The sequence below is a fragment of the Trichosurus vulpecula genome, chromosome 8 (genome assembly GCF_011100635.1).
Source record: "Trichosurus vulpecula isolate mTriVul1 chromosome 8, mTriVul1.pri, whole genome shotgun sequence".
NCBI lineage: Eukaryota > Metazoa > Chordata > Mammalia > Diprotodontia > Phalangeridae > Trichosurus > Trichosurus vulpecula.
This window is the reverse complement of record NC_050580.1, coordinates 184,471,972-184,544,060: the sequence shown is the minus strand read 5'-3', so window position 1 is coordinate 184,544,060 and position 72,089 is coordinate 184,471,972. Positions and strand designations below refer to the sequence as shown.

Below are 72,089 nucleotides of genomic sequence, written 5' to 3'. Positions count from 1 at the left end.
ACTTACATCCACCATTATTCCACTGCAGTCTTCAGATTGAGTTGGGGCTATATTTATATCTTGCTCCATCAATAGACCTGTGTCCACAAACTCTTGCTGCTCTGACCTCCCCTAATCCCTAGATGCAGATTACCTTCTCAAGCTGCTGTGATCCATCACTGGGTAGTAAGGTATAGAACTGCCAGCTACCAGATGATTATTCTTCCTGCAGAAGGTAAGGTCCCTTCATGCCAGATGTGGAAACCCTTCTGGTTTTAGTGCAGAGCTTCAGGCAGGCAGTCTTTAGTCTCTTTAATATCTGTAGTGCCAGCAGACGTATTTTCATGCTAACCTGGGCTAGAAAAATGACACACTGTGATTAAAAAGAAAAAAAATCCTGATTAGTACTCTGATGTGTTTTCAAAATCTTTGTTGGAGGAGTGGTTAGGAGGAGCTCTGATGTGCTACTTCCTTCTACTAAAAGATTCCATCTAGTCTCCTGGTCAATAGTTTAAAAAATTTCAGAGCAACCAAGCAGGATGAACTCTTAGAAAAGGTCTTTGGATTTGGCAATAAGAACATTAGTGGTGAACTTTAATTATAGGAAAGGAAGCTACTAATAGTTGGGGAGGTGGTAAGAAAGTAAAGTAACAGTTTTCAGTGCTGTTACTTCTGGCCCCTCCAAATACCTTTGCATATTTTGCATTTACTTCTCTCTGAGCATGTTGTTTTTTTCCTATAGAATGCAAGGTCCTTGAGGGCAAGGTAGCCAGCACTGTATCCAAAATATAATAGGTGCCTAATAATGTTTGTTGAATTGAATTCTGGAACATTAATATTATTCCAAATAATTTTGATTCTTCCTTCATTCTCTTTTTAAAGGTGACTATCAAGGTGGTGTCACTGACTAAGACAATGGACAGAAAGAATCACACTATGGTGACTGAGTTTGTGTTCCTTGGACTTACCAATTCTTGGTATATGCAGCTTTTCATCTTTCTATTCTCTTCTGTGTTCTATGTGGCAAGCATGCTGGGAAACCTGCTAATTGTGCTTACAGTGACTTCTGACCCTTGTTTACACTCACCCATGTACTTCCTGCTGGCCAACCTCTCCTTTATTGATCTTGGGGTTTCCTCTGTCACTTCTCCTAAGATGATATGTGACCTTTTCAAAAAGCACAAAGTCATTTCCTTCTCTGGCTGCATCACCCAGATGTTCTTTATTCACCTGATTGGTGGTGTTGAGATGGTGCTGCTTATTGCCATGGCTTTTGACAGATACATTGCCATATGTAAACCTCTCCATTATCTGACTGTTATGAGTCCAAGAATGTGCATTATGTTCCTGGTGGCTGCCTGGACCATTGGCCTCATCCACTCAGTGGTTCAACTGGCTTTTGTTGTAAACCTACCCTTTTGTGGCCCTAATGAATTGGATAGTTTTTACTGTGACCTCCCTCAGTTCATCAAACTTGCTTGCACAGACACATATAGACTAGAATTCATGGTCACTGCCAATAGTGGTTTCATTTCCTTGGGCTCTTTCTTCATCTTGGTCATGTCCTACATCTTTATCTTGGTCACTGTTCAGAAACATTCTTCAGGTAGTTCTTTCAAGGCTCTCTCCACTCTGTCAGCTCACATCACTGTGGTGGTTTTGTTTTTTGGCCCTTTGATCTTTTTCTATACCTGGCCATTCTCCACCTCACATATAGATAAGTTTCTTGCCATTTTTGATGCAGTTCTTACTCCTTTTCTCAATCCAGTCATTTATACACTCAGAAACAAAGAGATGAAAGTGGCAATGAACAAAGTGTGCAGTCAACTTGCAAATTTCAAGAAAATCTCTTAAAGGACTGGAAAAGAACACCAAAACATTGAGTTTGAGTTCCTGCAGTGACATTGAAATGACAGTAGTCAGTTGGGGATATTGTTTTGGATACGGGCAGGGAGAGAAAGAGAGAGAGAAAGAGAGAGAGAGAGAGAGAGAGAGAGAGAGAGAGAGAGAGAGAGAGAGCAGAGGGAGAAGGAAAGGGGGAGAGAGAGAATTATTAATAAATTGCTTACATAAATATTTTACTTGAAATAATGGATTTATGAAAGATCATTATTTGACAGTGTGGACAGTGTTGACAGAGGAGTTCAATAATAGAAGAATTACCTTACAAGGAAAAAGAATAATGAAGGAAATAGCGAAGCTGGAGTCAGGAAGGCAAAAGAAGAACAAAAAGATTTGTGACACAAAAGAACAATGCAAAGAAAGTTTCAAGAATGAGATGATAGTTGACAGTTTGAAATCTTCCATGATAAGGAGGGGGTTGCTGTTTTTGTTATTTCCTAAATTCCTTACTATCTTGTCCAACAAATTTTCCTTTCTTAGGTGTTCTAGAATTAAATATTCTAGAAAATAGCCATTTGTTTAATTAAAATAGAGCAACACCAATAATCAAGTAAGCACAACTTCATGCACATTTGTTTCCCACAAGGAAGTTTGTAAATCTGTTTTGGATAACTAAATATTGCTGATAAGTATATCATGTATATGTGAACTTATTATTTCAATGAACTTATTATTATTGACTTTGAAGGCCTCTGTAAGGTACTCTTAGATTTGTCTTTTGGTTTGCATGATTTCTATTTTATATCTGATAAACTATCATTTCTGATCTTTCCTGTTATTGATTGGGTTCATAGTTGCTTTCATGTTGTCTCCTCTGTTAGAGGACCCTGAGCTCCTTAAGAGCCAACACTGTGTCATGCCTTTGTATTCTCAGAGCTTAGCACAGAGAACATTTATTAAGCATCTGTGTCTGGCTTTAGTATTCAAAAGGCTCTTAAGGAGCTCAGGGTCCTCTAATGGGGGAGACAACATTCAAAGTATGTATGAACAAGTTATTTATATATCTGTATCTATAAGTTGGAGAGAATAGAAGGAAGGCAATGGAATTAAGGGGATTGGAGAAGGCTTCCTCCATTTTATCTGGGTCTTGAAGAAAGTCAAGGAATCTAGGAGGTAGAGATGAGGAGAGAACACATTTAGGGTTACATTCCAGCCATTGGAAATAGCCAGTGAAAATGCCAGGAGAAGGGAGATGGTGTGTCAAGTGCAAGGAATAGCAAAGTTAGATTGTAGTATGTGGGTGGGAGAAGGGGCAGAAGGATATAAGATATAAGAAGATTGTAGAGGTGGGGGAGGGAGGATATGAAAGAATTTGAATGTCAAATAAAGGATTTTATATTTGATACTGGAGGTGATAGGGAGCTATAGAGGGAGTTTATTGAGTGGTATGTGTGCGCGTGTGTGTGTATGTGTATGAATGTGTGTGTGTCTGCGTGTGATATGGTAAGACATGAGCTTCAGGAAGATTGCTTTGACAAGAACCTAACAGTTTAAGGGATGTTAGACATTGTATTTTGTATTAAACTGTTTACCATTTAGCTCTTTCACTACCTGGTATTTTCATACATTCTCTAAAACTTGTGAAACATACATTTGTCCTGGGATGTCATTATAGTATTATGGAAAATTTCCATTATATCTTGTGAGTTTTTGAATTTTTGGTCTTCTCAATGTTCTATTTAGTGCTTGCATTTCAATATTTCTCTTCTAAAATTCACTTTCTTTCTTTCTTTCTTTTCTTCCTTCCTTCCTTTCTTCCATTCTTCCTTTCTTCCTTTCTCTTTCTTTTCTCTCTCTCTTTCTTTCTTTCTTTCTTTCTTTCTTTCTTTCTTTCTTTCTTTCTTTCTTTCTTTCTTTCGTTCTGTCTCTCTTTCTGTCTCCCTTCCTTCCTTTGTTAATATGGAGATATTTTACGTGATTGCACATGTGTAACCTATATCAGATTACTTACTGTCTTGGGGCGGGGGGGGGAAGTGAGGGAGGGATAGAATTTGGAGCTCAAAATTTGAGGAAACCTAAGAAATGTAAAAAATTAATTTTATACATAGTTGGGGAAAAATAAAATATTACTTAAAAATAAAAATATATCTCAAAATGAAAAAAAGACTATGTAGAAGGGGACATGAGCTGTGCTTCTGAAGAAGCTAAGGATTTTATTTGTCCCCTGAGAGATTTTCTAGTATCTTTTCTTGGTTTCCTGTATCAGGAGTTTGGTCATACTTAGTCTCATGTTCTTTTTTTATCTCAGTTTTCCCTGCCTCAAATGTTTATTCCCTTGTGTCATTCTATTGTCTCATTGAATTCCATTTAATGATTAAATTTGCTACTAAATTCTCTCGTACAATTTATTCTACAAATATTTATTGAGTTTGTATTATGTGCTCTGATCTTTGCTGGAGACTGTGGGCAATGAAAAGAAGGATAGTATTTGGTCCAACTCATAAGGAATTTATAATCTATTTGGGAAGAGAATATAGATAAAAATTAAATGTCAAATAGGAATGCAAATGTGACAATGGTGCAAGAACTATCAAAATAATGTATAATTCAATGCCAGATGGGTGGTACAGGCAGTAAGTATTATGACTTCAAGGAAAGACGATATTGAGACCCACAATACAGAAAAGGTTGAGAACACCAGCTTTAAGGGAAGAAGTAATAGAAATGGCAACCATCTGTCTTGAACTTTCCAATTAAGTGGGGTTTATTTTATTTGAATGAAGTTCTGATTCATGCATATAAAGGTGGTGAGGTCATAATGGACAGAGTACTGGGCTTGGTCTCAGGGAGACCTTAGGTCAAAATCTATTTCTATCACTTTGTAATTTAGGACTCTGGGGAAGTCAATTCATCTCTGTGTGCCTCAGGAAACCCCTTAGGATCACTGGATAACAGCCTTTGAGTGGAAAAGCATCTTTGAGTTCATCTATTGCAAACTTCCAGACTTCAAAACCATGCTTTTGCTGCTGTCTTATGATGGAATTTCCCTCAGTTGCCAGGATCGTCTCATTCTGGAACATCCAACCATCCCTGTATTTTCAACTTGAAATATACCTCTATTCCCTCACCACAGTGTAGCAGCAAGTTCCCTAGGATACCCAGGATGACCTGCTAAAGAACCTAGAGATTCTTTAATCTGCTTTTCTAGGAAATCCTACTCAAAAAGGGGTTAAGAATCCTACTTTTAATTACATTCACTAGTTCAGTGGAAAGGTCATCACTCTGATTGTCAGAGAAAATGTAAGCAAGGAAAATACAAGCAGAGAAATTAGCATAAAGACCAACAGACAGGGCTTTTAACTGCCTGAACCAAAGCAATATTCCTATACACTTTACGTATAACACTGGATAGAGAGAGCCTTTACATCTGAGTAGTCGCGGGGAGGGGGAGTGGGTGTGAACATACGGCTAATCAGAGTCTTGACCAGGGAATCACAAAGCCTTCTCATAAGCAAACCCCCAAATCAAAATACCCACTGAGAGTATATATACACTTCTCAGAGCCAGAAGGCATTACGATTCTTGTGACTCAGTGCCTAATCAACTTAGTACCAAAAGGTCTGAAAGCTTTCCTACAAGCAAGCCTCCCCTAAGCAAGCTCCTCACCTAATGGGCTCTGTGACTCAGGATGTATCACAACTATGAGCTGGGCCAGAGCTCAAAGCAGGTGATGTAGGCCCATTAATGGATGGGGAAGATCTTCAGATCCCATTAACATTACACCTAGTCTCCTAGTGATGAGTCCCTCCTGGGGACTCTATTTTGTGGAGGGGGTCAGGATGGCTTTCATTCACCTCCTGGCCATCCCTGCATGATGTACCTTCATTCTGCTCCCTCCCACTACTTTTCAGCTCCCTTTTGTGTTATAGTCTTCTGTCATTAGGCAATAGGCAATTAGGCAATCAATAAACATGTATGAAACACCTGCTATATACCATGCATTATGCTAGGTGATTGGGATACAAATACAAAAAAAGAAAGAAGTCCTCAAGGAGCTTACAGTCTAATGGAAGAAGATAACACACAAAAGAAAGCTGAAAAGCAAGAGTGTGGGGGAGGGAGGAGGTAGCCAGCATTGGGAAATAGTAAAGTCAAATAAGTCCAAACAAGTATAGCACTGGGAAATGAGATGTTTGAGGAGATGTCTGTCCTGTCCCCTCTCCTTAAATGGAGGAGATTATGGCTCTGTTCTCCAATCAGAGGGACAGAGAATACCAGTGAAGTGCAACAGGATTTGCTGGATTAGATTTCTATCGGCAAGTTTACTGGGCCTAAGGTGGAGAAGCTGAAGAAGTTCAAAATGAGCTCTGTCATTAGAATGTAAGCTCCTTGAGGACAGGGAATGTCTTTCTTGTTGCTTGCATTTGTATCCCTAGCACTTAGCACAGTGCCTTCCTTTCTTCCTTCTTTCCTCTCTCCTTTCCCTCCCTTTCTTCCTCCCTCCCTTCCTCCCTCCTTTCTCTTCCTTCTTTTCTTTCTTCCTTCCTTCCTTCCTTCCTTCCTTTCTTTCTTCCTTCCTTTCTTCCTTCCTTCTTCCCTTTCTTTCTTTCTTTCTTTCTTTCTTTCTTTCTTTCTTTCTTTCTTTCTTTCTTCACTGATGCCCAGATAAATTAAAAGTAAGTGATTTCTCCAATGTCAGGAAGGCTTAAATCGACCCAGTGAGGATTTGAACTCAGGTCCATGACTCTATGTTCAGCACCCCATATCTGGCAACCTTTCCACTGTATCTTTCTGCTTCATGGAACTCATAATGGTATATAAACTGCTGATCCAAATGTTTCCCTGCCCTACTTTCCAAATTTCTTTCAAGTTTTTTGAGTAATTCTAATCGACTAAAAGTTTCTTTCTGGTAGACAATTTCCCACTCCACCTACATTTGAGATGGCAGAAAAACAGCTTAAACTCACTAAATTCTCTAAAAACTACAATATGATTAAAGCATGATAATATATAAAACTATAAATATACATATGATAATTTGAAGAGGGAGAAAGCACTAACAACTCAGGTCATCAGGAAAGACTTCCTGTAGGAGGTGTCACCCAAGGACAGCCTGGAAGGAAGATTTTGTTTTGAATCCTTGCTCTAAAAGTTGAAATAAGGAATGTCTGAATATGGGGCCCAACTGAGGTGGGAGATGGAGTGTTTGCATATATTATCTCACTTATCCTTACAACAATCATGTGAGGTAAGTGCTATCATTATTCCTATTTATGGATGAGGAAACTGAGGGACAAAGAAGATAAGTGCCTTGTTCAGGGTCACACAACTACTAAGTGTCTGAAGCAGAGTTCAAACTCAGTTCTTTCTGACTCCAAGTTTGTCACTCTGTCCATTATGTTACCTCCTTAAACAGGGGAGTGTTGTGAATCGGAGTTCACATTAGGAAGATTGTCTGTCAGGGCATAGCTTAGATTGGAAGGGAAATAGGAATTAGGAAGATTATCTTGTACTTTGCGTTTTTTCCTTGAGGCATACAGGAGCCATTTAAATTTACTAACCCTGCAATGCCATGATCAGACTTGGAGTTTAGGAAAATTTTATGGCGGTTCCATGAAGAAGGATTAGAGAGGTAAGAGACAAGAAATGAGTTCAAAACTTTGTACAAAGTCATAGATCTGTTTTTAGGGTGCTTGGAGGAAGTTCTCATACTGGGAGTATCCCCAAGCTGATGAAAGCAAAGCTCTTTTAACTACTTGTGTGGTTCCTGCTATAGACCCCATAATGTAGGATTAATCTTTTATCTGGAGTTTCTATGTACTTTCTTCTTTCACTTGTTCAGATTTACTGAAGGAAGCCAGATGAAATTTGGTACAATAGAGGAAATGATTTCATTTAAGAGTATGAAAATGTGTTTGTTTCTGATGTTTCCCAGACATACCTTTGTTCAAACTTCATTAAATTGGTCCAGAAATTGATCAATGGATCTTTTTCACAAGGAGCACCCAAGTCCCTTCTTAGTCATCCTTCATTAATGGTATTTCCTCTTAGTTATCATGGGAAAACCAACAGAATCCTAGGAGACAAGTTCTTTAGTCAAATGATCTCAGGCTGGCAAGAGCATTCTCTACAGGATCACTTGGCTGCTAACAAGCTGTCTTTCTGCATATAGCAGCATTTCATAATGATCTTAGTGCTTTTAGTCAGTACAAATGGTTAGAAGGCTAAGTTTTGGGATCCCTTCAGCTTGGCTACAGCATCAGGTGCTGTGATAGAAGAGGTAAGTGAGAGAGATGGGAATAAATTCTCCAGCAGATAAATTCTTCCAGCAGAAGATCAAATTGGCCAGATTTCCATGTTTCAGGGTGGATAGATGATGTTGGGAGCAGTATCATTCATTACATGGGACAATGACAGGTGGGGATGGGGTGGGGGAACAGGTCTGGAACTGCCTTCTTCTAGGAAAAGAGTCAATAGGAAGAAGAAGAAGCCAAACACAGGAAGGGACGGTTAATGTTAAGAGTTCCAGGTTATGGTTCTATGGGCATACATACCTGAAAACAGAACTTGATTACATCTCCTGATAGACATATCAGAGAAATGAGTAAAGATAAAAAAAATTAACCATCTCCTCAAAACTTATGGAATTTTCTTTTCCTTGATGAAAATGTCTACCTATCCTTCCTCCTTCTCTTATAATATGTATCTCCTTTGTTCATCATGACTTGTTCCCTTATGCTGTCTGGATTTCACAGGTGAGTATTTCTATGGTAATCTCTTTTGAATATTAGAGTCTAATGACTTCCAGATCTTTTTCTCCATCTGCAATGAAAGTGGCAATGTCCTGCTATCTAATCCTTTTAGCCCTAATTGTGCTGTCTAATGTTTCTGGGGAAAATCACAAAACCCCAATGCCAGGTTCATTGCAAATTTATCCTATTCAAACTTAACTGAAATTCTTTTGCTATTAATTAATCTTGATCTCTCATAAACCTTATTTATTTACCTGTAGTGGTAATTCTAAGCCTTTTCCCTATTCCTTAAGCTCCCATCTAACTTTCCTTAATGTTCCATAGATAATCTTGTTTCCTACTTTAATAAAAAAAGAGACCATCTTCTAAGAGTCTCCTCTTCCACCTTGCACCTCTCACCACACCTTTTCACCGGCTCAGTATTTCATCATCTCTTCCCTCATTCTCTTCAGTTTTCCCATTGTTTCAGAGAAAGAGTCACAGTGATAATATCTTCCCTGTTTCTTCCTATCTGTGTCTTTGAGATTATCTCCTTTTGCCTTCATCAGTTTTTCCAATCTCTTTTGGGATTTTAATTCTTCTCTTTTTCACTGATTCCTTTTCCTCCATGTACAAATCTCCCTTACAATAAACAACAAAACAAAACAAAATAATTCCCCTGGATGCATTCGATCAAACTGCTGCTTATTCTATTTCTAGAAATGTGGTCTAAGAAAACTCCAATTCAATCCCATAAGTATTTGTTGAGCACCTGTAATGTGTAAGTCAAGGAGTAGTGTGACCAAGTGGACAGGAACCTGGACTTGGGTTCATGAAGATCTGTGTTTGAGTCAAGTAAACCAGAGTCACAAAGCATTATAAAACACCTACTATGTTTCACACAAGTCTAAGTTCTGCCTCTGGTACATATTAGCCAAACTATATCATTGCAAGTAGTTTCCAATCTGGATAAAATCACAGGTCCTTTTTGTCCTGCCCCCTCCAACCCACAAAAATTCTCAAGTCACTATGATAATGATACGGATACAAAGATTCAAAGAGAGAATCTTTGAAGGTCATGTTCTTGGTCCTGTATTCTCCTTCCCCTCCGATTTGAAGCATTTGAATTTTATTCAATAGACATTGGAGTAGAAGACTATTGGAGTTTTTTGAACAGGTGGGTGATGTGATTAGAGCTTCTCCTTAGGAAGATTGCATGCATAGCGCATAGTTTAGATGGAAAGTGGCATAGAAAGGAATCAGGGAATCCAGTAAGGAGACTATTGCAGAAGTGTCAATTAAAAATAAAAAAGGCTTTAACTATGGGTAGGAGTGCACAGAATCTGGTGTGGAGGAATGGCATATCTGCAATCTGTCTTCTCTCTTAAGGATAGCCTAGGATTAGATTAGAGACCAGCACTGAGTGCAGCTATTTATCACTGGGATTTGTCTCCTAATTATGTGATTAGGAAGGAATATTCCATGGTGAAAGCTTAATGAATGTTTATGGATTGATTAGGAAGCCTTGAAGACACAAGCAGTCTAAGTTTAAAGCTTCACTTCTTTGGACTCTTTTGCCTATTTCCCCCCTCAGTCTCTTAGTTCTTTCTTTATTACTATTGTTATATTTTGCCTCTTTAAAGTTTACTTTTGAAGTTTTCTTCATTTATTTCTTTTCACCATATTTACTTTAGTTCTTTTCTTTCTCTTGTCTCCATCATTTCTTCTTCCTTGGCACTTGCTAGGGCTGCATACAGCCTATTTCTTGACTTTTAACTCTTTGCTAAAGTTGGGGTCTACTTCCAGAGTGGAAGGGGCACTGTCCCAAGGTTCAAGGGCTTTGTGCAGCTGTTTTCAGAGCTAGTTTTGGGGGCCTGTAAACATTCAGTTCTTCTAAGGTGGTATGATCTAAGGAGAGATGTGTCTGCTATTCTCCTGGCCTGTGTTCTGGTCTTTGAGTCAACACAAGCACTCTTTTTTGCCCTTGAACTGTGGCTAGGGTCCCTGCTCCACTGCTGCCATAAGCTCTGGTGTGCTAGTGCTCCTCTTCACCCTGGTTCTATCACTCAGGACTGTGACTCAGATGCAAGTATGGGCAAAACAACAGACTCCTGCCATCAGTGCCAGCAAAGACACCCCTGTAATCTCCTTCTGATCAGATGTCTGACCCCTTTACTCTCTCTCTTTCTCTAAATCTATTAAAGTCGACACCCAACAGGTAGGTTCAGATGAGTGAGAGTAAAGATTTCTATATCCAAATATGACCCTTTGAAATAACCTTGTAAATTATGTTAATTTGTTCCAACTCAATGGAAACATACATTGAATTGGAATAATGCTGTAAGATCATGGGATTCATTATTCACAGTAGTACAGACTTTTTTTTTGTTCTACCTCCTAGAACAGGCTCCAATTGCTAGACCTCATTAGGTGTCCTTCATTTTGTTTCTGGATGAACAGTGACTACAATGGTATGAGATGGAAAAAATAATATAAATAGTAATCACTTAATGTAACCTTTTCTAGTTACTATGCACATTTCTATGTATTATCACAGTTGATTCTCACAAAATCCTGTGAATTATAGCAGGCAGTGCAGGATGTATTATTCTTAATTTATACATGAGAAGAGTGAGGCTCAGAAAATTTAAGTGACCTGGCCAAAATCTCACAGGCACGAAGAAGCAGCAAAGTGTGCAATCCCTTCAGGTTTTCCAACTCCAACAACTGTATAGGCTGCCACCCTCTGCTACCACAGAATGAAGGAGAATGGGAATCAGAGAATGTTTATGATGAGATAGAAGGAGGCAATGGAATGAAAGGAAATAAAGAGCTTTTAATTCACCAAGAACATCCTCACCAAGCAAAGGTAGGAACTGTATAGTGAAATGTATGACTCTGCTACTCCTTTCTTCTCAGATTCTGAACTAGTGCATTGCCTTGCCTACCTCTCCCAATTCTTTTCTGTGTAGCAGCCGTCTTTTTGCTTTCACCTAGTCCTCTCTAGGAAAAAACTACAGAAATGCCAGAAGACAAGGTTTTAACTGAATATGGCAATAACTCTGTAGTTCTATGTGGTCACAGATTAAGAAGTTATTCTGGCTATGAAATGGTGAGATGAGATTAGATTTCTATAGTATGGCACATAGCAGGCCCTTGACTAGCATTTATTGAATTAACTTGAATTCTGGGATATCATTATCATGTCCAGTAATTTGAATTCTGTCTTTATTCTCTTCCTACAGGTGATTCAGAGGTTGCCCTGATGACCGAATGAATGGACAGAGTAAATCACACAACAGTGTCTGAGTTTGTGTTTTTGGGACTCACCAATTCTTGGGACATTCAGCTTCTACTCTTTGTGTTTTCCTTTGTTTTCTACTTGGCAAGCATGCTGGGAAATTCCCTCATTGTGTTCACAGTGACTTCTGACCCTCACTTACACTCTCCCATGTACTTCCTGCTGGCCAACCTTTCTTTCATTGACTTAGGAATTTCTTCTGTCACTTCCCCTAAGATGATATGTGACATTTTCAGAAAACATAAATTCATTTCATTTTCTGGGTGCATTGCCCAGATGTTCTTTATTCACTTGATTTTTGGTGCTGAGATGGTGCTGCTTGTAGCTATGGCCTTTGATAGATATGTAGCCATATGTAAGCCTCTCCATTATTTGATCATTATGTGTCCAAGAATGTGCATTTTGCTTCTGGTTGCTGCTTGGATCATTGGCCTCATCCACTCAGTAGTCCAAATGGCTTTTGTAATTAACCTGCCCTTCTGTGGTCCCAATGAATTGGACAGTTTTTATTGTGATTTCCCTCGTTTCATAAAACTTGCCTGCACAGACACATACAGACTTCAGTTCATGCTCACTGCCAACACTGGCTTTATGTCCTTAGGTGTCTTTCTCATTTTGATCATATCCTACATTTTCATCTTGTTCACTGTTCAAAAACATTCATCAAGTGGTTCTTCTAAGGCTCTCTCTACTCTTTCATCTCACATCATTGTGGTGATTTTGTTTTTTGGTCCAATTATCTATTTCTATGCGTGGCCATTTAACACATCACATCTGGACAAATTTCTTGCTATCTTTGATGCAATTCTGATGCCCTTTCTGAATCCAGTCATCTACACAATAAGGAACAAAGAGATGAAGTTGGCAATGAGAAGAGTGTGTAGCCAGGTTTTGAGTTTCAGGAAAATCTCTTCAATGACTTGATGGGAAGGCAAGAACTTCTAACGTCCATAATAAGAAAGTCTGGAAACAGAAGTTGTAATGGGAAAGGATGAGCTTGGTTTTGAACATGTTGATTTGAATTCCTAGTGGGATCCAAATGGGAATTTCAAGTATGGATTTGGAAACAGGAGTGTAGAGTTGGGAGAGAACTTTGAATGTTGTCTATATAAATATACATGAGATCATCACTGGAGAGTATAGATGGAGCAGAAAGGAAATCCAAGGGCAGGAATTTGAGGGGATTAACTATAATTATGAGATGGAAGGAAGCTAGTGAAAGCTAGTAAGAAAACAGGCATAAAGGCAAGACTAGATAGAGAAGATTTCCATGCCAGAAAACTCTAGCATGAAGAGAATTTCTATGAAAGGTATTTGTTGACAATTTAAAAATGAGGAAATTGCTGCAGCTTTTTGTTAACTCACCTCCAACTCCAATGCAGAATCCTTTCTTGTGGATTTTAGGTGCATTAATTGTAGGAAAAAATCATTTGTACAGTCAAAAACCACAATTTCTTGTCCATTTTAGTTCCATTGAGGAAACCTGTCAATCCCTTTTTGAATAACGTATTAGTACTATGAATATTGTGTTTGCAATCTTTTAAAAGAACCTGTCTTTGAAGTTCCTGAAAGAGTACTAAAGAAATTGTTTTATTTGCTTAATACATGTATTTAAGGTGTACCTAATGAATAGTACCGTAGGGTCTTCTTGATTCTGCTTGATTAGACTCTAAATTTTTTGAAAAAGGACTTTCTCTTTTTGAGAAGACGCCAGACTTTTAAGTGATATCATACACTGCATTGTGTCAACCTGTTTGCCATTTAGCCCTTCTTGTGACTGCTACTTTTCATCTTTTACATGCGTTTGCTCTAGGCCTTCATTAAACTTTTGTAAAAATAGTCTCTGGACCTTTTGTTAATCTTTAAATTTTTAATGTCCACTTTTCAAGCTAAAGCTTGAATTTGTATATATGTATATATATCTTAATATAGAATCAAACATTTTTTTGAAGGATTCTATTGGTTTTCCATAACCAATCACAATGTTCATTTACTCATTTCTAAAATTCAATGTAACTCAAATGATATTAAATGTTTCTCACATATTAGGCCTTGTAATATATGCCAGGCATGTAAATAAAAAAGAAAGAAGTTCATACAATCTAGAAATTTATATTCCACTCAGGATAGTGTGGATTCAGCATATATACAAATAAGTAAATAAAAATAAGCAAAGCAACAGGTGAAGACATTGCTAGTAAGTGGAGGAATCAGAACACAGCATGAATATGAGCTGTAAATTGAACTATATCTTTTTAAGGGGACTGTGAATTCTTTTTGTCATGACCAGTGAAACCATTGAATGGAGTTCTCACATCTTTTAAAGTTGTTTGTCATAGAATAAGATATACCTGGACAATGTGGGACTTTATTTTGCTTGACTACATTTTTGTTAAATGGATTTTCCTTCCTTTTTTCTTTTCTTTCTTTTTTTCCAGTAGGATGGAGAGCAGAGGTGGGAAGGGGCCAAAATAATTTTTCTTTGCTGAAAAAATGGCCTTTATAGAAATTTCAGGTACATTCCTTATTTTGAGCTTGGCGTGTGGAACTGCTTGGTCTCCAGAAGTAGGGTTGATTACTAGTCTCTTGTTCTTTCCTCATTATTCTCCATTTCTTATTTGCTACAATCTGTCATCCTGTCCTTTTGCTTAAATTTTTGAAAGGTTCTGTTACTTCATTCATTTGTGGTCATCAGATTTCATCAGTTCACTGACTCAACAAATACTTGCTGGGTTTATGCTATGTGACTTGCACTTTTATCAGGACTGTGGTGTATGCAGAGAGGGACAATACTTTGTTACACCCTCAAGAAACTTACAATCTAGTGATTTGTGGGGCCCAGGAAATGTCAAACCAGAATACAAATAAAAACAATTCTAGAACCATCTAAAATCAGTGTATATCATTCAATGCCAAGGGAGCAGAATGGGTCATGTCATGAAAGCTATGAGTTTAGGGGAAGGAGAGATCATTATGGATTGGCATGGTTAGGGAAGTCCTTATGGAGGAAGTGGCAACTAAGGTGTATCTTACAGTATGGGTGAAATGTGGACATACAGACTTAGAGTATGAGATAGAATATTTCAGGCAGAGGCAATATGGAGAAGAAAAGCTAGGAGCTGGGAAAATATGGAAAAACAGTCTTAGGAAATGGTAAGATTGTCTTGGATGCTTGAAAACAGTATGTGTATAGGAAAATAGTAGGAGATAAAACTCAAAAGATAGGTTGGAATGAAACTGGGTTTCTTGTTGAAAGCCACCCTAAAAAATTAGGACTTTATTTGATTAATTCATCTGCTCAAATGAGATAATGTCCATACAATACTTAACAAATTGTAAAGCACTATGGAAAGTTTATTATTATTATTATTAAATAACGGAGAGCCGTTGAAGGTCTTTGAGAAGAACTATATTTATGAAGCTCAGTATCAGATCAGAGTGGATTAATGGAGGGTAGGAAGGAAAAACTAAACATAGGAATATTGCCCAGTAGTTTGCTGTAATAACCTAGGTGAGACACAATGAGGTTTTGAATTAGTTTGGTAGTAGTGGGACTAGAAAGAAGGGGAAGAATATATGACATTGTGGAGTTAATATCAACAGAATTGTAACTTTTGATCTTGAGTACAAAGGAGATAGGAGAATAGAGAATCATTTAGCTTATATGACAGGGAAAATATTGTAAGAAATAGAGAAGTTCTAAATGAGGATCAAATTTTAGAGGTAGGTTGCTGATATAGATGAGCACATAATTGAAGAAGCAGAAAACCACATAGGATGGTTTTTGAGGTATGGGAACAGCAGAGTGCATAGTCAAGAAGGATAGGGTGAACAATTGCAGGGTCCTAGGTAGAACATAAAGGAAATAGATAAGTGTTGGGTTCAAGATCTTTAGGAGGACAAATAAAGTGAAAAGGTGGCATCTTTCAGAGAACCCAGCTCTGGCTTCTCCTATTCTTATGATTTTTTAGCTTAGAAGAAACTTTCACTCATGCATTGACTAACGTTCGAGTTTGTTGAAACTGGTTGTGTAACTTGTGCTAAAGTTGGGCTCTACTTGCAGAGTGGAAGTGGCACTGTCCCAGGCTCCACAGGTTTTGTGCTCCTCTTCCTGGTTCTACCACTCAGGACTGTGCCTCAGATGCAAGTATGGGCAAAACAACAGACTTCTGCTCTCAGTGCCAGCAAGCACACCCCTGTAATCTCCTGATCAGATGTCTGACCCCTTAACTCTCTCTCTCTAAATCTAATAAAGTCAATATCCAATAACTAGGTCCAAATTAGTGAGAATAAAGAATTCTAAATCCAAATCTTACCATTTGAAACTATTAGGTAAAGTATGTTAATTTGTTACAGCTCAATGGAAATATATAGTACATTGGAATAATGCTACCACATCATGGGATTCACGATTCACACTAATATAGATGTATTTTTTTTGTCGTACCTCATATCCCGAGTCCCCTTCTAACACCTATAATGAGCTCCAATTGTGAGATCTAACTAGGTGTCCTTCATTTTGTTTTTGTATGAACAGTACAATGGTATGAGAAGATGAAAAAATAGTATAAATAGGAATAGCTTGATGTAACCCTTTCTAGTTAATATGCATTATCTGTGCATTATCTCAGTTGATTCTCACAAAAATCCTGTGAATTATAGTAGGCAGTGCAGGATGTGTTATTCTTCATTTACACATGAGAAAAGTGAGGTTCAGAGAACTTAAGTGACTTGGCCAAAATCTCACAGGCATGAAGAAGCAGCAAAGTGCGCAATCACTTCAGGTTTTCCAACTCCAACAGCAGTATAGGCTTCCATTCTCTTCCACCACAGAGTGAAGGAGAAGGGAACTACAGAATGTTTATGATCAGGTAGAATGGAATGAAAGGAAATAAAGGCAGGAACTGTAGAGTGAAATGAATGACTTCACCATTTCTTTCTTCTTTGATTCTTTTCTGGTGCATTGCCTTGCCTACCTCTCCCAACACTTTTCTGGGAAGCAGTTATCCCTTTGATTTTACCCAGTCATCTCTGGGAGAAAAGCTAGAGAAGGGCTAGGGGACAAGGTTTTAACTGAATATGCCAATAACTTTGTAGTTCTGTGTGATCACAGATTAAGAAGTTATTTTGGCTATGAAATGGTGAGATGAGATTGAATTTCCATAGCATTCCACATAGTAGACCCTTCACTAGTGTTTATTAAATTGACTTGGATTCTGGGATAACATTATATCCAGTAATTTGAATTCTCTCTTTATTCTCCTCTTACAGGCAATTTCAGAGGATGCCCTGCTCACTGAATCAATGAACAGAGTCAGTCATACGTCTGTGTCTGAGTTTGTGTTCTTGGGACTCACCAATTCTTGGGACATTCAGCTTCTACTCTTTGTGTTTTCCTCTGTTTTCTACCTGGCAAGCATGCTGGGAAATTCCCTCACTGTGTTCACAGTGACTTCTGACCCTCACTTACACTCTCCCATGTACTTCCTGCTGGCCAACCTTTCTTTCATAGACTTGGGGATTTCTTCTGTCATGTCTCCTAAGATGTTATGTGACCTTTTCTGAAAACACAAAGTCATTTTCTTCTCTGGCTGTATCACTCAGATGTTCTTTATTCACTTGATTGGTGGTGTTGAGATGGTGCTGCTTATAGACATGGCCTTTGACAGATATGTAGCCATATGTAAGTCACTCCATTATTTGATCATTATGTGTCCAAGAATGTGCATTTTTCTTCTGGTTGCTGCTTGGATCATTGGCCTCATCCACTCAGTGGTCCAAATGACTTTTGTAATTAACCTGTCCTTCTCTGGTCCCAATGAATTGGACAGTTTTTATTGTGATCTCCCTCAGTTCATCAAACTTGCCTGCACAGACACATACAGACTTCAGTTCATGCTCACCGCCACCACCGGCTTTATGTCCTTAGGTGTCTTTCTCATTTTGATCATATCCTACATTTTCATCCTGTTCACTGTTCAAAAACATTCTCAAGTGGTTCTTCTAAGGCTCTCTCCAATCTTTCATCTCACATCATTGTGGTGATTTTGTTTTTTGGTCCAATTATCTTTTTCTATGCATGGCCATTTAATGCATCACATCTGGACAAATTTCTTGCTATGTTTGATACAACTCTGACTCCCTTTCTGAATCCAGTTATGTACACACTAAGGAACAAAGAGATGAAATTGGCAATGAAAAGAGTATGTAGCCAGGTCATGAGTTTCAGGAAAATCTCTTCAATGACTTGATAAGAAGACAATAACTTCCAATTTCCATAAACAGAAAGTCTGGAAACAAGAGTTGTAATGGGAAAGGACGAGTTTGGTTTTGGGCATGTTGATTTGAATTCCTAGTGGGATCCAAATGGGAATTTCAAGTATGGACTTGGAAATAGGAGTCTGGAGATTGGGGGGAACTTTGAATGTTGTCTACACAAAAACATAACTCTAACAATAAATATGCATGAGATCATCATTGGAGTGTATAGATGGACCAGAAAGGAAGTTCAAAGGCAGGAATTTGAATGAATTTACTATAATTATGAGAAGGAAGGAAGCTAATGAAAGCTAGTGAAAGAAACTGAGACATAAGGCAAGACCAGATTGAGAAGATTTCCATCCCAGAAAAATCTAGTATGAAGAGAATTTCTACAAAGGGTATTTGTTTACAATTTAAAAATGTGGAAATAGCTACAGGTTTTGTTAACTGATCACCAACTCCAGTGTAGAATCCTTTCTTGTTGATTCTAGGTGCCTTAATTGTAGAAAAAAATATCTGTGCAATTAAAAAACACAACTCCTTGCCCATTTTATTTCATGTGAGGAAACTTGGCAATCCCTTTTTGAATAAAGTATTACTACCATTAAATTGTGTATGTATATAATCTTTTAAAATAACTTGTCTTTAAAATCCCTGCAAAAATACTTAAGAAATTGTTTTGTTTGCTTAATACATGTATTTAATGTGCACTTAATGAGCCATACTGTGGGATCTTCTTGATTCTGCTTGATTAGACTCTCTTCAAATTTTTTGAAAGAGGACTTTCTCTTTTTGTGAAGAAACCAGACATCAATTAAACAATAATCTTAAAAAATCTAGGATGGAGGAGACCTTCATAGAAAGTATTCTGTGTGAAGCAGATATTGGGCTTTAGTGGACAATAAGGTGAAAATTAGTCAGCCTATAGGATGGCAGCCGAACAAAGAAATGCTCTCCTAGGCTTCCTTACTGTATGGACAGTGACCAAAGTGAGGGAGATGATAGTTCTAGTGTACTCTCCGCAGAACAAACCACATTTACAATATTTGTTCTTTCCTTTCAGTCCATGTCTGTTTTAAAATGATATTGACAATCTATAGAGCACTGAGAGGAGCCTGGAGATTATGATATGTGAGGAATACTATGATACAAGGGAAGAAATATGAACAATTTTAGCTATACAAGAGTGAAATGAATTACCCCGGAAGATGATCATTTCACTTACATTGGGAGATTTCAGGAAGTCATACGAAGATTACTTGTGAGAAAATTGTAGGACTTCGAGTGACGGACAGGTTGGAATAGACAGCCTGTAAGGACCTTTGTAACTTTGAGATTCTGTGATTTTGTGATTGTCTGAAGGGCAAGAATGCTTAATATCACCATTTCCTTTAGTTGCTGTAAATGAGAGTTACATCTCTTTAAGAGATCTTTACATTTATATTTTATTTAAACACAATTTTAAAATAAATTTTAATGTAATACTTAAACATAAATTGAAATAAAATACAAATTTAAAATATATTTTAACTATACTTAAAATATTATTTTTATCTATAATTAAATTCCAAAAATAGTGTTTCTATATATAGAATACACAAAATATATGTGAAACAGTGAATTTCCATTTCACACTTGGTTTTTAATAAATATATGTGTACACACACACACTTACACTTACTACTTTTAAAACTGTTCTGCTTGTCTGTAACCTGAACTTTATTCTATGCATTAAAAATGTTTCAACATTTCTCTTTTTAAAAAATTACTAGTGTTAACCACGTCTTTTCCTGATAATCTTTCTCCTCCCCCTCTCCAGTCTTGTTTCCAATTAAAAATTGAGAAAAAGAAAAAAAATTGTCCTTTTCTGTACTTTTTTGAGTCTATCAGCTTTCTGTGAGGATGTGGGTAGCATACTTCATTATATATCCTCTGGAGACATGATTTGTCATTGCATTGATCAGAGTTCCAAAGTTATTTTTCTTTACAATGTTGTTCTTGCACAAATTTTTCTCTTGGTTCTGCTCATTTCACTCTGCATCAATTCTAAATATCCAGGATTCTTTGAAATAATTTCCTTTGTAATTTCTTATGGCACAATAACATTTCATTTCATTTCATTGATGTAAAAATTTTTTTAGCCATTCCCCAAAAGATGAGTACATTGTTAGGTTCTAATTCTTTTCTTTTTATCCTCACTTCTTAATTTCCCCTACAAGACCATAAAGTCTGTTTTGCATGTAACTATTACCTCCTTGGGGTTATTTTTCTTCTCACCACATCTTCCTCATACTTTATTGCTTCTCTCTTATTTGATGTATCTCTATACCAAATTGTATACGTTCAACCACCTTTAGTTCAGTTCATATATCAGTAAGGTTCAACAGATATTTGTTTCCTCCTTCTTTCCTCCATGTTTGAATACTATGCCCATGCACCTCAATTATGAAAAATACTAGGTTCCATTCCTTTTCCCCTCCTTTCATCATGAGTATATTCCTTTTTTGCTTTGCCTTCTCTTTTCCTTCAAACATCAGAAAAGAACTAATACATTCCCAGTCCTTCCATTTTCTGAATTTAACTCCCTCAGTATTCTTTAAGGACATTAATGTTCTGAAGAGAAACTCATTTCTTCTCCCCCATTAGAATGTGATTACTACACCATGACACAATACCTTTTAAATGCTCAAATGAGTTTACCTTTCTAGGTTTGTCTTGACTCCTGTGTTTGTATTTCAAAGTTCCTTCTTAGTTGTGATCTTTTCATCAGAAATGCTTGAATGCCCTCTGATTCACTGAAAGTCCAATTTTTCTCTTTGCTATTTAGCATAAGTTACTCTTGTTTGTAAACCTGTGTAATTTGTCTTTTGGAAGAATGTATTCCAAGATCTTCTCTTCTTTTGAGATCCTGACTGTGGTACCTTGTTGGTGAAACTGCTTGTCTTTGTGTAAGCTCTGGATTTTGGTTATATCATTCCTTTAATTTTTCCTTCTGGGGTTTCTTTCAGAAGGCTGTCAATGTAGTCTTTCTATCTTCATTTTGCTATTGGTTCTAAAAGATCTGGACAATTTTCAATTACAATTTCTTAAAATGTAGGGTCCAGACTATTTTTCAACGATAGTTTTTAGAGTCCTAACATTCCTCAAATTATCTCTCATTGATCTGTTTTCTAGGTCAGTTGGCTTTGAAATCAGATATCATATGTTTTCTTACTTTCTTCAACCTTTTAAGCTTATTCTAATTGCTTTCTCATGGAGCCATTGATATGATGGGTCTATTCTAATTTTGGTGTGGTGTGTTATTTGGGCAAGGTTTGCTACTTTTTGTTTTAAGTTATTTTTTCTCTTTCCAAATCTTCCCTTCTCTGATTTTATTTCATTTCTTATCTCTTGCTTAATTTTATATAGACATTAATTTAATCTTAGTGGAAAATCCATTTTTTCCTTTGAGTCACCTCTTTCAGTTGTTACAGAGTTACTTGTTCATTTTTTTTTTTTGCTGTAGTGGAGTCTCTGGATCTAAGATAATTTTTTAACACTGGGATTTTCTTTGATTTATTCTTTTTTCAATTATAGTTCATGAATTAGAGCAAGGTTCACTACTTTTTATTTTAAGTTATTTATTCTCCTTCCAAAATATTTTCTTCAGGGCTTTCATTTCATTTCTAATCTCTTGATTAATTTCATATAAATATTAATTTAATCTCAGTGGAAAACCCACTTTTTCCTTTGAGTCACTGCTTTCAGTCGTTAGAGTTATTTGCTCATATTTTTTTGCTGAGGTATAGTCTCTGGATCTATGATAATTTTTTTAACACTCTGGGATTTTGTTTGATTTATTCATTTTTTTCAATTATATTTAATGAATTGAAGCTTTGTCTCAGGACCCTAGCTTTGTGCTATCCTTATGGATTAGGTGGTTTCCTATATTTTGTCTCATCCTAGATCCTTTGGTATTGATCTTCACCTCCCAAGGTTAGCTCTTCCACACCCTGATCTTTGAATTTTAGAATGCCAAACCTTAAAGGTCCTCTATGGCATCACAGAACAAAGTGCTAGAGACCTTGTCCTGGGATGAGTCTTGCTGTACAACTCTGGTCACTACTATTCCCTAGGAATTCCAAAGTCCCCACCCTAGGACTTTCTTATCCTTTTATAGGGCATCTCTGCTAATCAGAGAAGAGAGGGAAGGAGAAATGCACATATATAATACCTTCTATGTTTTTGGTACTTGGCTAAGTGCTTTTTATCTCATTTGATCCTCAGAACAACTCTACAAGGTACATACTATTCCTCCCACACCTCCAATTTTACAGTTGAGGAAACAGACAGAGGTTCAATGACTGGCCCAGGGTTGCATGGCTAGTAAGAGTCTGAAATTAGATTTGAACCCAGATCTTCCTGACTCCAGGCCCAGTACTCTATCCAATGTGATCCCAGATGCCTCAAATCACTAACCATTGTAGGGATTAAGCAAGGAGTAGAGGACATTGCCTGCATCTCTGAGGAAAATAGACTATCAAAGACCCTCCACATCTTATGGTAAGGTAGCCAAATACATTATTTCTTTGATATGAATGTTCTAATGAGAACAAAGTCTCTCTCAGTTGGAACCATTCACAATAGGAAGTGGTGTGCAGAAGGTCAGTTTGACTTTGTGAAGTTATAAGATGTTTTGTTAGACTAAAATTTTATTCCTATTCATTATTATGACATCCAGGCTTCTTGAATGTTGGGAATGCATGACAAAAATTTGGTGAGAAATAGCATGTTTGTTGTCTCAAGGTCAGTTTAATCAAATACATCCAGGCTCATAACTAGAATGACAGTGCGCATAATTTTAAAAAAAATCAATAAGCTCAGATAGTCAATTTACGCATAAAGTTTAAGGGGTATTTATGATTGGTATTATTAAAGGAAGTATCAACACTAAAAATAAAAATATTTTATTTTTTTGAGATAGTACTCATCCAGTGCAACCTCAATCACTTTAATTCAATCCAATCCAATATAATTCAATAAACATTTTTTAGTCACCTATGACCTACTCTGGGGATAAAATATCCCAGCCCATCTCCCAGGGGCACCATAAATGGGACAATCATTTTATGATTTAGCTTAATGGTTGACACATAGTAGGTACTTAATAAATGTTTATTGATTGCCTTCATATTTTTATATTTTAATATTTTGATTAAAAATGAAAGGTATTGGAAAAATAAAAACACATGGCTTAGAAGTCAAGATTTTTGAAACAATTTCTAATTCTCATTCAATAATCTGTGTGAAATCATATTCAGAGACTGCAATGATTTAGACTGATATTAAGAAGGTATGCAGTCACCTAGATATAGTTTATTAATGCTCCTTTTTGTATCTCTTTTTTAAAAATATAATTCTTTTATCAACTACAATCATAGGGCTTGTAAGTACCACCAAACAGGAGTAGATGAGTTTACTTGTACAAGTAGTAAATTCTTCCCTGACAGAACTACATCAAAGTGTATATATCTATAAATATATCTATATAATAAACCAATGTACACCTAATATTATCTATAATATGATTATCTGTAATATATTATAATCTGGTTATATATACATGTTTTGTATGCACATCTGTGTGTTATGCATACAAACATATACATGTGTGTATGCATATAAGGATCAAAGGGTTCTTTTCAGAGGAGGCATGCACACCTCTTCCCTAAGCACTCTTTATTAACAGTGTATTCCTATAGTTATCATGGGAAAACCAATAGAATCCTAGGAGACAACTCTTTTGGCCAAATGATATCAGGCTGGCAACCCCATTCTCTGTAGCATCACCTGGCTGCTAACCTTTAGTGTTGTTATTGAGGTGCCTTTCTAACTATGGCAGCATTTTATGCATTTCTTAGTGCTTCCAGACACTGTAAGCAGGAACAGACTGAGGTTTGGCATCCTGTTCAACTTCCTGATAATTATGCAAAGTCAGTCAGAGGAAAAGAATAAGCGAAGAGATGAAAACTGAAAATATGGGAGGAGGACCAACATGACAGAAGAGGTATGTGAAAGAGACTGAAATACAATCTCCAGTAGGAAGAATAGACAGTCCAAATGCCAATGTTCCAGTGATGAAGAAATGATATTAGGGCAGTATTACCCATTGCACAGAATAATAGGGTGCTGCTGGATATAATGGGGATGAGGATGGGGTTTACATGATTATATAGAGCTAGAGTAGACCTAATAGGACAGCTAGTCCAACCCTGTCATTTTACTAATGAGAAAATGAAGTCTCAGAGAATTTAAGTGCCTTGTCCATGATCACACAGAGAGGACAAGATGTAGAATTTGATTCTTAGTCCTCTGACAGCTGAAGTAATGCTCTTTTTGCTATTCCACATAGAATAGGATTCCATATTATAGAGATAGGTATCCATCAGGAAAGTGAACTTAATTTTTTCTCCTGATGAGATCAGAGAGTCGTCAGGGACCCAAGGGTAAGAATCTATATCAAGAGTCAAGGAAGAATTAAGATCATCTCCTTTCTCCTAATTTATTGAATCTTGATTTTTTTAATAGAAATCTCTGTTCTCCCCCATTCTCTCAGTATATTTTCTCTGTACAATTTAATTTGTTTCCCTGTGGAGTCTGGATCTCATGACTTAATATTTCTGTGGTTAGTTCACTGGTCCTTAGAACTCCTCCCACTCCCCAACCAGCTGATAACTCCCCATCCTGGGAGCACTCCATTATCTATGTTCTTTGGTGCCTGTCCACTTAGTTAATATTATAAGAGACTAGATTGAATATTCCTTCATTTTTAGGGGGGTGATATTGTCTCCTATTTTACTGAAAAGATTGGGATCATTTGCTAAGAGCATCCTGATTTCTTTTCCTTTGTCTGTAAAGTCTTCCCTATAAGATAAAAACAGTGCTTCATTGATATTGAGAGGAAAGTAACAAAGGTGTGACTTACTAGTCTTTCTCTGTCTTTCCATTACCAAATTTCTTACAAATCCTTGTTATTCTAAATTTCCATTCAATCCAACAAACATTCATTAAGTTCCTGCTATGCTTAAGTCAGGAGGAAGCATGACAGGATGGATAGAACTCTGGCCTCAGAGTCATGAAGACCTGGATTCCAGACCTATCTCTGACAGATACTGAGGGAACTTCTAAACCAAAAGTCCCTACATCAATGAGATCACTCTACCACAGGGATAGAATAGCAAGAGGCCTTAGATATTAGGTAGTTAGGTGGTGCAGTGGATAGACACTTGACTTGGAGTCAGGAAGACCTAGTTGAAATTTGGCTTCAGGTGCTTACTAGCAATGTGATTTTGGGCAAGGCATTCAGACTCAATTTCCTCACTTGTCAAATGAGGATAATAATAGCAACTACCTTGCAGGGTTGTTGCTGGAATCAACTGATGTAATAATTGTGAAATGCTTAGCACAGTGCCTGAAACATAGAAAGTGCTATGTAAATATTAGCTATTATTGTTTTATCATTTAGTATAATCCTCTTATTTTATAGATTAATAAATGGAATCCCAGAAATGTGCTTAAGATCACACAGTCACTGACCCATAATTGGAACTTAGTTATTTTTCCCCCATCCCATTATGGAGTGTTCTTCCTGAGGCAGATATGTGGAGCAGCAGATAGCCTGCCTAACTTGGAGTCAGGAACACCTAAATTTGAATTGTGCCTCAGACACTTACTAGCTAGGTAGCCTGGGCAAGTCACTTAACTTCCTTTTGCTTGAGTTTCCTCATAGGTAAAATGGGGATAATAGCACCTAACTACCTCATTAAGACTGTTGTAAGGATCAAAAGAGCTAACATATGTGAACTGCTTTGCAAATCTCTAAAAATTATGTAAATCCTATCATCAACATCATTGTTATTTATCTCTATCTTTTGTTCCATTCAGACCATAATAATCAGTCAATAAATCAATCAGCAATCACTTATTATGCACCTGCCATATTCTAAGCTGGGCAGTTAGGTGGTACAGTGGATAAAGCACTGGGCTTGGAGTCAGAAAGATTCATCTTCATGAGTTCAATTTAGGCCTCAGACACTTACTAGCTGAGTGACCCTGGATAAGGTTGTTTAACCCTGTTTTCCTCCATCTGTAAAACGAACTGGAGAAGGAAATGACAAACCACTCCAAGAAAACCCTGAATGGGGTCATGAAGAATTGCACATGACCGAAAAATGATTCAACAACAACAAAATATTCTAGGCTCTGGGGATACAAATACTCTCTACTATCAAGGAGTTTCCATTTTATCTGGTGAGACATTACACACACAGACACACACATATATACATATCTAATAAGCACAATATTAATTTAAGGTAACTAGGGAGGGAAGGAGGTCACTAGCATTTGTAAAGATCAGGAAATACAGAGTTGAAAGTGAAGCTTGAGTTGCATCTTGAAGGAAGAAGTGAGTGTTTTCTAGGAATAGAAGATGGTCAGTGCCAAGGGGAAGAGAGAGGTGTAAGAATGCTTTTTGTGAAGAATAGAAAGAAGATCAGTTTGGCTAGATCATAGAGTGAGGGAAGGGTTGTAATATATAATGATACTTAAAATTATGTTGGGACCAGGTTGTGAAGGTTTTGAAAGTCAAATTGAGGAATTTATATTTTATCCCAAAAGGAAGATTTGTGAGTAGGGGAGTGACAGATTGAGACTTCAACTTAAGAAAAAGTCACTTTGGCAGGTGTGTGGGTGATGGACTGGATTAGAATGGACTGGGGAGAGATTTGAAGTAAGGAGGCCATCATACTCATCCAGGCTTCAGGTAATGAGAACCTGACCTAGGATGTTGGCTGTGTGAACAGAGAGAAAGGGCAAGATGAGAGATATGTTGTAGATGTAGAATGGCAAGATTTAGAAATTAATTAGAAATGTGAGGTGAGGGTGAGTAATGAGTTGAGGATAATGTCAAGGTTATGAACTTCAAAGACTGGAAGAATGGGGCTCCTTTTGAGGAAGAAAATGAGAAGCTTGGAAGAAGACTAGGTATTTTGGGGAAAGATGAGTTCTGTACAGAGCCTGCTAAATTTTAGATGTCCCTGAAACATAAAATGAGAAAAATCCAGAAGGCTACTGGTGATCCATCAGGGAGTTAGACTAGTCCCTTCTAGCCCCAAAATCCTGTGCTTCACTTCTCTTCCTCTACTTATATTATTAGTTCACTTTTCGTCATCTCTTAAAGGCAAAGGTCTGACTGTTACTTCCTTGTTTAAAAATCTTCAGGGGCTTCATCTTGCTTCTAGGATCAAATTCAAATTTCTCAGTCAGCATTCTACATCTAATTTTCCTTTTTTTAGACTTATTCCTCACTACTTCCATTCACTAAGTCTCCTTTCCAGGTAAATTGAAAACTGAAAACTAAGTACCTAAACTAGGTACCCTAGGTTTTTGTCTTTCCATCTCCACCCTTTACACACCCTCTGTATCTCTGCCTCTTGAGATTTTGTTTTCTTCAAATATAAGCTCACTTGCTATATCCTTCATAATCCTCCCCGTACTCCAATTGTCAGTGATTTCTCCCTCTGCAAATTATCTTCTATTAGCTTAACTGCACATGTCCTAGTGCCCTAGTAGACTGTAAACTTCTTCAATATAGATATTATTTCATTTTTGTCTTTGTCTCTAGTTCACAGTCTAGCTACCATGTAGTAATACCTAATAAATTCTTATGGATTAATAAATATGTATTAAATTGAATTGATGAATGGAAATGCAAGTAAAGTACTAGCTTATGCTTAGAGTGCCATAATTTTTTTCTTATGACTGGGGTTGGGAAAACTTCATGCAGGAACTTTCATTTCATTAGGGAGATATTGGGGGTAGATCAAGAAGTAGAAAACAAAGTGAGCCATGTTATGAATATTGCAAAGCACGGAATATATTTAGGGAGGGTGAGACTCTCAGTATTGTAGATGGGTATGCCATCAAGACGGGACTAGTATAAAATAAGAAGTGTAGGGTAGTGACGGATTGTGGATAACCTTGAATTGCAGACTTAGGGTCCAAACTTGACTGGGTTTAGTGCAGAACTATTGAGTTCTTTCTGGCAGTTGATTGACATGATTTGATCCTTAGGTCAAGAAGCTTAAACTGGAACAGATATGAATAAGGGATTAGAGAGGGGAGAAAGTGGAGGAGGAAAGACAGGTGCAGAGGTTACTGCAATAGTTTATATAGGAGAAAATTAGAGTCTGTAATAGGGGAATAATGATGATGGAGAAGAAGAGGAGGGAATGAATTTAAGAGATATTTTGGAAATAGACGTACAGGATCCTTTGACTAGAATATTATTTAAGAGAAATAAAAATCAAAACAACAACATTGTATGGAATACATATACATGGCTTAAATGATGCAAACAGCAGAATTTGACACTGATGCAAGTCTTTCTTTTCTTTGTATCCCCAGTGCCTAGCACAGAGCCTGGCACACATATAATAGGTGCTTAATAAATGCTTTTTGGCTGACTGAGTGACTCAAGGCCAATGGGCACTCTGCTGGCAAAGGGAGACAGTGTGAATCAGAGCCCCCAAATATTCTTGATAAGATAGGAGGAGTGCATGGTACAAAAAGAAACAAAAGAGCATTAAATTTGCTATGGAAATATTCATCAACAAAAATCACTAATTGCAGGGTGAAATAAATGAATTCACTAATTCTTTCTTTTTCTTTTCAGATTCTGCTGTTGTCTTGCCCTGCCTGCCATCGCCTCCTCCCTCTCACACCTTTCCCATTTCCTATGCAGTTGTTCTGCCTTTGCTTTCAGGAAAGCCTTTCTAGGAAGGAGCTAGGGAAGTGCCATGGGAGGTGGTGTTTACTTGGAGCAGTGCTCTATGTTGGTGACTTTCCAGTTACATTTCAATGATAGAAATTGGTTAATTATGGTAGACCCTTGACAACTATCTGTTGAATTGACTTGGATTCTGAGATATTAATTACATATCTAGTAATCTGGATACTTTCTTCATCCTTTTCTTAAGGTAATTTCAGAGATGGCCGTGCTGACTGAGTCAGTGGACAGAGTGAATCACACTGCAGTGTCTGAGCTTGTGCTCTTGGGACTCACCAATTCTTGGGATATTCAGCTTTTACTCTTTGTGTTTTCCTCAGTGTTTTATTTGGCAAGCATGCTGGGAAATTTCCTCATTATGTTCACAGTGACTTCTGACCCTCATTTACACTCTCCCATGTACTTCCTGCTGGCCAACCTCTCCTTCATTGACTTGGGGATTTCCTCTGCCACCTCCCCTAAGATGATATGTGACCTTTTCAGAAAGCACAAAGTTATTTCATTCTCTGGCTGCATGACCCAGATGTTCTTTATTCACTTGATTGGTGGTGTGGAGATGGTTCTGCTTATGGCCATGGCCTTTGACAGATATATAGCCATATGTAAGCCTCTCCATTATCTGATTATTATGTGTCCAAGAATGTGCACTTTGCTTCTGGCTGCTGCCTGGATTATTGGCCTCATCCATTCAGTGGTCCAAATAGCTTTTGTAATTAACCTGACCTTCTGTGGACACAATGAACTGGACAGTTTTTATTGTGATTTCCCTCGGTTCATTAAACTTGCCTGTACTGACACATATCGACTAGATTTCATGATCACCGTCAATAGTGGCTTCATGTCTATAGGTGTCTTCCTCATCTTGATTATATCTTACATTTTCATCCTAGTCACTGTTCAAAAGAATTCATCAAGTGCTTCTCCTAAGGCTCTCTCTACTCTTTCATCTCACATCATTGTGGTGATTTTGTTTTTTGTTCCATGCTTATCTTTCTATACATGGCCATTCAACCCATCACACCTAGACAAATATCTGGCCATCTTTGATGTAGTTCTGACTCCTTTTCTAAATCCAGTCATCTACACACTCAGAAACCAAGAGATGAAGTTGGCAATAAGGAGAGTGTGCAGCCAGCTTGTGAGTTACAGTAACATTTCTTAAATGACTTGATGAGGACACCCAAATCTCTAATGATTGTAAACAAAAACTTAAAAGAACTCATTTGAAGAAAAGAAGATGGTTGGGGATACAGTATTTGAATTTGTGGAAGAACATTAAAATGGAATTACATACAGTTGGAAACATGGGTCTGGAGCTAGGAGAATGGTTGAGGTTGTATGTTTGGCAACTGTGTATATAAAAAATAGCTAAAAGGGATATGCATTTACATTTGTCAATATTTTTTGGATAATTTAAGTATGAATACTCTTCATACTATAATATTTTAAAGGAGTTTATTATTGTTTTCTTTAAAGTCCTTTGTGAGGTTGTTTGATTTAGGTTTGAAATACCTAACATTTATTTTTGTACTTAACAAAGAATCTTTCCCAGTTCTGCTAGGTTAGGCTCTCCTCAATTTTTTTTGAAGATGGTTCTTTTCTTCCATGAGTATTTATCAGCTTTTTAAGAAATACGAAACACTGTACTCTGTGTTAACTTGTTTGCCATTTAGTACTCCTTGTGACTAGTACTTTTTTCTCTTTTACATATATTTACTCTGGCCTTCAATAAGATTTTGGAAAAATACTTTCTAGCCTTCCTGTGAGTCTCTGAATTTTAATTTTTACTCTAAATATTTCCCAAATTAAAACCTGCATTTAAACATTTTTTCTAAAATTACATATTTTCATAGGAGATTCCTTTGGTATTCCATCTCCCACCAAAATGTTTATTTATTCATTCCTCTCTATTCTCTCCCCCAATAGAATTTAAGTTCCTGGAGGCAGTAAGTTTCATTACTGTGTTTGCAATCCCAGTAGTAATGCAGTGTCTTGAATGTAATAGGTCCTTAATAACTGCTTGTTGGTCAATTGATTCACTTGGGAATGATGTTGTTGTGATTATTTTATGTTGGTTCCTATCCACATTATTCTCTTCCACTACTTCCTGTTAATTAATAAGGACCAAAGTAAAGTGTTTCACTCTTTCTTGTTTATTGGGATGACCACTGGTATACTAGAATGATCTATTCTGTCCCCATGAGGGTAAAAGCATGACTCATTCACTTACTTGAATAATTCAAGCTGTAGACCATACACTGCAGGATAATTTTTTATATGAAATTTCTATATACTTTCTTCTTTTACTTGCCTAGAATTACTGGTATAGGAAGTAGGCTAGACACAGGGGTGGGGACCTGTGATCTTGAGGCCACATATGGCCATCTAGGTCCTTGGGTTTGGCCTTTTGTCTCAGTCCAAGTTTTACAGAACAAATCCTTTTATTAAGGGGATTTGTTCTGTGAAGTACTTCCCTCAGATTTATGGAAGGAAACCAGATGAAATTTGGTAAAATAGAGGACATGATTTCATTTAAAAGTGTAAAAATGTGTTTGTTTCTTCTGTTTCCCAGATATATCTTTGTTCAAACTTCATTAAATCAGTCCAGAAAAGGGTCAAAGGATCTTTTTTTCACAAGGAACACCCACATCTCTTCTTAGTCATCCTTTATTGATAACATTTCCTCTGAGTTATCATGGGAAAACCAATAGAATCCTAGGAGACAAGTCCTTTGGTTAAATGGTCTTAGGCTGGCAAAACCATTCTCTACAGCATCACTTGGCTGCTAATAAGCTGTCTTTCTGCATATAGTAGCATTTGATAATGATCTTAATGCTTCTAGTCATTACAAATTGTTAGAAGGCTAAGTTTTGGGATCCCTTCAGCTCGGATACAGTGTCAGGTGCTGTGACAGAAGTGGTAAGTGAAAGAGATGGGGATAACTTCTTCCAGCAAAAGATCAGACTGGCCCTACTTCCATGTTTCAGGGTGAATAGATGATTCTGGGAGCAGCATCACTCATTACAGGTGAGAGTGGGGACAGGTCTTGAACTGCCTTCTTCTAGGAAGAGAGTCAACAGGGAGAAGAAGAAGCCAAACATGTGAAGGGAGGGTTCATGTGAAGGGTTCCAGGTTATGGAGATATGGCCTGGAAACAGAACTTAATTTCATCTCCTGGCAGACATAGCAGAGAAATGAGTAAAGATAAAAATATAAACACAAAAGCTTCCATCTAACTTTCCTTTATGCTCTGTAGACAATCTTGTTTCCTACTTTAATAAAATACCAAACAAACTGAGACCATTTCCTAAGAGCCTCCTTCTCTTCCACCTTGCACCTCTCACCACACCATTTCACCAGCTTAGTATTTCACTGTTTTTTCTCCTATTCTCTTCAATTTTCCCATGATTTCAGAGAAAGAGTGATGGAGATAACATCTTCCCTCATTAATTCTTCTATCTGTGTCTTTGAGATTATCTCCTTTTGCCTTCATCAGTTGTTCGAAGAGATTTATCAATTAGCTCTATTTTAGGACCTCTAATTCTTCTCCTTTTCACTGATTCCTTTTCCTCCATGTACAAACCTCCCCTATAATAAAAAACAAAATAAACAAAACAAAAAAATCCCCTCAATGCATACAATCAGGATGCTGCTTATTCTATTTCTAAAACTGTGGTCCATGTAAATTTCAATTCAATCTCACAAGTATTCATTGAGTAATGTGTAACTCAAGCAGTAGTGTGACCAAGAGGAAAGAAACATGTACTTGGAATCATGAAGATCTGTGTTCCAGTCAAGTAAACAAGAGCCATAAAGTATTAGAAAACACCTACTATGTTCCAGACACTGCTAACTTCTGCCTCTTGTACATATTAGCCAAACTACATCATTGCAAGTAGTTTCCTATCTACTGTGATAAAATCACAGATCCTTTTCCTGCTGCCTACTCCAAACCACAAAGATGCCGAAGTCATTTTGATATTGATATGAATACAAAGATTCAAAGACAGAACCTTTGAAGGTCACAGTCTTGGTCCTGTCCTCTCCTCCCATTTAAGGCATTTGAATTTTATTCAATATGTGGTTAGGCCTAGAGTAGAGACTATTGAAGGTTTTTTGATCAGGGGAGTGATATGATTAGAGCTTCTTCTCAGGAAGATTGCATGTCATTAGTGCATAATTTAGCTGGAAAGTGGCATAGAAAGGAATCAGGGAGACCAGTAAGGATACTATTGCAGAACTGTCAATTAAAAATAAAAAAGACTTTAACTACTTGTAGGAGTGCATAGAATCTGGTGTGGGGGAATGAGATACCTGCTATCTCTCTTCTCATATAGTGATAGCCTAGGATTACATTGGAGACCAGCACTGAGTGCAGCTACTTATCACTGGGAGTTGGCTCCTAGTTATGTGATTAGGAAGGAACTTAAGGCTTAATGAATGTTTGTGGATTGTTTAGAAAGCCTAGAAGACACAAGCAGTCTAAGTTTATAGCTTCACTGCTCTTTGGAGTCTTTTGCCACTTTTTTCCCCATCAGTGTCTTAGTTCTTTTTTTCTCCTTACCATTATTATGTTTTGCCTCTTTAAAATTTACTTTTGAAGTTTTCTTTATTTCCTTATTCTCACCATATTTACTTTAGTTCTTTTATTTCTCTTTTCTCCATCATTTCTTCTTTGGCCCTTGCTAGGGCTGCATACAGCCTATTTCTTGACTTTTAACTCTTTGCTAAAGTTGGGCTCTATTTCTAGGGTGGAAGGGGCATTGTCCCAAGCTTCAAGGGTTTTGTGCAGCTGTTTTCAGAGCTAGTTCTGGGGGTCTGTAAACTTTCAGTTCTTCTAAGGTGGTATGATCTAGGGAGAGATGTGTTTACTTTTTTCCTGCCTGTGTTCTGGTGTTTGTCACCACAAGCACTCTTTTTTTCACCCTGGAACTGTGACTATGGTCCCTCCTCCACTGCTACCATGAGCTCTGGTGAGTAAGTGCTCCTCTTCATCCTGGGTCAACCACTCAGGACATGACACAGATGCAAGTACGGAGAAAACAACAGACTTCTGCCCTTGGTGTCAGCAAACACACCCCTGTAATCTCCTGATCAGATGTCTGACCCCTTTACTCTCTCTCTCTCTCTCTAAATCTAATAAAGTCAATATCCAACAGCTAGGTCCAGATTAGTGACAATAAACAATTCTATACCCAAATCTTACCTTTTGAAATTATTAGGTAAAGTATGTTAATTTGTTCCAGCTCAGTGGAAACATATAGTGAATTGGAATAATGCTACTACATCATGGGATTCATTATTCACACTAATAGAGACATAGTTTTTTTCCTAGCTCATATCCTGAGTCCCCTTCTACCTCCTAGAATAGGCTCCAACTGGTAGACTTAACTAAGTGTCCTTTATTTTTTTGAATGAACAGTGAGTGCAATGGTATGAGATGGGAAAAATAGAATAAATAGTAATAGCTTGATTTAACCCTTTCAGGTTACTATACACATTTGTATGCATTATCTCAGTTGATTCTCACAAAAATCCTGCGAATTATAGTAAGCAGTGCAGGATGTGTTATTCTTAATTTACAAATGAGAAAAGTGAGGCGCAGAGATTTTAAGTGACTTGGCTAAAATCTCACAGGCAGGAAGAAGCAGCAAAGTGTGCAGTTACTTCAGGTTTTCAAACTCCAGGAACAGTATAGGCTGCCATTCTCTGGTCCCACAGAGAGAAGGAGAATGGGAATCAGAGGATGTTTATGATGAGATAGAAGAACATTCTCACCAACCAAAGACAGGAATTGTACAGTGAAATGAATGACTTCACCACTCCTTTCTTCTCAGATTCTGTTCTGGTGCATTGCCTTCCCTATCTCTCATAGCTGTTTTCTGTATAGCAGTCATCCCTTTGCTTTCACCTTTCACTCTAGGAAAAAGTTAGAAAATTGTCAGAAGACAGTGTTTCAACTGAATATGGCAATAATTTTGTAGTTCTGCATAATCACAGATTAAGAAGTTATTCTGGCTATGAAATGGTGAGACGAGATTGGATTTCCATAGCATTCCACATAGTAGACCTTTCTCTAGTGTTTATTGAACTGACTTACATTTTGAGATATCATTAATATATCCAATAATTTGAGTTCTCTCTTTATTCTCTTCCTACAGGCAATTTCAGAGGTTGCCCTGCTCACTGAATCAATGGATGGAGTCAATCATACTTCAGTGTCTGAGTTTGTGTTCTTGGGACTCACCAATTCTTGGAACATTCAGCTTCTACTCTTTGTGTTTTCATCTGTTTTCTTCTAGGCAGGCATGCTGGGAAATTCCCTCATTGTGTTCATAGTGACTTCTGACCCTCATTTACACGCTCCCATGTACTTCTTGCTTGTCAACCTGTCTTCCATTGAGTTGTGGATTTCTTCTACCACTTGCCCTAAGATGATATGTGACCTTTTCTGAAAACACAAAGTCATTTCCTTCTCTGGTTGCATGACCCAGATGTTCTTTATTCACTTGATTGGTGGTGTTGAGATGGTTCTGCTTATAGCCACGGCCTTTGACAGATATGTGGCCATATGTAAGCCTCTCCATTATCTGCTTATTACGTGTCAAAGAATGTGTACTTTGTTTCTGGCTGCTGCTTGGTTCATTGGCCTCACCCACTCAGTGTTCCAAATGGCTTTTGTAATTAACCTGCCCTTCTGTGGCACCAATGAGCTGGATGGTTTTTATTGTGATATACCTTGGTTCATTAAACTTGCCTGCACAGACACATACAGACTTCAGTTCATGCTCACTGCCAACACTGGCTTCATGTCTATAGGTGTCTTTCTCATTTTGATCATATCCTACATTTTCATCCTGTTCATTGTTCAAAAACATTCATCAAGTGGTTCTTCTAAGGCTTTCTCCACTCTTTCACCCCACATCATTGTGATGATTTTGTGTTTTGGTCCAATTATCTTTTTCTATGCACGGCCATTTAACACATCACATCTGGACAAATTTCTTGCTACCTTTGTTTCAGTTTTGACTCCCTTTCTGAATCCAGTCATCTACACACTAAGGAACAAAGAGATGAAGTTGTAAATGAGAAGAGTTTGTAGCCAGCTTGTGAGGTTCAGGAAAATCTCTTGAATGACTTGATAAGAAGACAAGAACTTCTAACTTCCATAATAAGAAAGTCTGGAAAGAGAAATTGTAGAGGGAGAGGAAAAATTTGGTTTTGAGCATGTTGATTTTGAATTCCTAGGAGGATACAAATGGGAATTTCAAGTTTTCATTTGGAAATAGGAGTCTAGAGATGAGAGAGAGCTTTGAATGTCGTCTACATATAAAAATAATTCTAACAATAAATATGCAGCATCATTGGAGAATATAGATGAAGCAGAAAGGTAATCCAAGGGCATGGATTTGAGGGGATTTAGCATAATTATGAGTTGGAAGGAATCTTATGAAAGCTAATGAAAGAAACAGAGACAGAAAGGCAAGACTTGATACAGAAGGTTTCCATGCCAGAAACCTGTATCTTGAAGAGAATTTCTATAAAGGGGTATTTGTTGACAATTTAAAAATAAGGAAGTAGCTACAGGTTTTTGTTCACTCATCACAAACTCAAGGGCAGAATCCTTTCTTGTGGATTCTAGGTGCATTAATTGTAGGAAAAAATCATCTGTGTAGTTAAAAAAACAATTCCTTGTCCATTTTGCTTCCTTTGAAGAAGTCTGTCAATCCATTTTTGAATAAAGTATTACTACCATGAATATTGTGTATGTGATCTTTTTAAAAAACTTGTCTTTAAAGCCCCTGAAAAAGTACTTAAGAAAATTTTTTGTTTGCTTAATACATGTATTTAATGTGTGCCTAAAGAATCATACCATAGGGTCTTCTTGATTCTGCTTGGTTAAAGTCTCTTTAAATTTTTTGACAAAGGACTTTTTCTTTATGTGAAGAAACCAGACTTTTAAGTGATATCAAACATTGCATCCTATGTTAACCTGTCTGCCATTTAGCCATTTTTGTGACTGCTACTGTTAACCTTTTATACACATTTGCTCTGGGCCTCCGTTAAGCTTTTGTACCAATAGTCTCTGAAACTTTTGTTAACCTTTGAATTTTTAATGTCTACTTTATATATCATTCACATATATTCCACTAAAGCTTGAATTTGCATATAGTCAAATGAGAATACAAATATGAACAATTGTAGAACCATCCAAGAGCAGTGTTTATTACTCAATGCCAAGGGAGCAGAATGGTCCATGTCTTGAAAGCTATGAGTTTAGGGGAAGGAGAGATCATTATGGGTTGGAGTGGTCAGGGAAGCACTCATGAAGGAAGTGCCAACTAAGGTGGATCTTTCTCTATGGGTAGAATGTGCACATATAGACCCAGGGCATGAGATAGAGTACTTGAAGGTAGAGAAATAGTGTGAAGAAAAGGTAGGATCTGGGAAAATAAGGAAAAACAGTTTTGGGAAATGGGAAGATAGTCCTGGATGCTTGGAAAATCACATGTATATAGGAAAATAGTAGGACATAAAATTCAAAAGATAGGTTGGAATGAAACTGGGTTTTTTGTTGAATGCCATCCTAAGGAACTAGGACTTTATTTGATAAATTCATCTGCTCAAATGAGATAATGTACATACAATAAAGCACTATGGCAAAGTTTATTACTATTATTAAATGATGAAGGTCACTGAGAAGAGTTATGCTTTAAGAAGATTAATATCATATCAGAGTGGATTAATGGATGGTGGGAAGGAGAAACTAGACACAGGAATATTCCCTAGTAGTTAGTTGTAATAGCCTAGGTTACAGTCAGTGAGGATTTGAATTAGTTTGGTAGAGTTGTGGGACTAGAGAGAAGGAGAAGAATATAAGATATTGTGGAGCTAATATCAACAGAATTTTAACTGTTTTGATCTTGAGTACAAAGGATATAGGAGAATCAAGGATCATTCAGTTTATATGATGGGGTAAAAGGTATAAGAACTAGGGAAATTCTGAATGAGGATAAATTTTAGGGAAAATTTGCTGATTTACGTGAGCATGTAAGTGAAGAAGCAGAAAACCACAAGATGGTTTTTGAGGTTTGGGAACAGCAGAGTGGATAGTCAAAAAGGATATGGCGATGAACAATTGCAGGGTCTTGGTGGAAAATAAAGGAAATAGCTAAGTGTTTTGTTCAAGATCTTTAGGAGGATAAATAAAGTCAAAAGGTGGCATCTTTCAGAGGACTCAGTTCTGGCTTCCTCTATTCTCATGATTTTTTAGCTTAAAAGAAACATTCATTCAGGCATTGACTAATGTTCAAGTTTGTTGAAACTGGTTGTGTGACTTGGACCACAGAGGAATTTTTATTAATGAGTCTATTTCATCTTGGAATGATGTTTCTAGTGGATTGGCCTAAGAATCTGCCCTTATCCTTTCAATTATTGACTTGGCTAAATGTATATATGATATACTTGTCAATTTTAAAGATAAATACAAACTGAAAGGGACATATTTGATATCATAGGCTCGCTGCAAAAAAAGTTTTGACCAGCTAGAATATTTAATAAAATGATAAATATTTAATAAAATGAAATTTAGTAGTAATAAGTGTCAAGTCCCATACATCAATTAAACAATAATCTTTAAAAATCTAGAATGGCAGAGACCTTCATAGAAAATATTTTGTGTGAAGCATATTTTGGGCTTTAGTGGATAATAAGGTCAAAATTAGTCAGCTTATAGGAAGGCAGACAAACAAAGAAATGCTCTCCTAGGCTTTTGTACTGTATGTACAATGATCAAAGTGAGGGAGATGATAGTTCTAGTGTACTTTGCACAGAACAAACCATATTTATAATATTTGTTCATTTCAATTCAGTTCAGTTCAGTTTTAAAAGGATGTATCCAATCTGTAGAGCACTGATAGGACACTGGAGACTATGAAATGTGAGGAATAGCATGATATGAGGGAAGAAATATTTACAATTTTGGCCGAACAAAAGTGAAATAGGGTTTCCCAGAAGATTATGAGTTCACTTCAGGAAGTCATACAAAGGCCACTAGTGAGAAAATTGTGGGACTCCTGAGTGAAAGACAGGTTGGAATAGATAGCCTGTAAGGCCCTTTGTAACTCTGAGATTCTGTAATATTGTGATTGTCTGAAGGCCAAGAATGCTTGATGTCACCAATTTCCTTTAGTTGGTGTAAACGACAGCTACGTCTCTTTAAGAGATCTTTAAATTTTTATTTTATTTAAGTACAATTTTAATACATTACTTAAATACATAGATTTAAAATACATTTTAATTATATTAAAATACTATTTTTATCTAGAATTAAATTCAAAAAATTGTATTTGTGTATACACCAAACTCAATATATATATGAAACTGGGAATTTCCATTTCACACTTACTTTTTAATATATGTGTGTGTACACTCTCTCTCACACACACATACTGTAAGAGCAAGCAAAGTTGGGACTTTTTGCTGTGTTTTTTTTTGGAGTGCTTCTCAGCACTAAGGCAATCAAATGTCTTTGAGTCTTGCCTTGTTTCAATCAAGAGCCTTTGACCAAATCAAGAGTCTTTGATGGCCTGCTTAAGTCACAAGAAAGCCTAAGTCACATCAGTTTGAATCACATGGTGGTGATGCCCTCTGACCCTGAAGAAGCGTATATATACTGAGAAGTTAGCATTTTGCTTCAGGGACTCACTCATTTGAAGAGTGTTTGTGTGATTTGGCCAGGGGAGACTCTGGGTAGCCATTAAGGAGTTCTCCGGCTGTGAAAACCTAGATATTGGTGCTTCTCTGGTAACTATGTATGCATTGCTATGGACAGACAGGTAGAAGCTCTGTCTGCTGATTTATGTTATTTACTCTGTTTATATAATTTCTGCTTGTGTTTTCTCTGAAGTTCAGGATGCTGACTTTCCCCCCTGAACTAAGTGAATGATACATGTATGTTTAATTAAAGTGAGATTGTAAACCTATTAAAGTTGCTTTTCTTAGAAAAGCAGATCAAAGAACCTGGGCTAGCAGACCTCCTGTGTGCTAGTGTTGTTGGCCTTATACCTCCACAGCAGCTGCAAGTAGCTTTGGTGTTACACATACACATGATTGCACTTTTTACTTTCAAAACTGCTGTGCCTGTCTGTGATTCCTTTTGATCCACATTCTACACATTAAACTTGTTTCAATATTTTTCTTTTTTAAAAATTACTAGTGCTAACCACTTCTTTCTCTGACCATCTTTCTCCTCCTTCTCCCCAGTCCTGGATCCAATTAAAAACTGAGAAAAAGAAAAATTATTTCTTTTTGTATACTTTGAATCTATCACCTTTCTATGAGGATGTGGGAAACATATTACATTATATATCCTTTGGAGACATGACTGGTCAATGCATTGATCAGAGTTCTTAAACCTTCCAAAGTTATTGTTCTTTACAATGTTGTCCTTGCACAATTTTTTCTCTAGATTCTGCTCATTTCACTCTGCACCAATTCATACTATCCAGGATTCTTTGAAATAATTTCTTTTGTAATTTCTTATGGCATAGTAACATTCCATTTTATTCATATAAAACAATTTGTTCAGTCATTCCCCAAATGATAGGTACATTGCTAGATGCTAATTCCTTTCTTTTTTATCCTCCCCTCTTAATATCTACTACAAGAGCATAAAGTCTGTTTTGCATGTAAGCACTACCTCCTCAGGGGTATTTTTTTCTCACCCCATCTTCCCCATTCCTTATTGCTTCCCTGTTATTTGATGCATCTCTATGCCAAATTGTGTAGGTTCAATCACCTTTAGTTCAGTTCATATATGAGCAAGGTTCAGTTGATATTTGTTTCCTCCTTCTTTCCTCCATGTTTGAATACTATTCCCATGCACCTCAATTATGAAAAATACTGGGTTCCAATCCTTTTTCCTTCCTTTCATCACGAGTGTATTCCTTTTTGCTTTCCTTTCTCTTTTTCCTCAAACATTCAGAACAGGACTAATACATTTCCAGGCCCTCCATCTTCTTCATTTAAGTCCTTCAGTATTCTTTGAAGACATTAAGGTTCTGAAGAGAAACTTATTTCTATTCCCCCTATGAGAATGTGATTCCTACACCATCACACAATGCCTTTTAACTACCCAAATGAGTTTACCTTTCTAGGTTTCTCTTGACTCTTATGTTTGTATTTCAAGTTCCTTATTATTTGTGGTCTTTTCATTAGGAATGCTCTTTAATTCACCAAAACTCTGATTTTTGTTTCTGGTATTTAGAATATGTTATTCTGATTTGCAAACTTATATAATTTGTCTTTTGGAAGAATGTATTCCAAGATCTTCTCTTCTTTTAAGATACTAACTGTGGTACCTTGTTGGTGGAACTACTTGCTTCTGGATGCTTATCTTTGTTTGAGCTCTGGATTTTGGTCATGTCATTCCTGGGATTTTTCCTTTTGGGGTTTCTTTCAGAAGGCTATCAATGTAGTTTTTTCTATCCTCATTTTACCTATTGTTTCTAAAAGATCTGGAAAACTTTCACTTGTGATTTCTTAAAATGTGGGCTCCAGACTTTTATTTTTAAATTGTAATTTTCAGAGAGTCATAAGATACTCAAAATTATCTCTCATACCCATAGATCTATTTTCTAGGTCAGTTGCTTTTGAGATCAGATACCATACATTTTCTTACTTTTTGAAAAATCTTTTGTGCTTATTCTAATTGCTTTCTCATGAAGGCACTGATATGCTTGATCTATCCTGGTTGTGAAGGATTTTGTTACTTGGACAAGGTTCACTACTTTTTCTTTTAAGTTATTTTTCTCCTTCCAAATCTTTGCTTCAGGGCTTTTATTTCATTTTTATCTCTTGCTTAATTTCTTATAGATGTTAATTTAATCTTAGTGGAAAATCCATTTTTTCCTTTCAGTCACTGCTCTCAGTTGTTACAAAGTGACTTGCTCATTTTTTTCCTTTGTTGTTGTGGAGTCTCTGGAACTAAGATAATTTTTTTAATACTCTGGAATTTTCTTTGATTTATTCATTTTTTCAATTATAGTTCATGAATTGGAGCTTTGTCTCAGGGCCCTAGCTTTGTGCTATCCTTATGGGTTAGATGGTTTGTTGTACTTTGTCTTATCCTAGATCACCTGGTGTTGACACTCACCTCCCAAGGTTAGCTCTTCCACACACTGATCTTTGAATTTTAGTACGCCAAATCTTAAAACTCCTTTATGCCACCACAGAACAAAGTGCTAGAGACCTTGTTCTGGCAGAACCCTACTGTACAACTCTGGTCACTGCTGTTCCCTAGGATTTCTAAAATCCCCACCCTAATACTTTCTGATCCTTTTCTAGTACATCTCTGCTAATCAGGGAAGAGAGAGAAGGGCAAAAACAAATACCTTTTATGTTTCTGGTCCTTGTCTAACTGCTTTTTATCTCATTTGATCCTCACAACAACCCTATGAAGTAGGTACTGTTATCCCCATTTTACAGCAGGGGAAACTGAGGCATATAATGGTTAAATGACTTAGGGTCACAGTGCTAGTAAGGTTCTGAGGCTGGATTTGAATTCAGGTCTTCTTGATTACAGGCTCAGCATTCTATCCATTGTTCCACCTACTAACAAATTCAATTGAACCAATATTTATGAAATACTTGCTATGTACAAAGCATTTGTGTTATGTTTGAGGGATACAAATCCAAAGCAAAAGAGTTCCTGCCTTTAAGGAATCTGCACTCTCCTGGGACTGCACTTGGTGGTTGGAGAGTGAGATAAATCATAGCAAGAGTAAATAAATATAATGTACACAAAAAGTAATACAAATGAATTTTAAGAGTGAGAGAGTGCTAGTACCTGGAGCAATCAAGACAGACTATGTGTGTAGTAGCTAGACCTGAGCTGTGCTTAAAGGAAGGCAGGAATCCTACTTGTCTCCACAGTGATGATGTAGTACTTTCCTTATGTTGGGCATGGCATGGAACTCCTTCTTACTATTTTGGACCTGTTTACTCTTCTGCTTCATCACACCAAGTCTTATTGTTCCTCATTGTTCCTCAGTTATCTTTACAACCAACCTTAATTATAATCTGTCATTCTACTGCTTTAAATTGTGATCAGATTTTAACTCTCCATCCACCTATCCATTCATTCATTTTTGGTGCTATCAAATTCCATCACTTCACTGATTCCACTAAAACCTGCTGGTTGTAAACCATGTGCTATATACATTAAAAGGAATTATGGCATACACAGAGAATGATTGTATTTTGGTAAGCCCTCAAAGACTTTATAATCTAATTGTAGAGAGAAAGCATGCAACCACAAAAAGTCAAATGACATTAGAACTGTTAAATGACAATTTGTGATATCAGTGCAAGAGCTAACAAAAGGCAGTGTATGATTAAATGTCAGAAAACAGGAACAGACCTTAAGGTATATGCCTAATGGTAGAAGCTCTGGTCAGTGAATGTTAGTAGTTTAGAGAATGGATAGGCCATTATGAGTTGGAGACTTCCGAGAAAGCTTCATGAAAGAGGTGGTACCTAAAACGGCAATTGAAGCATGGATAGAAAGAATATGTATGAACAGACATAAGGTGCAAGGCAGAACAATGTAGCTATGAGAAATAGTATGAGAAGAAGCAAAAAGGTGGAAAAATATGGAGCAAGGTTTTGGAAATGGGAAAAATAGTCATTTTTGTGGTATGTGTGTGTGTGTGTGTGTGTGTGTGTGTGTGTGTGTGTGAAGGGAAATGGTAAGAGACAAAACTGGAAAGGTAGGGTATAGTGAAATTATAGGGGTTTTGAATGTCAAAGGAATTTGGACTTCATTTGGTCAATAATGGGGAGTCATTGAAGTTTGTTGATGAGAAAGGTGACATCAAAGTTGTGTTTCAGGAAGATTAATTGGATAGCAGGTTGGATTATAGGGAGAGAAACTGGATATAGAAATAACAATTGGGAATTATTATACCAGTCCAAGTGAAAGTTTTAACTGGTTTCTTCATGGGACTAAAAAGGAGGGAGAGGATATAAGTAATATTATAGAGTTAAAAATCTATAGAACTCTGCTTCTGCTTTGATCCTGGGGACAAATAACAAGAAGTTTCAGAAATTGGAAGGGTAGAATAAAGATCAGATTCTGGGAGGGGGAGGAAGATTTCATTGGGAGATATGTGAAGAAGCTGAGAATATAGTTTTCTAGGGTTGAGAAGAACAAAGTGCAAATGTCAAGAAGGTCATGGTGATGAGTGACTTTAAGGCTTCTAGGTAGAATGTGGTTGAAATGGCTTATCCTGAGGTTCAAGCTGGATAAGATTTTATTTGTAATTATTTTGGAGTAACTATTTCTTCTGGGACTTTCCATTGCCAATATATTTTAAAGAGAAAATCCTGGTTCAGCTTCACCCTGGTCAATTAGGCAAACTTGGTGAAATAAGACAAAGGAGTATGTTAGCACATCGAGGCAGCAAGCGGTTGGAGTGGGTGGCTCTGTTGCTTTTTATTGGTGGCAATAAAAATTCCATATAAAGGTAAAAGAATGTTTACTGGTAAATACCATCAATGAGGAGATAGGATTAGTGCCACTCCATTACAGTATCATAGGGAGATGACATTAGTGTGCATGCAGACCCCCATGTCCTGCAGGCTGGATGTCCATGCACCCAAAGTCTATACAAGGTTTACAATGAAGTCACTGGGACTGACTCTGCACAGGTAGCTGACTTTACATAGTATTTATTTTTTGACTTAAGAGTTTTCTATTTGCTAATAATATTCTTGCCTTCGGACTTTGTTCCAGGGTCCAGGTTTGCTCCCTGCTGTATTGCTATAAGCCCTGCTAAAATCTGAGAGTGGGTTGGGATTACATCTAAGCCAGGTCCTGTGCACAATATAATCTGGAAGACCCTGCTTTGCCTCATTCCTGGATTTTGATCTTGTCATTGCTTACTATGGTGTCTGGATAGGATGGTCCCTGGAAGTTTATAAATGATTTATGTAACTTGCTCAAGGACATATTTTGGGCATGTTTTTGCTTAGGTATGATTTAGAATTGGTAGAGAGAATGATTACTTGCTGTATAACTGACTGTATGGGTGTTGGGGCTAGTATAAGACCTTTAGAGAGGAGATAAATTCTTATTTATTGCTTTGAAAGAAGATACACAGGGGTCAAGGCTCTCTTTAGGGCAAGATCTCTGGAGAGGTAATAGAATTTGGAAATCAGGGACATGAAAAGGAACTGACTTTTCCTTAAATGTGCTCTTCCAAAGTTTATTCTTTCTCCTTATGGATTTCCTTCACACAGGCGCACAGGGAATACTCATTCTGTCCACCAATCCCAAATCATTCCTAGGCAGTGTCAGGCAAAATGCCTCATGGGCCACTCAGGTTATGTGCACACATATACACACATGTATGTATGTAGGCATGTATGTATCATGTATATATCACCTTTCTAGCTGTCTATGTATTTATCTATGGAAAGAAGGCCTTGCTTTCTTTCATAAACCTGGCCTGAGTCAACAGTCCTGGCATGAAATTGGCAGCTGAACACAGTAGTTTGGTACAGGTCCTGCTTTCTGCCACAAATTCCAGCTTCTTTCTGTCTCCAGGCACACTTCTCCACCCTGGCCATGCTAACTTTGTTTTCTTCCATAGTCCTCTACTTGTGGATCAATGCTTTTAGCCCTTAAATCTTGGAGTAGATGAGCCCAAGATTATTCTGGCTTTAGGCCAGTCTTCTAGGGTGTCTCTAAAGTCTCCTGTCAGTCAGGCATGCTGATCTTGTCCCAGTTTCCTTTTATCTGGTTGTCTGGAGCAGTCATTGCTTCAAGCCTAACTCCTTCTCCAATCCTTGTGGATATGGAGTAGTCCTGTGGTTTTTCTCTTTGGTTTTGTTATTTCTTTTTCGTCTTTAGTACCTTGCTTCTTGGAGGCACTGGACTTGTCTTGAAACTTTCAAATGTCCAATGAGAACTTCATTTTTCAATGACCAGCTTCAGTTTCTATACCCTTCTGCATTATACATACTTTAAGGGAAGAAGTAATAGATACAGCAATTAGTGGTCTGGAACTTTCTTGTTGGGATGTGTTTTCTTTTACTGAAATTGTGGTTTAAACATGTAGAGACAATGTGGTATAGAGGGTAGATCAGAAGCTCAGAGTCAGGAAGATGTTGGGTCAAAAATCTCATTAGTTGTGTGACCCTGAGTTAGTCACTTTATCTCTTTGGACATTAGAAAGCTAACTAGGATTTATCTAGGAAGTCATGAGTTCTCCATGAGGGTAAAAGCATGGATCTTTACCCATTTGAATAGTTCAAGCTGTTGACCCTACACCGCAGGATAATTTTTATATGAAATTTCTATATAGTTTTTTCTTTTACTTGCCTAGAGTTACTGGTATGGGAAGCAGGCTAGATACATGGGTGGGGAGCTGTGGCCTTGAGGCCTCTTATGGCCTTCTAGGTCCTTGGGTGTGGCCTTTTGACTGAGTCCAAGTTTTACAGAACAAATCCTTTTATTAAGGAGATTTGTTCTGTGAAGTACTTCCCTCAGATTTATGGAAGGAAACCAGATGAAATTTGGTATAATAGAGGAAATGATTTCATTTAAGAATATGAAAATGTGTTTGTTTCTGATGTTTCCCAGACATCCCTTTGTTCAAACTTCATTGAATTGTTCCAGAAAAGGGTGAAAGGATCTTTTTTCACAAGGAACACCCACATCGCTTCTTAGTCATCCTTTACTGACAACATTTCCTCTGAGTTATCATGGGAAAACCAATAGAATCCTAGGAGACAAGTCTTTTGGTTAAATGATCTCAGGCTGGCAAAAGAATTCTCTACAGCATCACTCGGCTGCTAATGATCTGTCTTTCGGCATATAGCAACATTTTATAATGGTCTTAGTGCTTCTAGTCACTACAAATGGTTAGAAGGCTAAGTTCTGGGATCCCTTCAGCTTGGCTACTGTATCAGGTGCTGTGATAGAACAGGTAAGTGAGAGAGATGGGAATACATTTTCCAGCAGATAAATTCTTCCAGCAGAAGATCAGACTGGCCAGATCTCCATGTTTCAGGGTGACAGGTGAGGGTGGAGATAGGTCTGGAACTGTTTTCTTCTAGGAAGAGAGTCAACAGGGAGAAGAAGAAGCCAAACACATGAAGGGAGGGTTCATGTGAAGGGTTCTAGGTTATGGAAACATCACCTTACATACCTGGAAACAGCACTTGATTTCATCTCCAAGTAGATATATTAGAGAAATGAGTAAGTATAAAAATAAAAAAAATTAACCATTTCCTCGAAACTTATGGGATTTCCTTTTTCTTAATGAAAATGTGTATCTACCCTTCCCCCTTTTCTTAGAATATCTATCCCCTTTGTTCATCTTAACTTGCTCTCTTATGCTGCCTGAATTTCATGGGAGAGCTTTTTTATGGTAATCTCTTTTGAATGCTAGAGTCTAAGAATTTCCAAATCCTTTCCTCTGTCTGCAATGAAAGTGGCAATGCCCTATTATCTGTTTTTTTTCATCCAATCCTGTTGTTTAACGTTTCTGGGGAAAGTCACAAACCTCAGTGCCAAGTTCATTGCAAATTTATCCTATTCAAACTTAACTGAAATCTTATTGCTATTAATTAATCTTCATCTCTTATAAACCCTTTTTATTTACCTGTAGTAGTAATTGTAAGCCTTTTCCATATTCTTTAAGCTTCCATCTAACTTTCCTTAACACTCTATAGATGCTCTTTTCTCCTACTTTAATAAAAAAACCAAACAAACAAGACCATCTACTAAGAGCTTCCTTCTCTTCCACCTTGCACCTTTCACCACACCTTTTCACCAGCTTTGAATTTCACTGTCTTTTCTCCTATTCTCTTCAATTTTCCCATGATTTAAGAGAAAGAGTGATGGAGATAACATCTTCCCTCATTAATTCTTCAGTGTCTTTGAGATTATCTCCTTTTCCCTTCATCAGTTGTTCCAAGTGACTTATCAATTAGCTGTCTTTTGGGATCTTTAATTCTTCTCTTTTTTCACTGACTCCTTTTCTTCCACGTACAAACCTCCCCTATAATAAAAAACACAACAAAATTAAAAAATATGCAATGAGGCTGCTGCTTTTTTCATCTCTAAAAGTGTAGTCTATGCAAGTATCAATTCAATCTCACAAGTATTCATTGAGCTCCGGTAATATGTAGGTCAAGGAGTAGTGTGATCAAGTGGACAGATACCTGGACTTGGACTCATGAAGATCTGTGTTACAGTCAAGTAAACAAGAGTCATCAAGCATTAGAAAACACCTACTATATTCCAGACACTGCTAACATCTGCCTCTGGTACATATTAGCCAAACTACATCATTGCAAATAGTTTCCAATCTGGATAAAATCACAGGTCCCCTTCCTCCTGCCCCCTCTGATCCACAAAAATGCTGAAGTCATTGTGATATTGATATGGATACAAAGATTCAAAAATAGAACCTTTGAAGGTCACATCATTGGTCCTGTCCTCTCCTACCATTTAAGGCATTTGAATTTTATTCAATAGGTATTGGCGTATAGGACTATTGGAGATTTTTGAACAGGGGAGTGATGTGATTAGAGCTCCTTCTTAGGAAAATTGTATGACATTAGAGCATAGTTTAAATGGAAAGGACTATAGAAAGGAATCAGGGAGTCCAGTAAGGAGAGTGTTACAGAAGTGTCAATTAAAAATAAAAAAGGCCTTAACTAAGTGTATGAGTGCACAGAATCTGGTGTGGGGGAATGGGATACCTGCTATATCTCTTCTCCCTTAAGTCAAGGATTAGATTAGAGACCAGCACTGAGTGTAGCTACTTATCACTGGGAGTTGTCTCCTAATTATGTGATTTGGAAGGAACATTTCATGGTAAGGGCTTAATTAATGACTGTGAATTGATTAGGAATCCTAGAAGACACAAGCAGTCTAAGTTTATATCTTCACTGCTCTTTGGACTCTTTTGCCGTGTTTATTCCCCATCACTCTCTTAATTCTTTTTTCTTCCTTACTGTTATACTTTGCCTTTTTAAAATTTACTCTTGAAGTGTTCTTCATTTCCTTATTCTCACCATATTTACTTTAGTTTTGTTCTATTTCTTTTCTCCATCGTTTCTTCTTCTTTGGCACTTGCTAGGGCTGCATACAGCCTGTTTCTTGACTTTTAACTCTTTGTTAAAGTTGTGTTCTACTTTCAGAGTGGAAGGGGCATTGTCTCAAGCTTCAAGTGTTTTGGGCAGCTGTTGTCAGGGCTAGTTCTGGAAGTCTGTAAGCTTTCAGTTCTTCTAAGGTGGTATAATGTAGGGAGAGATGTGTGTACTATTCTCCTGGCCTGTGTTCAGGTCTGGGAAGTCACCACAAACACTCTTTTTTGCCTTGGAACTGTGACTAGGGTCCTTGCTCCATTGTGGCCTCACACTCTGATGTACTAGTGCTCTTCTTCACCCTGGGTTTACCACTTAGGACTGTTATCAGATGCAAGTATAGGCAAAACAACAGATTCCTGCCCTCAGTGCCAGCAAACACAACCCTGTAATTTCCTGACCAGATGTCTGACCTCCTTACTGTCTCTCTTTCTCCAATTGTAATACAGTCAATATCCAAAAGCTAGGTTCAGATTAGTGAAAATAAAGAATTCTATATCCAAATCTCATCTTTTGAAATTATTATGTAAAATATGCTAATTTGTTCCAACTCAATAGAAACATATAGTGAATTGGAATAAGGCCACTACATTATGGGATTCATTATTTACATGAATATAGATGTAGTTTTTGTCCTACATCATATCCTGAGTTCCCTTCCACCTCTTAGAACAGGATGCAGTTGATAGGTCTAATTTGGTGTCCTTCATTTTGTTTTTGTATGAACAGTGAATTCAATTTTATAAGAAGATGAAAAAAATAGTTTTAAAAGGAATAGCTTGATGTAACCCTTTCTAGTTACAATGCACATTTCTATGCATTATCTCAGCTGATTCTTGCAAAAGTCCTGTGAATTATAGTAGGCAGTGCAGGATGTATTATTCTTCATTTACACATGAGAAAAGTGAGGCTCAGAGAGTTTAAGTGACTTAGCTAAAATCTCACAGGCAGGAAGAAGCAGCAAAGTGTGCAATCACTTCAGATTTTTCAACTCCAGGAATGGTATAAGCTGCCATTTTCTGGTCCCACAGACAGAAGGAGAATAGGAATCAGAGGATGTTTATGATGAGTTAGAACATCCTCACCAAATAGAGAAGGGAACTGTAGAGTGAAATGAGTGACTCCATCACTCCCTTCTTCTCAGATTCTGTTCTGGTGCATTGCCTTCCCTATCTCTCCTATTTTTTGCTGTGTAGCAGTCATGTTTTTGCTTTTAGCCAGTCCTCTCTAGGAAAAAAATCTAGAGAATTGCCAGAAGACAGTGTTTTAATTGAATGTGGTGATAAATTTGTAGTTCTATGTGATCATAGATTAAGAATGTATTTTGGCTATGGAATGGTGAGCTGAGATTGGATTTCCATAGCATTGCACATAGCAGGCCCTTGACTAGTATTTATTAAATTGCCTTGAATTCTGGGATGTCATTATCATGTCCAGTAATTTGAATTCTCTCTTTATTTTCTTCCTACAGACAATTTCAGAGGTTGCCCTGCAGACTGAATCAATGGATGGAGTGAATCAAACTTCAGTGTCTGAGTTTGCGTTCTTGGGACTCACCAATTCTTGGAACATTCAGCTTCTACTCTTTGTGTTTTCCTCTGTTTTCTACTTGGCAAGCATGCTGGGAAATTCCCTCATTGTGTTCACAGTGACTTCTAACCCTAACTTACACTCTCCCATGTATTTCCTGCTGGCCAACCTTTCCTTCATTGACTTGGGGAGTTCTTCAGTTGCTTCTCCTAAGATGATATGTGACATTTTCAGAAAACACAAAGTGATTTCATTTTCTGGGTGCATCACCCAGATGTTCTTTATTCACTTGATTTTTGGTGCTGAGATGGTGTTGCTTGTAGCCATGGCCTTTGATAGATACGTAGCCATATGTAAGCCTCTCCATTATCTGATTATTATGTGTCCAAGAATGTGCATTTTGCTTCTGGTTGCTGCTTGGATCATTGGCCTCATCCACTCGGTGATTCAAATGGCTTTTGTAATTAATCTGCCCTTTTGTGGTCCCAATGAATTGGACAGTTTTTATTGTGATTTCCCTCGATTCATCAAACTTGCCTGCACAGACACATACAGACTTCAGTTCATGCTCACTGCCAACACTGGCTTTATGTCCTTAGGTATCTTTCTCATTTTGATAATATCCTACATTTTCATCCTGTTCACTGTTCAAAAACATTCATCAAGAGGTTCTTCTAAGACTGTCTCTACTCTTTCATCTCATATAACTGTGGTGATTTTGTTTTTTGGTCCAATTATCTATTTCTATGCATGGCCATTTAACACATCACATCTGGACAAATTTCTTGCTATCTTTGATCTAACTGTGACTCCCTTTCTGAATCCAGTCATCTACACAATAAAGAACAAAGAGATGAAATTGGCAATGAGAAGAGTTTGTAGTCAGCTTGTCAGTTTCAGGAAAATCTCTTCAAAGAATTGATGAGAAGGCAAGAACTTCTAACTTCCATAATTAGAAAGTCTTGTAAGAGAAGTCGTAAGTGGAAAGGATGAATTTGGTTTTGAGCACATCGATTTGAATTCCTAGGGAATGCAAATGGGACTTTCCATTATAGATTTGCAATAGATATTCTCTCTGCTATTTAGAATAAGTTATTCTTGTTTGTAAACTTTTATAATTTGTCTTTTTGAAGAATGTATTCCAAGATCTCCTTTTCTTTTGAGATCCTGACTGTGGTACCTTGTTGGTGGAAGTACTTGCTTCTGGATGCTTGTCTTTGAGCTTTGGATTTTGGTCATGTCGTTCCTGGTATTTTTCCTTTTGGGGTTTCTTTCAGAAGGCTATCAAAGTAGTTTTCCTATCTTCATTTGGCCTATTGAATGTAAAATTTGAGAGGGTATGGACAATTTTCACTTATGATTTCTTAAAATGTAGGCTTTAGACCGTTTTTTAATTCTAATTTTCAGAGCCCTAAGATTCTTAAAATTATCTCTCATTGATCTGTTTCTAGGCCGGTTGCTTTTGAGATCAAATATCATGCATTTTCTTGCTTTTTAAAGTCTTTTCAGGTTATTCTAAATGCCTTCTCATGGAGGCATTGATATGCTTGGTTTATTCTACTTTTGGAGGAGTCTGTTACTTGGGCAAGGTTCACTACTTTTTCTTTTAAGTTATTTATTCTCCTTCCCAAATATTTTCTTTAGGGCTTTCATTTCATTTCTAATCTCTTGCTTAATTTCATATAAATATTAATTTAACCTTAGTGGAAAACCCACTTTTTCTTTTGAGTCACTGCTTTCAGTTGTTACAGAGTTATTTGCTCATATTATTTTGCTGAGGTACAGTCTCTGGATCTATGAAAATTTTTTTTAACACTCTGGGATTTTGTTTGATTTATTCATTTTTTCAATTATATTTAATGAATTGGAGCTTTGTCTCAGTGCCCTAGCTTTGTGGTATGTTATGGGTTATGTGGTTTACTGTATTTGGTCTTATCCTAGATGCCTTGGTATTGACCTTTACCTCCCAAGGTTAGCTCTTCCACACCCTGATCTTTGAATTTTAGAATGCCAAACCTTAAAGGTCCTCTATGGCATCACAGAACAAAGTACTAGGGACCTTGTCCTGGTAGGAGCACTGCTCTACAACTCTGGTCACTGCTGTTCTGTAGGACTTCCAAAGTCCCTATCCTAGGACTTTTGCATCCTTTTCTAGGATATCTCTGCTAATCAGGGAAGAGAGGGTAGGGGAAAAGCACTTAAAGAATAGCTTCTATGTTTTTGGTACTCAGTTAAGTGCTTTTTTATCTAATTTGATCCTCACAACAACTCTACAACATACATGCTATTCCTCCCTCACCTCCAATTTTACAGTTGAGGAAACTGAGACAGAGGTTAAATGATTTGCCTAGGGTCACGTGGCTAGTAAGAGTCTGAAATTAGATTTGAACACAGAACTTCCTGACTCCAGGCCCAGCACTCTATCCAATGTGATACCAGCTGCCTCAAATCACTAACCATTGTAGGGATTAAACAAGGAATAGAAGGCATTGCCTCCATCTCTGAGGAAAATAGACTATCAAAGACCCTCCACATCTTATGGTAAGGCAGTCAAATACATTGTAATGACAACACAGTCTCTCTCACTTGGAATCATTCACAATAGGAAGTGGTGTGGAGAAGGTCAGTTTGACTTTGTAAAGTTATAAAATGTTTTGTTCTACTAAAATTTTACTTAGATTCCTTATTATGACATCCAGGCTTCTTGAAAGTGGCAAATACATGACAAAAATTTGGTGAGAAATAGTATGTTTGTTGTCTGAAGGCCAGTTTAGTTAAGTACTTGGAGGCTCATAAGTAGAATGATGATTTCCATAATTTTTTTAAAAAGCATCAATAATTTTGAAGGTATTCATTTCAGACATAAGGGTTAAGGAGTATTTATGATTGGTATTATTAAATGAAGTATCCACAGTAAGCATAGAATATTTTTATCACTTTTGAGATAGAAGCCATCCAGTACAATCTCAATCAATTTAATTAAATCCAATCCAACATAATTAAATAAACTTATTTTAGGCACCTTTTACATAATCTGGAGATAAAACACCCAAACCCATCTCCCAGGGTCAGTATAAATAGAACAATCATTTTACAATTTAGCTTAGTGCCTGACACATAGTAGGTACTTAATAAATGTTTATTGATTGATTGACTTCATATTTTTATATTTTAATATTTAGATTAAAATGAAAGGTATCAGAAGAATAAAGATACTTGGCTTAGAAGTCAAGATTTTTGCAACAATTTAAAATAATATTGAATTCTCATTTAATAATCTGTGTGAAGTCATATTCAGAGATTTCAATGATTTAGGCTGACAGTAAGAAGGTACATAGTCACCTAGATATAGTTTATTAATGTCCCTTTCTTTGTATCTCTCTCTTTTAAATAAAAAACTTTTATCAGCTACAATCATAGCGCTTGTAGTACCACCAAATATGTGCAGACGAGTTTACTTGTACAAGTTGTAAATTCTTCCTTGGTGGTCACATCAAAGTGTATATATCTCTATATACACATGAATGTACACATATTATACATGATGAGAATATCTATAATATATTATAACTAGATATATACTCCTTATGTATCCATATATATGTATGTTATGCATACAAACATATACATGCATGTATGTATATATGTCAAAGCATCAAAGGGTTCTTTCCAGAAAAGGGGTGCACACCTCTTCCCTAAGCACTCTTTATTAACAATATCTTCCTATAGTTTCACAGGGAAACCAATAGAATCCTAGGAGACAACTCTTTTGGCCAGATGATATCCGGCTGGCAACCCTATTCTCTGTAGCATCACCTGGCTGCTACCCTTTAGTGTTGTTATTTCTACCTATGGCAGCATTTTATGTATTTCTTAGTGCTTCTAGACATGATAAGCAGGAACAGGCTGAGGTTTGGGATCCCACCCAACTTCCAGATAATTGTGTAAAGTCAGCCAGAGGAAAAGAATAAGTTTTAGAAGAGGTATGTGAGAGAAATTGAAATACAGTCTCCAGCAGGAAGTATAGATAGTTCAAATGCCAATGCCCAAGTGATAAAGAGATGATATTAGGGCAGGCTTACCCATTGCACAGAATAATAGGGTGCTGCTGGATCTAATGGGGATGACGATGGAGTTTACATGATTATATAGAACTAGGAAGGACCTACAAGGTCAGCTAGTCCAACTCTGTCATTTTACTAATGAGAAAATGAAATCTCAGAGAAGTGCCTTGTCCATGATCACACAGAGAGGACAAGATGTAGAATTTGACCTCTGACAGCTGAGGCAATGCTCTTTTTGCTATTCCACATAGAATAGGATAGTCAATGTGAGCAGTAGACCAGCCTAAGATTATTTTGACTTTAGACCAGTATTCTAGGGTTTCTCTAAAGTCTCCTATCAGTCAGGCATGCTGATCTTTTCCCAGTTTCCTTGTATCTGGATGCCTGGAGGGGCCATTGCTTCAAGCCTGACTCCTTCTCCAATCCTTTGGGAGATGGAGCAGTCCTGTGGTTTTTCTCTTTGGTGTTTTTTTATTTCTTCTTCATCTTAGGAGCTGCTTCTTGGAGGAGCTGGACTTTTCTGGAAACTTTCAAATGTCCAAGGAGAACTTCATTTTTAAATGATCAGCTTCAGTTTCTATACTCTTCTGCATTATACATGCTTTAAGGGAAGAAGTAATAGATATAGCAGTTAGTGGTCTGGAACTTTTTTGTTGGGATGTGTTTTCTTTTACTGAAATTGTGGTTTAAACATGTAGAGACAACATGGTATAGAGGGTAGACCATGAGCTCAGAGTCAGGAAGATGTTGGGTCAAAAATCTCATTAGTTGTGTGACCTTGAGCTAGTCACTTTACCCCTTTGGGCACTAGACAAATATCTAAGATTTATCTACTAAGTCATGAATTCCCCATGAGGGCTATTTGAATAGTTCAAATTGCAGGCCTTACATTGCAGGATAATTTTTTTCATATTAAATTTCTACATATTTTTTTCTTCTTTTACTTGCCTAGTGTCACTGGTATAGGAAGTAGGCTAGATACATGGGTGGGGACCTGTGGTCTTGAGGCCACACGTGACCTTCTAGGTCCTTAGTGTGGCCGTTTGAGTCCAAGTTTTACAGAACAAAACCTTTTATTAAGGGGGTTTGTTCTGTGAAGTACTTCCCTCTTACTTATGGAAGGAAACCAGATGAAATTTGGTAAAATAGAGGACATGATTTCATTTAAAAGTATGAAAATGTGTTTGCTTCTGATGTTTCCCAGATATATTTTGTTCAAACTTCATTAAATCAGTCCAGAAAAGGGTCAAAGGATTTTTTTCCCACAAGGAACACCCAAGTGTCTTCTTAGCCATCCTTTATTAACAACATTTCCTTTTAGTTATTATGGGAAAACCTACAAATCCTAGGAGATAAGTCCTTTGGTTAAATGATCTTAGGCTGGCAAAACCATTCTCTATAGCATCACTTTGCTGCTAATGAGCTGTTTTTCTGCATATAGCAGCATTTTATAATGATCTTAGTGCTTCTAGTCACTATAAATGGTTAGAAGGCAAGTTTTGGGATCCCTTCAGCTTGGCTACTGTATTTGGTGCTGTGATAGAAGAGGTAAGTGAGAGAGATGGAAATAAATTCTCCAGCAGATAAATTCTTCCAGCAGAAGCTCAGACTGGACAGACTTCCATGTTTCAGGGTGAATAGATGATGCTAGGAACAGCATCACTCATTACATGTGACAGTGACAGGTGGGGGTTGGGAGAGGTCTGGAACTGCCTTCTTCTAGGAAGAGAGTCAACAGGAAGAAGAAGAAGCCAAACACATGAAGGGAGGGTTCATGTGAAGGGTTCCAGGTTATGGAGACATTGCCATACATACCTTGAAACAGAACTTGATTTCATCTCCTCATAGACATATCAGAAAAATTAGCAAAAATAAAAAATTTAATAATAAAAAATCTAACCATCAAAAACTTAATGGAATTTTCTTTTTCTTGATGAAAATGTGTATTTGCTCTTCCCCCTTCGTTTAGAATATCTATCCCTTCGTTCTTCTTAACTTGCTCCCTTTTCCTGTCTGGAATTCATGGTTGTGCATTTCTATGGTAATCTCTTTTGAATACTAGAGTCTAAGGGTGTCCAGATCTTTTCCTCTGTCTGCAATGAAAGTGGCAGTGTCCTACTATCTGTTTCTTTTCATCCAATCCTGCTGTCTAATGTTTCTGGGGAAAGTCACAAAGTCCCAATGTTAGGTTCATTGCAAATTTATCCTATTCAAACTGAACTGAAATCTTATTGCTATTAATTAAGCTTCATCTCTTGTAAACTTTATTTATTTACCTGTAGTAGTGATTGTAAGCCTTTTCCATATTTTTCAAGCTTCCATCTAACTTTCCTTACCACTCTGTAGATTATCTTGTCTCTTACTTTAATAAAAAAACCAAACTGAGACCATCTACTTAGAGTTCCTTCTCTTCCACCTCGTACCTCTCACCACACCTTTTCACCAGCTCATAATTTCACCATCTTTTCTCCCATTTTCTTCAATTTTCCCATTGTTTCAGAGAAAGAGTGATGGAGATAGCATCTTCCCTAGTTAATTCTTCTCTGTGTCTTTGAGATTATCTCCTTTTGCTTTCATCAGATTCCAAGTGATTTATCAATTATCTTTTGGGATCTTTAATTCTTCTCTGTTTTCACTGATCCTTTTTCCTCCATGTACAAATCTCCCCCATAATAAACAACAAAACAAAATGGAAAACATCCCCTCCATGCATATGATCAGGCTGCTGCTTATTCCATTTCTAAAGCTGTGGTCTAAGCAAATTTCAATTAGATCCTACAAGTATTCATTGAGTGCCAGTAATGTGTAAGTCAAGGACTAGTGCGACCAAGTGGATAGAAACCTGGACTTGGACTCATGAATATCTGTGTTCGAATCAAGAAAACAAGAGTCATCAAGCATTACAAAACACCTACTATATTCCAGACACTGCTAAGTTCTGCCTCTGGTACATATTAGCCAAACTACATCACTGCAAGTAGTTTCCAATCTGGATAATATCACAGGTCCTTTTCCTCCTGCCCCACCCCACAACCCACAAAAATGCCCAAGTCGCTGAGATAATGATATGGATACAAAGATTCAGAGATCGAACCTTTGAAGGTCATGTTCTTGGTCTTGTATTCTCCTTCTCCCATTTAAAGCATTTGAATTTTATTCAATATGTATTGGAGTAGAAGACTATTAGAGTTTTTTGAACAGGATAGTGATGCGATTAGAGCTTATTCTTAGTATTGCATGTCATTACTACATAGTTTAGATGGAAAGGGGCATAGAAAGGAATCAGGGGGACCAGTAACGAGACTATTGAGAAGTTTCAATTAAAAATTAATAAAAGCTTTAACTAGGGGTAGGGGTGCACAGAATCTGGTGTGGGGGAATAGGATATTTGCAAAAATCTCTCTTCTCCCTTAAGGATAGCCTAGGATAAGATTAGACACCAGCCCTGAGTGCAGCTATTTATCACTGCAAGTTGTCTCCTAATTATGTGATTAGGAAGGAACATTCCATGGTAAAGGCTTAATGAATGTTTATGGATTGATTAGGAAGCCTTGAAGATACAAGCAGTCTAAATTTATAGCTTCACTGCTCTTCACACTCTTTTGCCACCTTTTTTTCCCCATCAGTATCTTAATTCTTTTTTTTCTTTACTATTATCATAATTTGCCTCTTTAAAATTTACTTTTGAAGTTTTCTTCATTTCCTAATTCTCACCATATATATATTTTAGCTCTTTTCTTTCTCTTTTCTCCATCATTTCTTCTTCTTCTTTGGCATTTGCTAGGTCTACATACAGCCTATTTCTTGGCTTTTAACTCATTGCTAAAGCTGTGTTCTACTTCCAGAGTGGAAAGGGCACTGTCCCAAGCTTTAAGGGTTTTGTGCAGCTGTTTTCAGAGCTAGTTCTGGTGGTCTGTGAGATTTCAGTTTTTCTAAGGTGGTATAATGTAGGGAGAGATGTGTTTTCTGTTCTCCTGGCTTGTGTTCTGGTCTTTGAGTCAACCTAAGCATTCTTTTTTTGCCCTTGAACTGTGACTAGGGTCTCTGCTCCACTGATTCCATAAGCTCTGGTGTGCTAGTGCTCCTCTTCACCCTGGTTCTACCACTCGGGACTGTGATCAGATGTAAGTATGGGCAAAACAACAGACTCCTGCCCCCAGTGCTAGCAAACACATCCCTGTAATCTCCTGATCAGATGTTTGACCCCTTTACTGCCTCTCCTCTAAATCTAATAAAATCTACATCCAACAGCTAGGTCAAGACCAGTAAGAATAAAGAATTCTATATCCAAATGGCAGCCTTTGAAATTATTATGTATAGTATGTTAACTTGTTCCAGATCAATGGAAACATATAGTGAATTGGAATAATGCTACCACCTCATGGGATTCATTATTCACACTAATATAGACGTATTTTTGCCCTGCATGATATCCTGAATCCTCTTCTACCTATTAGAATGGGATCCAATTGCTAGACCTGACTAGGTGTTCTTCTTTTTGTTTTTATATGAACAGAGTGCAATAGTATGGGACAGAAATAAATAGTATAAATAATAATAGTTTGATGGAACCCTTTCTAGTTACTATACACATTTCTATGCATTATCTCAGTTGATTCTCACAAAAACCCTGTGAATTATAGTAGGCAATGTAGTCTCAATTTACATGTGAGAAAAGTGAGTGTCATAGAGTGTAAGTGATTTGGCTAAAATCTCATGGGCAGGAAGAAGCAGCAAAGTGTGTAATCACTTCAGTTCTTCCAAGCCCAAGAATAGTATATGCTGCCATTCTCCACCAAGAACATCCTTACCAACCAAAGGCAGAAATTGTAGAGTGAAACGAATGACTCCACCACTCCTTTCTTCTCAGATTCTGTTCTGGTGCATTGCCTTCCCTATCTCTCCTAACTCTTTTCTTAGTAGCAGTCATCCCTTTGCTTTCACCTTTCACTCTAGGAAAAAAGCTAGAGACGTGCCAGAGGACAGTGTTTTAACTGAATATGGCAATATCTTTATAATTCTATGCGATCACAGATTAAGAAGTTATTCTGGCTACGAAATGGTGAAATGAGATTGGATTTCCATAGCATTGCACATAGTAGGCCCTTGACTAGTGTTTATTAAATTGCTTTGAATTCTGGGATATCATTATTGTACCCAGTCATTTGAATTCTCTCTTTATTCTCTTCCTACAGGCAATTTCAGAGGTTGCCCAGCTGACTGAATCAATGGACAGAGTGAATCAAACTTCAGTGTCTGAGTTTGTGTTCTTGGGACTCACCAATTCTTGGGACATTCAGCTTCTACTCTTTGTGTTTTCCTCTGTTTTCTACTTGGCAACCATTCTGGGAAATTCTCTCATTTTGTTCACAGTGACTTCTGATCCTCACTTACATTCTCCCATGTACTTCCTGCTGGCCAACCTTTCCTTCATTGACTTGGGCATTTCTTCTGTCACTTCCCCTAAGATGATATGTGACATTTTCAGAAAACGCAAAGTCATTTCATTCTCTGGCTGCATCACCCAGACGTTCTTTATTCACTTGATTTATACGGCTGAGATGGTGGTGCTTGTAGGCATGGCCTTTGATAGATATGTAGCCATATGTAAGCCTCTCCATTATTTGATTATTATGTGCCCAAGAACGTGCATTTTGCTTCTGGTTGCTGCTTGGATCATTGGCCTCATCCACTCGGTGATCCAAATGGCTTTTGTAATTAATCTGCCCTTCTGTGGTCCCAATGAATTGGACAGTTTTTATTGTGATTTCCCTCGTTTCATAAAACTTGCCTGCACAGACACATACAGACTTCAGTTCATGCTCACTGCCAACACTGGCTTTGTGTCATCCAGTGTCTTCCTCATTTTGATAATTTCCTACATTTTCATCCTAGTCACTGTTCAAAAACATTCATCAAGAGGTTCTTCTAAGGCTCTCTCCACTCTTTCATCTCATATCATGGTGGTGATTTTGTTTTTTGGTCCAATTATCTATTTCTATGCATGGCCATTTAACACATCACATCTGGACAAATTTCTTGCTATCTTTGATGCAGTTCTGATGCCCTTTCTGAATCCGGTCATCTACACAATAAGGAACAAAGAAATGAAGTTGGCAATGAAAAGAGCATGCAGCCAACTTGTCAGTTTCAGGAAAATCTCTTAAATGACTTGATGAGAAGACAAGGACTTCCATAATAAGAATGTCTGGAAAGAGAAGTTGTAAGTGGAAAGGATGAGTTTCTTTTTGAGCACGTTGATTTGAATTCCTAGGGGTTGCAAATGAGAATTTCAAATATGTATTTGAAAACAGGAGTCTAGTGATGGGAGAGAACTTTGAATATTATCTATATAAAAACACAACTAACAATAAATATGCATGAGGTCATCATTGGAGAGTATAGATGGAGCAGAAAGGAAATCCAAGGCCAGAAATTTGAGGGGACTTAGTATAATTATGAGATGGAAGGAAGGTAATGAAAGCTACTGAAAGAAACAGAGACATAAAGGGAAAACTAGATAGAGAAGATTTCCATGCCAGGAAACTCTTGCATGAAGAGAATTTCTATGAAAGGTATTTGTTGACAATTTAAAAATGAGGCAATAGCTACAGGACTTTGTTAACTCATCACCAGTTCCAGGACAGAATCCTTTCTTGTGGATTCTAGGTGCATTTGTGCAATTAAAAAACACAACTTCTTCTCCATTTTGGTTTCTTTGAGGAAACTTGTCAAATCTCTTTTTGAATACAGTATTACTACCATGAATATTGTGCATGTGATTTTTTAAAAAGAACTTGTCCTTGAAATCCCTGAAAAAATACTAACGAAATTGTTTTGTTTGCTTAATACATGTGTTTAATGTGTACCCAATGAATCACACTGTAGGGTCTTCTTGATTCTCCTAGATTAGATTCTCTTTAAATTTTTTGAAAAAGAGCTTTCTCTTTATGTGAAGAAAGCAGACTTTTAGGTGATATCAAACATTGCACTGTGTTAACCTGTTTGGCATGTAGCCCTTCTTGTGCCTGCTACTTTTATTTAGCCTTTTACACACATCTGCTCTGGGCCTCCATTAAACTTTTGTAAAAATAGTCTCTGGATGTTTTGTTAATTATTGAATTTTAAATGTCTACTTTTCAAGCTAAAGTTTCAATTTGCATATAGTTCTGAATCTAGAATCAAATATTTTCATGAAGGTTTTCTATCAGCAGCCAAAATGTTCATTTATTCATTTTTAAAATTCTATTCAACTCAAATAATTTTAAATGTTTCTCACATGTTGGGCCTTCTCATATATACTAGGCATATAAATAAAAAAGAAAGAATTTCATGCCATCTAGAAATTTACATTCCACTCAGGGTGGTGTGCATCCAGCATATATACAAATAAGTAAGTACAAAATATACAAAGTAATAGGTGGAGGGAGTGCTAGTAAATGGAAGAATCAGGACAAAGCATGAATATGAGCTAGAAATTGAACTACGTATTTTAAAGGGGACTATGAATTCTTTTTGTTCTCTGGAGTCATAACTGTTCAAACCATTGAATGGAGTTCTTATGTCTTTCAGAGTTGTTTATCTTAGAATAAGACATACCTCATCAATGTGGGACTTTATTTTGCTTGACTATATTTTTGTTACAAGGAATTTCTTTCTTTTTTTCTTTTCTTTTCTTTCCAGTGGAGTGTAGAGCAGAGTTGAGAAGGGGATAAAATAGATTTTTCTTTGCTGAAAAAATGTCCTTTATAGAAGATATCAGGTATGTTCCTTCTCATAAGCTTGGTATGTGGAACTGCTTGGTCTCCAGAAGCAGAGTTGATTACTTGTCTCTTGTTCTTTCTTCATTACTCTTCGTTTCTTATTTGCTACAATGTATCATTATGACCCTTTGTTTAAGTTTGTCATTCATTCATTTGTGATCATCAGATTTCATTAGTTCTCTCCCTCAACAAATACTCTGGGTTTATGTTATGTGACTTGCACTTCTATCAGGACTGTGGTATATGCAGAGAAGGATAATGCTTTGTCACACTCTCACGAAGCTTACATTCTAGTGATATGTGGGGTCCAGGAAATGTCAAATAAGAATATAAATAACAACAATTCTAGAACAATTGAAAAGCAGTGTATATTACTCAATGCCAAGGGAGCAGAAAGGACCATGTCATGAAAGCTATGAGTTTAGGGGAAGGAGAGATCATTATGGGTTGGAGTGGTCAGGGAAGTCCTCATGGAGGAAGTGGCAACTAAGGTGTATCTCACAGTATGGGTCAAATGTGGACATACAGATGTAGACCATGAGATAGAATATTTCAGGCAGAGGAAACAGTGATAGGAAAAGCTAGGAGTGGGCAAATATGGAAAAATAGTTTTGGGAAATGGGTATATAGTCCTGGATGCTTGGAAAATGGCATGTATATTGGAAAGTAGTAGGACATAAAACTCTAAAGATAGGTTGGAATGAAGCTGTTTTTTGTTGAATGCTATTCTAAGCTATTAGGATTTTATTTGATACATTCATCTGCTCAAATAATATAATTGTAGCACCGATGTGATATTTACAGAGCCTACAGTGGCTATGAATATGCTGGTAGAGTTCTGAGTTGCAAAATATAACACACTCTCTATATGGAAGACAGAACCAAAACATTTATTCAAACACCAGAAAGCCAAATCCCAGCTCCAGAAAGTCAAATCCATCATAGCAACAAAGTCTATACACAATAATAATGCAGGGGCATCCGCCATCCCCAAGCTTTTCCTCTGCTAGGGCCTTCCCACAAACAAACACCCTCAGCTAGCTGCTTGCTTGCTTCCTCTCTCTCCTTTAGCTCTAACTGCTCTGACCAACTTCCTCCCAGGTCTGCTTCATCATTCTTGTTCCACCCATTCAGCAAGGTGCTCCCTCCACCAGCTCATGTGACTCAGACTTCTGTGGGACTAAGGTCACACGGGCATAATAATGGATGGGAAGATCTTCAAATTGTATTACCATAATTTTTGGCCCCAAGATCTTTGTGTCCATTACATAGGTCAATGGGAGTTTAAGGGTAACTGGTGTCAACACAACTGTACAACAATATAACAGGGATAACACAAAATGAGCACATAAAAACAATATCTTAGGGTGGGGCTTGAGAACAAGCATCCCATCATTCCCTCCTCAAATGAATAGGGCCCCAAATCCCTTGGGATAAGGGGCAAAGGTCTCTTCTTCCATAGCTACTTCTTGTTGAAATTGGAAGTAGAGCTGTCCCTGCCTCAAGAGGTCTCATTTGAGAGGTCAGCTGGCATCCGGAACTTGGTCAACACCAGGAAACAAATCTAGCAAACAAGGTGAACAGACAAAAAGCCAAAAAGAAACAAGGAGACAATAACCAGAAGAAGAGTAAATATGGGGTCAGCCATGCCTCTGCAGTCCATGAACCCACTATCATAGCCTCATTCATGGTAGAATATATGAGTTAAGGGTACAATTTGGTAATCATCTTCTCCTGAATAAATAATAGTTACAGTATTATCTTTCCCATGTGCTATAATTTCTGCAGCCTTTGGAACATTTTCTGGCTTCTGTTTTAACCATACTTTAGCTCTCAATTTTATTCTATCAGTAGAACCAAACCCTTCAGTTCCTTGGCTAGTTATTTCAGAAGGAGGGTTAGTTTTCACAAGGGGTACTGTTTCACAAGGACTAATAATCACTTGAACTATTCTATCATTTTTACAAAACTGTATAGGTTCTTCACACAAATTTAGGAATGTCACAATAATTTTTCCTTGATAACTAGAATCTATTACCCCATCCAATACATGTATTCCTTGAGATGCTAATCCTGATTTAGGTAATATCTGTACAAAATGATTTTTAGGGATTCTCATATGTATTCCAGCAGAGATTTTTCTTATTTCTTTTCTATTCAACCAAAAGTCCTCTGAACAATGTAAATCTTATCTTGCTGAACTACATGTTCCTGGGTACAGTGCTGGGATATCTTGTCTCATAGTTTACTGTTCAATATTTGGGATCTTATGTGTTTGTTGATTTCTAATTTGTAGATTTGGGGCCATCATTCTGGCTAGGGGTATACTTCCTCCCAATGGTCTATTGTTCAAATTATGTAAAGCAGTGAACAAATTATCCTTTCAACGTTGATATGAATTATTAGAACTTAACTTTCTTACCTGTTATTTCCATAATCTATTTTTTCTTTCAATTAACCCAGATACTTGTAGATAATATGGAATATGATATATCCATTCTATATTGTTTAATACACAATATTCCTTCATTTCATTACCTTTAAAATGTGACCCATTGTTGCTTTGAAACTCCATTGGGGTTCCATAATATAGACTTATGATATCTAGAGTTTTACAGGTGTTCTTCTGGGTTGTATGCTGATAAGAACAAGTGAGGGCCATGTGAGCATCTACATGAAAAACTGACAAATTAGTAACCAAAGACATGTCCCATATATATTCCCATAATTCTTTGCCCCAGACTTGTTTGCCATAATTTCCCAATTTTGATTTTTCCACATGGACATCCATATAGCTAACCCATTAGCTTCCATCCATGGATCAGTGAATATATGACACTGTCCTCTGTGTTCTGTTTTGATAGCTTGATGCACTGCCATAAGTTCATCATATTGACTACTTCCACCTGTCCCAGTACTTTCCAAAGTCTGCCTAGTACATGGGTTATAGGCTACCACTTTCTAGTATCTTTTGTGGCCCCAATATTTTGCTGTCCCATCAGTAAACCATGCATGTTTCTTTTGTTCTTCAATTAATCCATCATATCCCTCATTCCATTTTACCCAGGATTGTACCAACTGTTGCTTTGGCTCAGGGGGTATATCATCTCCCTCAGTATCTATGTTTGCTATAGATTCATGGAGAACATATACTCCACTTTTGCCTGTTTTTTTGACATATTTTGAATATACCATTTCCATTTAATTATGCTAGCCTCTTGTGCATGTCCAATTTTGTGAGAAACTGGGGTACTCATTATGCAGGTGATAATTGGGATCCCAGGCCTTAATATTAACTCATGGCCCAGAGTCAGTAGTTCAGTCTTTACCAAAACCCAATATGCAGCTAACAGCTGTTTTTCAAAATAGGATATATTGAACTCCAGACAAAGGGAGTTTCCTAGACCAAAGTCCTAAGGGTACATTTCAGCTTTGCTGTTTATACAATAAACTCGAGTTTGCATATTTGTCCTGTACTGTCACTTGTAATCCCACCAGGACATTCTCCATAGTCCATAAATCCAGGGCCAATTGTATATCAGCCTTGGCTTCTTCAAAAGCTTTACTCTGCTCAAGTCCTCAATCAAATTCATATTTTTTCTTGATAGCACTATATAAGGGTTTCAAAATCTGCCCTAGATGCGGAATGTGGTGCCTCCAATGTCCAAATAATCCTATAAACTTTTGGACCTCTTTCTTATGGGTAGAGATAGGAAAAACCTGAATCTTTTGTTGGGATTATGGGAGAATCTCTTGCAGCCTGTTATTCCATTGTATACCCTAAGATTTTGTGGGTTAACCTGGCCCTTGAATCTTTGTAGGGTTAATTTCCTGCCCTTTGCTTTTCATGTACTCAATTAATAGTGTCAAACTCTTTTCCACTTTTTTACATTTTTCCCTGTACCATGATATCTATATAATGGGTAAGCTGTACACCAGGTAGCTCTAATTCATCCAAATGTTCAGCCACAATCCTATGACAAACAGTGGGGCTATGCAGATATCCTTGTGGTAAGCATGTAAAAGTATATTGTCTGCCCTGCCAAGTGAAAGCAAACTGGTTCCATTGTTTAGAATCTGTTGGGATAGTAAAGAAAGCATTGGCTAAATCAATAACTGTGTACCACATATGATGTACCACATCATATTTCTGGATTCTTTCTATTAAGGCAACGGTATCTGAAATAGCAACATACAAGGGAGGAGTCATCTTATTCAATTGTTTATAATCCACTGTCAATCTCCTCATCCCATCTGACTTTCATACAGGCCAGATAGGATTATTCCATCGAGTGGTTGTAGGAACTAACACTGTTCCCTCAGCATATTCCTTTACGGTATTGGTAATTTTGTCTTGCTCACCTGGCACATGATACTGCTTTAAAGTAATTACTTCAGAAGGTTCAAGTAAAGTGATTGGGTCCATTTTTAATTTTGTTACTAAAACTATTAATTCCTGTCTTCCTTATTGCACATTGGTATCTCTCCTCAGGTAAATTTAGAGTCATATCTCTAAATATATCTATTCCAATGATGTATTCAGGAATTGGTACAATTACCGCAGTATATTCTTTCTTTGATAATGGTCCAATTTTCATCATTAGTTTGACTTTTCTGGGTAATATTTAGTCCCTCCCAGTACTGTGATGGTAATAGGAGGGTTTACATAAAGGAGGCCTCTGCCCCAGTATCTACTAATGCCCTAGTTACAGTATTTGATCCATTTTTCCAACATATGGTCAAATTGATTTGGGGTCTGTAATCTCATCTGTGTGTTTCTTTAATCTGAGCTGGGGCTTGGCCAATTTCATTTTCTCCCTGAAGGTGTGATAAACTTGGATACAAGGATTAAGGAGGATCTGTAGGGGTAGTTCTTACTTCCCTATTCTGTCTAAATTTGAGCTCCTTTTCTTGGTACATTTTGTATAGTTAATTAGTTGGAATACCATCTATTCTTCCAAAATCTATCTTGCTCTCAACAGAGCAGTAAACAATTTTTTTCTTTTCAGTCTATTCTGACTTTGAATCTGCTGGCTACTTACTCTTCTCTCTTGAGGAAATTTATCTTTTCCCCATCCCCTAAGTCACTTAACTGTGAAATCTTGTCTAGCATCTCCCAAAGAGAGTGCCCTATCTCCCCAGTTAGTAGAATCAGAATTAGGTGCTTACAAGCAGGAGGAGGCATCTTCCCTATGATATTTCTATGATAAACTGCTAAGGGGGTATTGTGATAAGCCTCGGTGTTTCCCATAATGATTGCTGCCTTTGTTACCTCCTCGTTTAACTTTCTCATACAATCCCTAAGTGAATACTAGAGTCTATCTCCACTAGGCAATAAAGCATGGGTTAAGTTTTTTATCTCCTTATTCCTGTGAGTGAGACACTATTTTTCCTCAAGGCTAACCAAATTGAAACATTTATGTTCTCCCTCATATAGATAACCAGACTGAAACATTTCTGTCATCTCCCATGTGGGTAATCAGCTATGAAGGCAGGTTTTCTTTGCCAAGTCTTTTTATCCTAAAACTGGCCTTGCCGTGCATAGACCCATTCTCAATTGACCCTGCCTTGCAGAGGTCTAAGGGACCTAAACAGGATATAGTTGGCTCCCCACATCAAGGTTATGAACTTCAAATACTGAAAGAATGGTGTTATTTTTGAGACAGAAAATGAGAAACTTGGAAGAGGACTAGGTTTTCTTGGGAAAGATGAATTCTGTTACGAGCCTGTTAAATTTTAGACATCCCTGAGACATCCAGAGAGAAAAATCCAATAGGTGGTTGATGGTCCATGAGGGAGTTAGATTAGTCCCTTCCAGCCCTAAAATTCTGTGCATCACTTCTCTTTCTCTATTTATTAGTTCACTTTTCAAAATCTTTTAAAGGCAAAGGTCTGACTATTTATTTAAAAATCTGCAGGGGCTTCATCTTGCTTTTAGGATCAAGTTCAAATTTCTTAGTTAACATTCTGCATCTAATTTTCCTTTTTTAGACTTATTCCTCACTACTTCCACTCCAACTAAATTGAAAAACAACTAACTTATTAAACTAGCTACCCTAGGTATTTGTCTTTCCATGTCCCACCTTTACATACACTGACCTCCACATGTCTGCCTCTTGAGAGCTTTAGTTTTCCTCAAATATAAGCTCAATTGCCGTATCCTTCAAATTATCTTCTATTAACTGTGCACATGTCCTAGTGCCCTAGTAGAGTTTAAACTTCTTCAATATAGATATTATTTCATTTTTGTTTTTGTTTCTGGTTCCTAACCTAGCTACCATGTAGTAGGTATTTGATAAATTCTTAGAGATGAATAAATATGTATTAAATTGAAGTAATGAAGGGAAATACAAGTAAAATATTAGGCTATGTTTTAGAGTGCCATTATTTTATTCTGGTGGCAGGGGTTAGGAGAACTTCATGCAGGAAGTTTCATTTCATTAGTGAGATATTGGGGATATATCAAGAAGAAGAGAACAGAGTGAGCCACATTATGAGTTTTGCAAAGGACAGAATATATGTAAGGAGGGTGAGAGGCTCAATATTGTAGAAGGACATACTTTCAAGAGGGGACTGTTATAAAATAAGCCAGGAAATGTAGGGTAGTTCAAGATTGTGGATGACCTTGAATTCTAGACTAAGGATCCTATACTTGACTGGGTTTAGTGCAGAGGTCTCGAATTCTTTTAAGCAGTTGATTGACATATCTGACCCATAGGTCAAGAAGCTTAAGCTGGAAGATATGTGAAGGAGGAATTGGAGGGAAAAGTGGAAGAGGAAAAAAAATGCAATCAGTGGTTACTGCAGCAAGTTTATATAGGTGAAAATTAAGCCCTATAATAGGGGAATAATGATGATGGAGTAAAAGAGGAGGGGACAGATTTAAGAGATATTTTGGAAACAGATGTACAAAATCCTTTGACTAGAATATGATTTAAGTGAAATAAAATTCAAAACAACACCATTGTTTGGAACACATAGACCTGGATAAATGATGCAAACAGCAGAATTTGACATTGATGCCAGTCTTCTTCCTTTATTTGTATCCCCAGTGTTTATCACAGAGCTTGGCACATATATAATAGGTGCTTAATATATTCTTGTTGGCTGACCCAAGTCCAATGGGTGCTCTGTTAACACATGGAGAGAGTGTTAATCAGAGGCCTCAAATGTTCTTGGTAAGATAGGAGAAGCTGTGGTACAAAAAGAAACAAAAGAGCATTAAATTTGCTGTGGAAATATTCATCAACAAAAAATCACCAATTGCAGGGTGAAATAAATGAATTCACTAATTCTTTCTTTTTCTTTGTTCCTTTGTCTTCTGTTATCTTGCTCTGCTTCTCCACCCCCCCCCCCCAATCATTTACTATGCAGCTGTCATGACTTTGCTTTCAGGGAAGTCTTTCTAGGAAGGAGCTAGAGAAGTACCATAGGAGGTCATAGTGTTAACTTGGAGCAGTGCTCTATATGGTGACTTTCCAGTTAAATTTCGATGATAGAAATTGGTTAATTATAATAAACCCTTGACAACTATCTGTTGAAGTGACTTGGATTCTGGGATATCATTTACATATCTAGTAATTTGGATTATTTCTTCATCTTTTTCTTAAGGTAATTTCAGAGGTGGCCCTGCTGACTGAGTCAATAGACATACTGCAGTGTCTGAGTTTGTGCTCTTGGGACTCACTAATTCTTGGGATATTTAGTTTCTGCTCTTTGCAGGTTCTTCTGTGTTCTATTTGGCAAGCATGCAGGGAAACTCCCTTATTATATTCACAGTGACTTCTTATCCTCACTTACACTCTCCCATGTACTTCTTGCTGGCCAACCTCTCCTTCATCGACTTGAGGATTCCCTCTGCCACCTCCCCAAAATGATATGTGACCTTTTCAGAAAGCACAAAGTTAATTCATTCTCTGGCTGCATGACCCAGATGTTCTTTATTCACTTGAATGGTGGTGTTGAGATGGTACTGCTTATAGCCATGGCCTTTGACAGATATATAGCCATATGTAAGTCTCTCCATTATCTGATTATTATGTGTCCAAGAATGTGCACTTTGCTTCTGGCTGCTGCCTGGATTATTGGCCTCATCTATTCAGGGGTCCAAATGGCTTTCATAATTAACCACCCTTCTGTAGCCCCAATGAGCTGGACAGTTTTTATTGTGATTTCCCTCAGTTCATCAAACTTGCTTGTACTGACACATGTAGACTAGATCTCATGATCATTGTCAATAGCAGCTTCATGTCTATAGGCGTCTTCTTCATCTCCATCATATCTTACATTTTTGTTCTAGTCACTGTTCAAAAGAATTCATCAGGTGGTTCCCCTAAGGTTCTCTCTCCTCTTTCATCTCACATCATTGTGGTGATTTTATGCTTTATTCCATGGTTATCTTCCTATATATGGCCATTCAACCCATCATACCTAGACAGATATCTTGCTATCTTTGATGTAGTTCTGACTTCTTTTCTAAATCCAGTCATCTACGCACTCAGAAACAAAGAAATGAAGTTGGCAATAAGGAGAGTGTGTAGCCAGCTTGTGATATACAGTAACATCTCCTAAATGACTGGATGAGGATACCCAAATTTCTAGTGATTATAAATAAAAACTTAGAAGAACTCATTTGAAGAAGAGAAGATGTTTGGGGACACAGTGTTTGAATTTATGGAAGAACATTAAAATGGAATTACATACAACAGGAAACATGGGTCTGGGGCTAGAAGAATGGTTCAGGTTGCATGTTTGGCAACTGCTTACACAAAAAAAATTAAAAATGGATTTCCATTTGCATTTGTTCACCTGTTTGTGGATAATTAAAGTATTAATACTATTCATATTGTGATATTTTAAAAGATTTTGTTATTGTTTGCTTCAAAGTCCTTTTTGAGGTTGTTTGATTTAAGTTTGATCTGCCTAACATTTATTTGGTACTTAACAAAGAATATTCCCCAATTCTACTGGGTTAGGCTCTCAATTTTTTTGAAGATCCTTTTTTAAAAATTAAAAATTTTCAGCTTTTTAAGAAATGTGAAACACTGTACTCTTGTGCTAACTTGTTTGCCATTGAGTACTCCTTTTGACTACTACTTTTTCTCTTTTCCATATATTTGCTCTGGGCTTCCAATAAGATTTTGTAAAAATAATCTCCAGCCTTCCTGTGAGTCTGAATTTTAATTTTAACTCTCAATATTTCCCAAATTAAACCTTGCATTTAAACATTTTTTTTTCTAAAATTCCATAATTTCCCAAGAGATTCCTTTGGTTTTCCATCTCTCATGTTTAGTTATTCATTCCTCCCTATTCCCTCCCTCAATAGAATTTAAGCTCCTGGAAACAGTCAGTTTCATTATTGTGTTTGTAATCCCAGTAGTAATGCAGTGTCTTGAACATAATAGGTGCTTGATAAATGCTTGTTGGTCGATTGATTCACTTGGAAATGATTTTGTTATGATTATTATATTGGTACCTATTCACATTAATCTCTTGCATTAATTCCTGTTAAGTAATAAGGACCAAAGTGTTTTACCCTTTCCCGTTTATTGGGATGACCATTGCTATACTCGAATGATCTACTCTGTCCTTTGTTCCATGCCCTGAATCCCCTTTGATTTCTGTTCT

At 37.2% G+C, this 72,089-nt stretch overlaps 5 protein-coding genes and 4 pseudogenes across 6 annotated transcripts in view; all 9 read left to right on the top strand.

The window, feature by feature from the left end:
* The window catches only part of LOC118828738 (olfactory receptor 4F6-like), a 1,940-nt gene extending 107 nt beyond the window's left edge, over nucleotides 1-1,833 (top strand). The window contains exon 2 of one of the 2 annotated variants that reach the window (XM_036735578.1): nucleotides 907-1,833. In XM_036735578.1, the coding sequence (XP_036591473.1) occupies nucleotides 907-1,833 (927 nt within the window). Of the gene's footprint in view, nucleotides 1-885 lie in introns of those variants that run through there. The other variant, XM_036735579.1, reaches the window with a different exon arrangement.
* A 9,981-nt stretch (nucleotides 1,834-11,814) lies between these two features.
* Nucleotides 11,815-12,777, top strand: LOC118829797 (olfactory receptor 4F3/4F16/4F29-like). The gene has a single exon (XM_036736672.1). It carries the CDS (start codon nucleotides 11,830-11,832, stop codon nucleotides 12,775-12,777), a length of 948 nt encoding a protein of 315 aa, XP_036592567.1. The 5' UTR covers nucleotides 11,815-11,829.
* A 4,380-nt stretch (nucleotides 12,778-17,157) lies between these two features.
* LOC118829794 lies at nucleotides 17,158-18,104 on the top strand (annotated as a pseudogene).
* Nucleotides 18,105-29,144: 11,040 nt separating this feature from the next.
* Nucleotides 29,145-30,104, top strand: LOC118829793 (olfactory receptor 4F3/4F16/4F29-like). Its single transcript, XM_036736671.1, has one exon. The coding sequence runs from the start codon at nucleotides 29,145-29,147 to the stop codon at nucleotides 30,102-30,104; it is 960 nt and encodes a 319-aa protein (XP_036592566.1).
* A 5,032-nt stretch (nucleotides 30,105-35,136) lies between these two features.
* On the top strand, nucleotides 35,137-36,075 carry LOC118829958 (annotated as a pseudogene).
* A 14,531-nt stretch (nucleotides 36,076-50,606) lies between these two features.
* On the top strand, nucleotides 50,607-51,557 carry LOC118829792 (olfactory receptor 4F3/4F16/4F29-like). The gene has a single exon (XM_036736670.1). The coding sequence runs from the start codon at nucleotides 50,610-50,612 to the stop codon at nucleotides 51,555-51,557; it is 948 nt and encodes a 315-aa protein (XP_036592565.1). The 5' UTR covers nucleotides 50,607-50,609.
* Nucleotides 51,558-59,921: 8,364 nt separating this feature from the next.
* LOC118828970 (olfactory receptor 4F3/4F16/4F29-like) lies at nucleotides 59,922-60,866 on the top strand. The gene has a single exon (XM_036735886.1). The coding sequence runs from the start codon at nucleotides 59,928-59,930 to the stop codon at nucleotides 60,864-60,866; it is 939 nt and encodes a 312-aa protein (XP_036591781.1). The 5' UTR covers nucleotides 59,922-59,927.
* Nucleotides 60,867-62,438: 1,572 nt separating this feature from the next.
* LOC118829791 lies at nucleotides 62,439-71,033 on the top strand (annotated as a pseudogene).
* Nucleotides 71,034-71,175: 142 nt separating this feature from the next.
* LOC118829790 overlaps nucleotides 71,176-72,089 on the top strand; it is a 13,292-nt pseudogene continuing 12,378 nt past the window's right edge.

Bases quoted from the DNA above. Each gene is read 5' to 3' on its own strand.
- LOC118829797 (XM_036736672.1), top strand. From the start codon at position 11,830: ATGGACAGAGTAAATCACACAACAGTGTCTGAGTTTGTGTTTTTGGGA.
- LOC118829793 (XM_036736671.1), top strand. From the start codon at position 29,145: ATGGCCGTGCTGACTGAGTCAGTGGACAGAGTGAATCACACTGCAGTG.
- LOC118829792 (XM_036736670.1), top strand. From the start codon at position 50,610: ATGGATGGAGTGAATCAAACTTCAGTGTCTGAGTTTGCGTTCTTGGGA.
- LOC118828970 (XM_036735886.1), top strand. From the start codon at position 59,928: ATGGACAGAGTGAATCAAACTTCAGTGTCTGAGTTTGTGTTCTTGGGA.